The sequence below is a fragment of the Beta vulgaris genome, chromosome 5 (genome assembly GCF_026745355.1).
Source record: "Beta vulgaris subsp. vulgaris cultivar EL10 chromosome 5, EL10.2, whole genome shotgun sequence".
Taxonomy (NCBI): domain Eukaryota; kingdom Viridiplantae; phylum Streptophyta; class Magnoliopsida; order Caryophyllales; family Amaranthaceae; genus Beta; species Beta vulgaris.
The window spans coordinates 48,433,497-48,505,585 of record NC_079206.1 but is presented as its reverse complement, the minus strand read 5'-3'; the positions used below and the strand labels follow the sequence as shown (position 1 = coordinate 48,505,585).

Sequence of the window (72,089 nt, the reverse complement as noted above, 5' to 3'; positions counted from 1 at the left end):
GACTATATTTTCTCTTAACTTTAAATCACAAATGATAGTCAAAGATAAAATAGTGTCAAAAGTGAAAGTGTAACTATTAAAAAGTGAATATATATATATATATATATATAATATATATATATATATATATATATATATATATATATATATATATATATATATATATATATATATATATATATATATATATATATATATATATATATATATATTATATTATATATATATATATATATATATATATATATATAGAGAGAGAGAGAGAGAGAGAGAGAGAGAGAGGAGGGCTCTTGTGAGAACACCTCCTCTATGTGAGAACTTTTTTTATGTGAGAATAAATCTGGACCTTTAAATCTAATCTAATCTAACTATTCTAAATACACTTATGAGTAATGGCATTTTTGTAATTAGGTTTACCCTTACTCCCATTCTTCCTTCTTCCCCACAAACTTTCATGTCTATGGCGTCATTTTTTTTCTCTCTCTCGGTTTTGCACAGCTTTCTCTCTCCTCTATGGCGTCATTCATGGAGTAATTTTTAAAAGTTTTAGTTCGATTTTTTACGGATTCCACACTATTCTTTCCATTATTCAACAGGTTTTATTTGAAATTTTAATTTGATATTCTTGATTTGCAGAATTTTGTTCGATTTTAATGGCGTCATTCATCTTAAGTGCAGATTGTTGTTCGATTTTTGTTTTCTTACTATATGATTTATCCTTTTTACCAACTTAAATGAATGAACGAAAGTAGGAAACCTTCCTACTTCATTAACCAGAGAAACTAAAAGATATTATAGTGGTATTGATTGAAATTTTGGTATTCCACATTATATCTTTTCGATTATAGTCACGTTATCACCATACATGATCAACACATGCAAAATGTATATCATGTTTTAAATTAATGTATATCATGTTCTAAAATACTGAGCAACATGTTTTAAAACGGATACAACATGTTCTAAAACGACGTAGATCATGTTCTAAAATGATGTACATCATGTTCTAAAACGGTGTACATCATGTTCTAAAACAATGTACATCATGTTCTGACCTACCTTTATTCTCACATATAATATATGTTTCTACTCGAAATATTTCAAAACATAATTAAAATGAATTGAAACATGTTTCAAGTAATTCAGAACATATTTGAAAAGTTTTAGAACACAATAAAATAATTTGGAACATGTTTGAAATAATAAATAACATGTTTGAATAAATTTAGAACACATTTGCAATATTTCAGAACATCATTGGAATAATTCAGAATATGTTTGAATGAATGTAGAACATAAGTTTGATATTTTAGAACATGTATATATGTATATGTATTCATTATACTCTCATGTTCTAAAAAAAATATGTTTGTGTTCTAAATTTTAAAGTGTTCTCATATAAGTATGTGTTCTCACATAAGGGGGTATTCTCACTGGATCCCAACCCTATATATATATATATATATATATATTATATATATATATATATATATATATATATATATATATATATATATGTATATTTATGTGTGTGTATATATATACATACATGTCTCTATTATATAAGCCAATGGGGAGCAATGGTGTATCCCTTGGGATTTACTTAAATGTCCCTCTGGCCACCTAGTCAACCCCCATTCAATATGCATAAACTTGCCAAAACAAATATATCAATCAAATAAAATTAAAACCCAATCAACTCATATAAGATTCAATCATATAAACTTGCCAATAAAAAAGTTTCAATCAAAAAGATTCATAATCAAGAACTTACCAAACATATATACTACATACAATAACAAAAGATTATTACACGATATAACATCCTCTCAAATCAATTTTTTCATAACACAAACTCAATTACAAACACAAACTCTAAACAAAAAAGTCAGTTCTATTTATAGATTGAAACTTCACGACATTCTCAAATACGGAACTCTGAAATTAGCCGATTCTTTACCGTTAATCAGGTATGCGGTTCGTTATTAAAAATAAAATTATGTGTGTTGCTCTATGTTCTGTAAATCTTCAAAATATGTACTATGTTCGTGTAAAATTAAACTCAAATTACAGTAACTCTTGCGAATATGTGTTGTATTACATTTTTTCCAAAAAAAACAATTAACTTAAATTACAGTTTATTTAAAATTTAATTCGAATATAGTTGAAATTCGAATTAAAATTACATCATAAATGGTCGGAAAAAATGAAATTTTGTCAAAAGTGACTACAATATTCGTGTCCTGGATATAAAAAAAATTTGAGACAAAATATGATAACTCGAATTGTTTTGTGCCCATATATTAAAAAGAATTTGTGAAAAAAAAAACTTAAACTCATATATTAAAATCAAAAATCAAATTTCGTTAATATTTAAATATTCGTGGCCAAATATTTAAAAAGAAATTGAGACATATATGAGAACTCGAATTTGGGGAAAATATAAAAAAAATACTTAAACCAATATACTAAAATCAAAAAATTGTCCCCATAATCGAATTTTAACATAATCTGTAGAGCTTTGACCATGACCGCAAGCAAGCTCCGCGATCCATGATGGGATGAGCGAAAGCCAATTTCATGATCGTCAAAGCCAACTTTGGGAATTGCTTGAGATAATCCTCACCAGCTAATAATCGGTGGTCTCAATTGAATCGAGAGAGAAAAAAAAATCGAGTGTCTGGTTTAAATTGGGGGAAATTGATGAAAAATGATGTTCAATTGAATGGAGAAAGAGAAAGTATTCCATGAAATTCAGAAATATGTGTATGGTAATTGGGGGAGTAGTGATTTGATTTTGGGGGAATGTCGTCGCACGTATCGCGTGCAAAGTTAAGTACTAATAATTTGCTTCCTTAATACTCATTTCCAATTTTATTAGCTTATCCACTTTCCTTTTTGTCTTGTAAGAGACCGCCTACTTTTAAATTAAAATTAGGCAATGGTAAGCCTAATATTAAAAAGAAAATTAGCCCAATAATGATCAGTTTAATTACTTTCGGTGACTAATTTAATCCATTTAATGACTAGGTCTACTTTTATATTAAAATTAGACCGTCTCTTGTAATAATTTTTGTTATTAGTTTACCCACTTTTATTTTGGGGTGTTATTTATTAGTTTTACCCACTTTTTCTTTTGGGATGGTCCTACCAATTTAATATTAGTATCTTTATATTCTCACTTTATTTCTCTTGACCCAAAAAATTGAATTCAATACAATATGAAATAAATTGATGTTTTCTTTTTCCTTCTATCACCCACATACCTATTTCTCATAAAACTATGTATCCAACAAAGTGGATTAACTACTAAAACTGGATGGAGTATTTGTTTATATAAAAAAGGTCAAATAGTTAAAATGAAAATAGGAGAACACAAAGTCAACGATGGAGTATGTCAACTCATCTGTCCAATCGTCACGACTAGAAATATTTGGAGTATGTGAACAAATTTATTTAATTTTACGTCCCCAAATAAAGTTAGTGATCCAATTTAATTTATTTGTCTTTCATCGCGAAGAATTAATAAAAAGATGATGCACATTTAAATTGGGAATTCAAACATCAGCTTTTAAGTTTTAAAAAGAATATGGGAATCAAACGATGTACCTAGTGATGTATATTTGTTTCTAAGTACACATGTGACTTGTGTCTATAACTGACACATATTGTTGAGAGAAACACTTCGCTTCTATTTGTGTGACGTCTGAGTGATATCTAACTCTAGATCTTTGATTGGGTCATTCGAATAAGGTTCAATTCAGTTCATTTGGGTTTGTTTTGGGTCGGTTTTAGGTTCATTTAAGTTTTGGTTTGATTCGATTCTTTATTGAGTCGGGTCAGTTGGAATATCAAATCAATAATTATGGTCATTTCGGAGCAGCTGAAAATTAGATCGAGCTCAACCGATTCAGGCCATTAAGGTTTCAATTTTGGTTTTGTTATTTGGTGGTTCGATACACAGTAATGTGTTATATTTTTTTATAAAGACAATTACGCTAATACAAAAATCTACACTTATTATATGTCTAAAATATATCATAACAATTCACAGTAGATTCCTCTAAAAAAAACACTGCATAATGCCATAGTAGTTACTAGTTAAAGTAAATTTCTCTCAAGAAAAACACTGGATATAGTGTCGTAGTAGTTGCTAGTTTAATCCTAGGTAATGTGTTATAGAACTAATAGAACTAAAATTTGTACAAAACACATGTCTAGTAAATTGCGTCAAATCGCATTAGTTCAATTCGAGTAGAATACGAGACAATCAAATTTGGGTTAATTTGGTTCGATTATCAATTCGGGTCACTTTGGATATCTATTCACTATCGAATCAAGTTTCCTTCCAATCAATTCTCATTGTACCGGTTTATTTCGAGCTTTGGGTTGAGTTTTGAATCATTGTCTTGGGTCTAAATCGGATCTTAGTTCCGATCATTCAGTACGGGTATTTGGGTTCGGGATAATTTTGCCAGATCTATCTATTAATATCTTAAATTCTTTTACATATAACTTGCTCTATTTCAAAATACTTTACACGGTTTGACTTTTTCATTATTCCCCCACTTTTCTTTGTTTGTGTTTTGTGAATTTTATATTAGACATATTATAGTCATGTTATGTGGAATTAGAATTATTAATAATTATAATTATGTATTGGTAAATGTATCAAGAAATATATAGTATGTATTTTGAAACAAGTACCTTTCATTGCATAATCTGTACCTCAAATGGTACCAATTTGAAGATCGTATTTGATACCAATCAGTATAAATCAAAATTTCGCATCAATCAAACAGATGCCGATGTTGAACCCAAAAACAAAAATTCCTATCACGCACGTACTCGGATCGCTGCATCCCAACTTACGTGTAATTAATTTTTTCATCATACTTATCCTTTTCCTTTACGTAATAAAAAGTAGAAACACATTGTTTGGATTTTCCCTTTTGTCCCCCCTTTCTTTATCTCGCTTTGCAATCAAATTCATCGCTAAGCCAATATGTCAGCCATTTTCGATGTATTTCCCTGTAGCTGATTAAGGCACACTAAAGATTGAGACATGAATCAGACATTTTAAATCAAATTGAAGAAAGTATATGTTAGCCTTGTAATCAGTTACGGTGACCACTAAATTTTAGCGGAGGCTCTTATATTATGATTGAAGAGTGAATCTATGTCTAGAAAACAAAAAAACAAAAACTAGGTTTTCATATCATGCAATACACAAGATATAGTTATATGGCGAAGTAAGAAATGGTTTAGGTTGTGATGAATTACGAAACTGTTGAGGTTGGAGAATATGGTTTGGCAGTAATTGAACAAATATAAGGTTTAGAATTAGGTGAATGATTAGTTATTAGGACGACAGAATATGGTTGCTTTTCTCTTCTATTGGGAAGGTAAAAACCTTGCCGGGCCACGATGCCAAGCTACTATGGCCTTGGGCCCTTGGCAATGCTGCTACGAAATGCAACCATGGGCCATAAAGTTGAAATCCTGAAGGCGGATACCAAGCAAGACCTTGGCAGCCCATGACACCTCGAGTGTTCGATTGCAGTATGTAGACACGTGTACGAACAATATATTGTTGAACTGACACAATTGTTCATAAGAGTAAACTGGTTAGTATATTGAGTGTGCTGTGAGATATGACCTTCTCAAGTTCACACAATTGTTTATAAGAGTAAGGTAGTTAGTATAACCTTTTGTTATAAAAGCAACCTTGTCATTTGTTTCTTAAACTTACCTCTTTTATTGTTAATAGTAACCTAATCCATCAGATTTAACCATATTAAATCATACGAGTAAGTAAATTGGTTCATAAAAGTACTTCATTAGTATACCATTTTCCTTATAAATGTTAACCCATTTATTATATGTGTAATCCCTTTCTATTGTTATACATAACCTTAAAAATATTATACAAATAACTTCAGTTTTTTTTGAGTAACCTCATGTAATCATATGATTAACATCATTTAATCTTATGAGTAACCCTGATTAATAATAAGAGAAACCTCACTTATTCTTATCAGTAACACAGTCTTCCATAAGAGTATGTAAAATTGATCGGTATTCCTTTTTATTATAAAAGTAACCCTATTTGTTTATGTGAGTAAGCTCTTTTATTGTTAAAAGTAACGTCATCCGTCAGGGGAAACCACATTTCATCATATGACTAACTCATTTAATTATACAATGACCCTAGTTAATCATACGAGTAGCCCCAATACAGTTCACAAAAGTAACCTCATTTATTCATATGAGTAACCTCGACCAGTTGTTCATAAGAGTAAAATGATGAGTATTTTCTTTAGGTTATAAAAAAGAGTAACCCATTTGTTAATAAGAGTAACACTTTTTTTAATTGTTAACAACAACCTCATTCTTCAGAGTAACCGCCACTAGTGGAAAAAACCCCACCTGATGCAATCAAAACTAGCCTTTCAGATGCGGTTTTGGTCCGCATCAGGTGGGGTTGCAGCAGCTCTATAACAAATTCTGATGCGGTCCAAATCCGCATCAGAAACCATAATCTGATGCGGTTCATGAGGAAAACCGCATCAGATTAGTGAATTGATGTCTGAGAAAATCAGACCTGCAAGCTGCAGGTCTGCACTATGCCACATTCAATTTTATAAAGCAGTGTCAACTATAGAAACAATATATATATATATATATATATATAATATATATATATATATATATATATATATATATATATATACACACACACAAAATTATCATACCAAAATTACAAAATATACACCAAAATTTACAGTTCAAGAATGGAAAAAGCGAAAATTACAAAAAAAAAAAGAAAAAAAAGATCTAACTAAAAAATACAAACGAAAAAATGTATTACCAACTAAAAAATCAGATCTAACGACAAAAAAATGAAAAAACATATATAAAGTGAACGAAAATTACAAAAAAAAAGAACATGATCTAACTAAAATTATAAACTACAGAAAATTGAACTCATAAAAAGAAAACTACCATTAAAATGCTAAAATTCGACAAAAACAAAACCCTAAATGTTACTAAAACACTTGCCGAAAACAACGAAAATAGAGGAGATGCATCTTCGTTCGCGAAAAACGAAGGAAGACTAGATCTGGGCGTCTTCACTTGCGCATCTTCGTTCGTGGGTGGTGGTCAGCGTCTAGATCTGGGCATCGTTGAAGTGACGGCGACGAAGAATTGCCGGAGACGACAACGAAGAAACGAATTGAGAGGAGAGGATGCAAGAGGAAGTGAGATTAGGAGTTTGAGAGAGGGAGGAGACTGGATTAGGGTTCATAAGAAAGGAGAGAGGTAAGAGGATGAAAGAAGACTGGAATGGGAGGAGGGTCAAGGGTGGGTCGCGTTTTCTTTTTGATAGCATGAAATGGGCCACACAAAATTAAAACTGGGCCACGTTTTTGGGCGCTTATGTTGACTAATTTTTTGATGTGGTCCACTAAACCGCATCAGATTTTTTAAAAACCGCAGCGGTTTTTTTAATCTGATGCGGTTCACAACAAGACTGCATCAGATTTTACTGCCAACTTTTCTTCTCATTTTTGGTTGCTTTTCGGATGCGGTTTAATAAAAACCGCATCTGTCACAAAGTGACATATAAGGTTTTTTCCACCAGTGCGCATTTTTTAATTTCACACGAGTAATTAGATTTGTTCATAAGAATAACCACAATTATTCATACGATAAACCCATTTCTTTATAAGAGTATCTCTTTAATTGCTATGCATAACCTTAATAATGAGCATAACAGCCCTGTTGTTCCGATGGAGAGAAGAACCTATTATTAGCTTTTCGGGAAATTACCAAACGAATAATTTCAACGAAATCTTTCAATTTCTTAAAATATTTTATGAATAACCTCTTTTTTTGGAGTAACCTTGTGTAAGCAAATGTACCTCGTTTAATCATATAAGTAACCCTATTTAATCATAATACAAAACTAATTCGTTCATATGAGTCACCTTATTTAATTAGACGATGATCCATTTTAATCATACAATTAACCCCAATTGTTCGCAAAATCCTGTTAATGCATACAAGTAACCGATTCAATCATTGCAGATACTGATTAGTATCTCTTTTTGTTATAAACATAACTCCACTTGTTTATAACAGCAACACTTATGAATTGTTAAGAGTCCTCATCCGTCTCGATAACCACATTTATTCGTACAAGTAACTTTATTCGTTCATAAGAGTAACCCCTTTTATTCATTAGTATTTTAGCTATCTTTTAGAACATAGTTATGCACCCTTTTGTGTTTTATATTTCAGGTTTTGTCTACAAATTCACCGTCCCACACACTGAGCATAAACGGGTTCAACGGGACAAAACAAGATGTAATTGGAAGATTTTATGCACATGGGAAGAGTTTGTGCATAAGGGTCAACTTCAAATGATCATTTTCTAAAGCACATTCAACATCTCGTGAAGATTCAAGTTGGAGATGAAAATTTGACTCGATAGCTTTCCAATGCATGGTCCAAAGCTCAATTGCAATGCAAAAAGAGTGAGATATGACCTTTTCAAAATAAACTAACGGGCTGACATGCCACGGTTTGTTTTCAGTGTGGCTAACCACACAAACAACGCTTTAATAATAATAATAATAATAATAATAATAATAATAATAATAATAATAATAATAATAATAATAATAATAATAATAATAATAATAATAATAATAATAATAATAATAATAATAATAATAATAATAATAATAATAATAATAATAATAATATTATTATTATTATTATTATTATTATTATAATAGTAAAAATATTTATAAATAATAACAATATCAATACCAATAATAACAAAAAAAAATTAATATGAATGATAATAATAATACTAATAATAATATAATAATAACAATAATAATATATAATAATAATGATGATAATAATAAAAATTATTATTATTATAACAATAATAAACAAAATATGAATAATAACGTTTACAATTAAAATAGTAATAAGTATAATTATTGTTGTAGCCAAAAGATCGACGGCTCTAACCTGGGCACATGGACTCATCTAGGTCATACATGTGTCCCTTCCCTGTTGAACAAAGTAAAGGGACCCAAAAGGGAAGATAGCTAAAGTACAATTCCCAAATCGGAAGAAGTACAAGCCATCTTTCTGGCCTAGTTTGTACTTGGGCCTAGAGTCCCAAAAGGGAATCTGCATAAAGTTAGATCATGTGTACTCTCCAATAAATATCTGACATGTGTCATGATTTCATTGCTTAGTCAATCAGGTGCTCCCATATTAGGGTGACCTTAGGGTACAACCATTATCTCAAGCACTATAAATAGCCTTAAAATCAGGATAAAGGTACTTTTTAAGAGCAAGATACTATGACTCTGTCATAATTCTCTCTCTTTATACATTCTCTCTCTAAAAAGTTTCCCTTTACCACTCCTGATACCTGACTTAATCTTCGGAGGGGGAAATACCACCCAAACCTCCAGGGTGGGTCCCTTTTTGCAGGTCCGAAAGCGGAGCTAAGGTTCGGGTTATTCTGGTTAGAGCATTGTTGCACAAGTCTCCTATTAAACAACTTCTTGTGGTAATAGCAGTATTTTACGAGTCTTGAACTACATAACATTTGGCGCCATTTGTGGGGAGACGTAACAATGAGTGATTGTCACTCATCTAACGTTGCTAGAAATACGAGTTTTGAAATTCGAGTAGAAGATACGGTGGATGATGAAAGGTCGCCGAGAGGAAGAGATAGGCCCTCAACTGTTGTCAATCTCTCTGGACGAAGCATGGAGCGTCAAGTGACAACTGCCCATCTGGAAAACGTCTTGAATGATTTTCAGACTAAGATGGCTGCTATTGTTCAGGAGTAGATCAAGAATAACATGTTGTTTTTTCAAGTAAATCCAGATCCAGCTCTTGTAAATCCACCAAAAACATTCCCAAGAGGGTCGGTCAGGACCAATTAGGCCTCCTCGTGAGGAAGTATCTAAACGGGTATTGAAAGGAAAGCAGGCGGCAGTTAGTGAGCAGCGGAGGAAGATGGACTAGAAGTTGGTGGTCCGAACTGAAGACAACTTACCTCCTAGTGGTCACAAAATGGAAACAGATGCTAGGGAGTATCTAGAAGCAAAGAAGGTCGCAGCTCTACAGCGCTCATCATCAGGGTCCACCCCTTACATGAGAGATCCTCCGTTGAGGCTGCAGTCCAAGACTGAGGGAAGAAGTGTAGGACCATCTGCCATTCAGCCAAGGCAAGAAAAAACTGTATTGCAACCTATGATGTATATGCATCTAGTCCTTGCAAACACCTCTTCTAACCAAAATCGCAGCCTTGCGAGTGAAAGGTTGCGGTCAAAAACTGGAGCCCTTCCATTTTGCCCAAGGGCTGCGAGCCAAAAACGCAGCCCTTAGGGATAGTTTGACCGCAATCCTTGACTTTTTCCACTAGTGTGTTAGTTAAAATTAGACTATTCTTTGTTCATTAAAAGACATGCTCATCACTTGACTGTTGCAGTTGTGTATGTTGATGAAATCATCATCACATGCACAAATTTAGAGAGTATTCATAATCTCAAACATCATCTTGTTACTTTGAGCATCAAGGACTTAGGCTTCCTAAATTAGGATTTGGGAATAGAAGTCAGTCACTTAGAAGTTGGCATTTTACTTATTATACGGAAGATATTCATAAAAGAATTATTGGACTGAAATGGGTGTTTCTAAACTTGCTCCTATACCTCTACCTATTAATCTCAAACTGCGTCTTGATGAAGGAGATTTACTAAAAGACCCTTCACATTATAGGTCTTGTGTTGGCAAACTGAATTTTCTTACAAATACAAGACCAAACTTATCTTTCTCTATTTAGGCTCTCAACCAGTGTATGCATGCTCCTAGATCTTCCCATTTAGCATCTTTGCACCATGTGCTCAGATATATTGGTGGTATTTCATCTCAAGGGATTCTTTTAAAAAGTAGTTCAACTCTTACCTTGCAAACATTTTGTGATGGAGATTTGGCTTCTTGACCTAATTCTAGAAGGTTAATTATTGGTACTTAATTAATGATGTTGGGGTCCTCTCCTATTTCTTGGAAGAGCAAGAAGTAATCTATTGTGTCAAGATCTTCCTCTGAGTCTGAATATAGAGCCCTGGCAGCAGCTGCCAATGAGCTCACATGGATTGTTAAAGTACTTCAAGAATTGGGTGTCCCTAATTAAAATATGTCACTTTAGATTGTCAAAATCAATCTACTATCTACATAGAAAAGAATCTTTTCTTCCATGATAGGATTAAACGCATAGAGGTGGATCGCAAGTTTACAAGAGACAAAGTTCTTGAGGGACTAAACCAGCTTACCTACTTACCAACTAAATCCCAACTAGCTGATTTTTTTACTAAAGCCTTACCTTCTCCCCAGTTCAATCTCCTATTATCCAAGCTTGGTGTATTTAGCTCTTCCAACACCCCTAGATTGGGGGGGGGGAATTGGAGATTACTCTCTTCACTGCTAGCACGTGCTTATGCCAACTCAGTAGAATGTTTGTTAGAGCCATAAATGTTTCTGTTAGACTTTGTCTTAGCTTGTCATTTGTAACTTATCTACAAGTTATGTACTTCTCGGAAAATGAGATGTATATATAGTTCAATTTTATCGTCTCCATTGTATTCATTCATTACAATCATAGAAATAATAGATTCACAAAATATCACTCTATTACTCCTTCGATTCAATAGAACATTTTATTGTATTTGTCACCTTCAATAACATCAGCAGTGATAGCAATTGACAACTAAATATTTAATGCGGTGCTCGTTTACAATAAATTTTTCTCATACTCATGAAGGTAGTTTTTTTTATTAAAAAAAATTGTTCAATTACAAATGTGATTTTTGACAAAATTTTCTCATCATAATTCACAGATTCCTTAAGCAACCTTTACCCAAAAACATCAAGCATTATACTAATTGCAATCATCATTGCCTTTCATCTGTTTTAATTATACACTCCACAACTAATTTCAACCCACAATTTTGCTCCAAAACCAATGATCCCTCCAAATTTGGTCCATCTTCTCAAGAGGGATACTCTTGGTCTCTGGTAAAAAAAAATATATAAAGCCAGTCATGACCAAAACCCACCCACCAAAAAAGAAGAATATCCCAGCTTTAAAACAACAAAGCATAGCTAGAAAAGTCTGTGCTATAATAAAAGTGAAAACAAAATTAACAGCCACAGTAATACTTTGGCCAGCTGATCTTATCTCTAGCTGGAAAATTTCACTTGGTACTAACCATCCTAATGGCCCCCAAGACAAACCAAAACCAGCAACATAAACACAAATAAGCACCAAAACCAAATAAGCATACACATTCTTGATTCCACCGTGATCTCCTAGTTGTGTTGCCATTACAATCCCAACTGCTATTTGACATATCAACATTTGTACTCCTCCGAAAATGAACAAACTTCGTCTTCCAAATTTGTCCACGACTAGCATCGATATGAAAGTTGACCCTATTCCTACAACGCCAGTCATTACTGCAGACAGGAGTGATGCACTTTCGCCAAAGCCTATGGTGCGAAAAAGTATAGGGGCATAGAACGAGATAACATTTATGCCTGTTACTTGTTGAAAAAATGGTATAAAAAATGACATTATGAGTTGAGGACGGTGTTTGCGTTGTAGGATTTGGTAAAATGAATTGTTGTTTGTTTTTGAGATGGTGCTGCTCGCATTTATAAGGTCGTTAAATTCTGCATCAACATCAGTTGTACCGCGTACTCTCTGCAATGTGAGCTTTGCTTCATGTAGAAGATCGTTAGAAATAGTAGTAGTACTACTGTTGCCGCTTCTTTGGATTAGACTGTTTGCTGTTTCAGGGAGAAGAAGTGCTCCTAGAGTTAAGATGGAAGCAGGGAGTGCGGCCGTTGCGAGCGACAACCGCCAGCCCCATCCGCCTTTGATTTTTTCAGTAGCAACATTCGTTAAGGTTGCAGTTAGGAAGCCAATGCCAACACTGAGTTGGAAGCTGTTGTTGAATGCTCCTCTGTACTTTGGTGGTGCCATTTCTGATAGATATAGTGGTACAGACTGCATAAAAATTGCACAAAAGTTGCAGTCAAGACCCAATGCCAATTGCCAACTCTAAGATTGATGTCATATTTAAACAGATACTCATAACCGAACTTGAAATTACATGAATTAATATCAAGTCGTACCAAACTTGACCTGACAGAGACTACATTATTAATTATAAACGCTAAGCTAATTATAGCACTCCTTCTCTCAATACGTGATATGAAGAGGAGCAACAAGCAAGTTGGAAGGTAGAGTAAATGAGAACTAGAAAATGAAGGTTCTATTTAAATTACAATTACACGAACATCCATCAACAAATGATCCCAGTTGTGTAACACAATTTTCTAGATACGTCAATTGGTAACTAGTAGACGTCATAGATAAATGACCCAATATAAATTCAGCAACGTTAAAGTTAATGCTAATAACTTGACATTTTGAAAGCCCATGAAAAGTCAATACTAGAGTACATTCCAAATAGTAAGACATGCTTGATGGATAGAAAATTCATCCTAACCTATTAAAAAATATCATAAATTACACTCAACTCTAAATCCAGCTACACTGAAATAAGCAAAATCTACAAAATACGAGTTAAAGTTCCAACTCCCACTAAATATATGCACATATAAAACTCAAAACTTTAATGTTATTGATTGGAAGAGGAGGATAAGGGAAACCTCGTCTCTAGAGAGACCTAGTCGAGTTTGATGATCATGAGACCAAATCTTTAGCACTAGTTCAAGCTTTAGTCGTCGTTTGATATAACGATAAGTTAGTGTGGTTTACCTGATTAGCGAAGCCAACTCCAACACCAAGCAAAAGGCGGCCGAGTATAAGCATGTAGATATTGAGGGCAGCACCACCAAAGGCTGATCCAGCCAAAAATGCTAAACCTGCAATTATAATGGATGGCTTGCGGCCGTACGCTTTGGTGATGGGTGAGGCAAAGATGGAAGCAACAAGGCCAGCAACATAAAGAGATGATGTAAATGAAGTCAACAATTGACTGTTAAATTTGCAGTAGTTGCTAACTTTCGTGTCTTCCTTCATCTTAACATACACTTTTGGGAAGAATTTGCTTAGGAATGGCTCCATTGATGTTACTCCACCTACAAATTTTAGTTTAACATAGTTTATTAATAATTACTGAGACATGATTAGAAATCGTTATAACAAATTAAATTAAACACAGTTTTTCTATTCTTTTTATTATGAATCAATTTAGTTCCTTAATGAAGTCAGCAATTGAGTTACTTTTTTTCCCCTTTGTACTTTTTCCCTGATTTGGGCAGTATGATTGACTGGGCCTTTGTGGGAGGGGTGGCTCAACCTTAATCAAATCTTTAGCTTGATCCAGCCTGGATCACGGTCCAACATCTCAGGCCCGATGGAAAGCCTGTAGTTTGGGCTTGGGGATCTATCCAATCTCTAAAAGTTGGTTGTTCTTGGGCATGTTTGGTGTAAGTGTTATGGGGTAAAATTTCAGTCCACATGACAATCAATCATTGACAATAATATAATTATTCTGCACCGCCACTTGGCAGCAGGCAATTAGTTTGAAGATGGAAGCAGGTTGCCAATGTGGCAGGTTGTTGTGGCAGCTACTAAAATGATGGTAGGTTGTTCCTAAAATAATGGCAAGTGGAGGAAGAGGCAAACAGTAAGCCAATGGTCAAATCAGTTGGCAAACTGTTAAGAGGCTAACAAGTTGCAGCACATTTGACAGATTTTGCTTAAACCGTTATTCTTCCAACTATAAGTACTTCTATTGTAAACCATGCAAAATAGATAAACTTTCTGCCACTCGCTCATACCCCTAAAAACTATATTTTGCCTCACTCTCTCCGCTATTTTTCTTTTATATTCTTAATTTACCATCTCTTTCTCTCGAAAACATGAGTTGCTCGTCCTGTCAAACAAGCAAAATCAGTATACTTGTACCGCAAATTGATATTATTATAGTGGATTGGCAGAGCACTAATTCTCCAGTGGTTTTCTCCCTATTTAGAGAGTTTCCACGTAAATTTGTCATGTGTTATGTCTTTATTTTGCACTTTATTTCGCTCATTTATTTTGCCAAGAATTGTAAGTTACTCCCTCCGTCCCACAATACTCTTGACACTTATCAAGTCACATAGTTTTAGATGATAAGTTGTGGTTTGGTTATCAATTGTTATTTATTGAAAAGTAGATGTGATAGGACTTAGTAGTTAGTAAAAGTAGTAGTATTTTATTTTAAGGAGAGAGAATATGGGTCATGGTTAGAGTTGGTAGATAATAAGAGTGGTATTATTTTATTTGGAGAAGAGACATTGTGGGCCAATACTTAAAAGGTAAAATGATTAAAGTTGTTAGAAACTGACAATCGCCATGGCAAATGAACACTAATTTCGAGGTTGTGTCGTGGTAGGAGACCACTAACTTGAAAGCAATTACGGCTCGACAACGGTGGTAATCGATCTGGCCGGAAAGCTCGCCAAGGTTAACACAGCAGCCTAAAACTGCCACCACTAGCAGTATAGACATGGAAAATAGCATAAACCCAGGAAAGAGAGAGAAGAGAAGGAGGAGAAGAGAATGTTTTGTGTGTCTTGAACTGATCAGGAAGCATCGATTTTATAGGAGTAAATCAGGCCAAAAAACAGAAGGCAGTAAATAGGGAGAATATTATGGGATTGCCATTAAACTAGTAACGGTCAAAACGTTACAAATCTTCATCAGTCACACACGCGCTCAACCCGAGTCTAAAAAGTTAGTTAAGTTAAATTTATTCCCCAAAGCCTAAAGCCCAAGGCCCATGGCCCTGGCCCGGTCCGGGCGGGCGGGTGTGTGATAGCAAGCCCAAACCAAACATGACATCCAACCACAAAAACATCTCAAGTACCAACTCAATAATAGGAAGGAGGGAGGGAATATAAAAACAAGGAAGTATTCCCTCCCACAAGCAATGTGGGACATTTCAATAAAAGAAGCTAAGGATTTTCAAGCCTTGATTCCAACAATCCCCCACAAAGGCTTTGAAAAGCAAAAGAAATTTCTGGGTAAGGAAAGGAAAGTACTTAAGCATCAATATCTTTCGAGTTGAATTAGTGCATAGTGAAATGAGGCAACAACTTACTATATAGTGAGTGAATTTCTCTTGAACTCACTAGAGTTCTGTTGAGACCCCCGCAACACATACCTACCTTAAGATCGTGCAATCTCCGCGATACATCACAAGCATTTTATAGCCATGCGCATTCCTTGGGTCTAATAAGTGCTCTAGAAAGACAACCCAGTCTTTCATAGAAGGCGGCTTAACCTCCACACTTACGTAGGTAGTCCATCAAGTGTTTCTCAATAACACCACCCCGAAGGGATATGGAACTATTAATAGCAAAAGCTCAACCTCTCAATGTAAATTCATCAAGTGCATCTCATTAGCGCACCAAAAGGATATGGATTAAAAGCACTACCATGTGTCATAGGGATGAGAGATGTAGTGCAAGTTAAGATTTTATGGCTTCGTTTGACCTCAAACGGGTATCCACCTTAAAATCTCAACCAATGGGCTTTCTAGACGACTCTAGGACGACTCTCCTAGATAACCCCTTAGTAAAGGGGTCTGCAAGATTTCTTTCAAACCTCACATAGTCCAAAGAAATTACCCCATTTTTCAGGAGTTGTTTGACGACTCCATGTCTGATCCGTATGTGTCTCTTCTTACCATTATAGACACTGTTCTTAGCAACACCAATGGCTGCTTGAGAATCACAATGAAGAGAGACAGGTGCACCTTATCCTCCCCATAAGGGAACATCAGACAACAGATTTCTCAACCATTCAGCTTCTTGCCCTGCCAACTCGAGGGCAATGAACTCAGACTCCATGATGGAACGTGCTATACAAGTCTGCTTTGAAGACTTCCACGATATAGCACCACCACCAAGGGAAACACATAGCCACTAGTTGAACTGGTCTCATCATTACCAGATACCCAATTTGCATCACAAAATCCTTCAAGAACAGCAGGAAATTTAGAGTAATGCAGACAAAAATCAACAGTTCCTTTTAGGTATCTGAGAAGACGATGAAGAGCATCCAGTGTTTATTATTAGGGTTATGGATATATCTACTAAGTCTACTCACTGCATAAGCTATGTCAGGTCGAGTACAGTTCATGAGGTACATCAAACTACCTATGATTTTCGCATATTCACTTTGAGAGACACTTTCACCTAAGTTCTTGGTCAAATGAATACTAGAATCATAGGGAGAACTCACTGGAACAACATCAAAGGAATTAAACTTTTTAAGCACCTTTTCTTAAGTCTTACTAAGGAAAATGCAACCGGAGATTTTCTTAAGTCTTACTTCTAAAATCACATCAACTTCTCCCAAATCTTTCATCTCAAATTTTGAAGACAAGAAAAGTTTAGTATCATTAACCACCTTTAAATTGTTACCAAAAATCAGCATGTCATCCACATAAAGACATATAATACACAATCTGATCCTACAATTTTGAATACACAAAGAATCAGAGTTGTTTACAATGAAACCATTTGACACAACAATACTATCAAATTTTTTACCATTGTTTTGGTGCTTGTTTGAGACTATATAAGTAATTCCTCAACTTACACACTTTATGTTCTTGACCGTGCACCAAGAAACCCTCAGGTTGAGACATGTAAATCTCCTCCTCTAAGTCACCATTCAGGAAAGCATCTTAACATCCATCTGATGTATAACTAAGTCATAAATAGCGACAAGAACTAGCAGGGTCCTAATGGTGGCTATCTTAGTCACAGGAGAATAAGTGTCAAAGTAATCTAGTCCTTTCCTCTGAGTGAAGCCCCTAATGACAAGCCTAGCTTTAAACCTCTCAATAGTTCCATCAGGTCTCAACTTCTTTTTAAAGATCCATTTACTATCTATGGTCTTTGATCCCTTAGGTAAGTCAGTTAACTCCCAAGTAGAGTTAGACACTATGGAATCTAACTCGCTCTTAATGGCCTCTTTCCAAAAACTAGCATCCACAGATCTCATTGCCTCTTCAAAGGTCTTTGGTCCTCTTCTATCATGAAAGCATAAACTAGTTCATCACTCAACAAGTCAACACAAGAACTTTCAGACAGAAAAGCAGTAACAAAATCAGAACCAAAGTCTTTTGCTACTCTAGGTCTTTTACTTCTCCTAGGCTCATTTACAACAGAAGAACTACTAGCATGCATGTCAACTGAATACTACTCAAAGTCAAATCAGCAGGAATATCACTAGTAGGTAGAACAACATAATGCGTTTAACAAGTAGATAAATCAACAGCAGGAGAAGAACAAGAAGGCACAAATGCAATATCACCCTTTTTAAAAGGAAAAACATGTTCAAAAAAACTCAGCATCTCTGTATTCACAAATAGACCTATCACTCAAAGTCATGAATCTATAAGCAGCATGAGCATAGCCAATAAACACAGCATCAAAAGTCTTGGGTCCAATGTTTGACTTCTTAAGTCAGGACCCAACTTTGCTAGACACCCCCACACACAATAAGAAACTCAAGTTCGGAGGATATCCCTTACATAGTTCATAAGGGGTCTTATCTAACTTTTTGTGATGTACTTGGTTAAGAACATGACAAGCTGAAAGAATTGCTTCCCCCACATTTCATCAGGCAACCCAGAACTTACAAGCATAGCATTCATCATATTTTTCAAGGACCTATTTTTCCGTTCAGCTATACCATTTTGTTGAGGTACATAGGGAGCACTAAGTTCATGAATGATACCCAATTTCTCACAATGGTCATTCAAAGAGAAGTTCTCATACTCTCTACCCCTATCAGACCTAACCCTCTTGATTTTCCTATCAAGTTGGTTTTGCAAGGTTTCTTAGTAAATTTTGCTTCAGCAGAGTTTCTTAGTAAAATTTTGCTTCAACACCCAAGGCCCATGGGCAGATCTGGGCGGGCGGCACGCGCGTGTGAAAGCAAGCTCAAACCAAACATAACATCCCACCACAAAATCATCTCAAGTACCAACTCAATAATAGGAAGGAGGGAGGTAATATAAAAACAAGGAAGTACCCCAAGCAATGTGGGACATTTCAATAAAAGAAGCTAAGGCTTTTCAAGCCTTGATTCCAACAAAAGTAATAGTGAGTCATATCCCAAAATAGAAGTATAAAGAGTTTTTAGGACATGTAAAAAAGAAAAGTGTAAAGAGTCATCTAGGATAGAGGGAGTAATTATCAATCTCCTTTTCAAGCGAAATAGTCTGAGTGTGAAATTTGCCCAAAACTATTAAGAGGGTGTTTGGTATGAAAACTTTTGATGTAGGAAACGGATTCAAATAAGCGTTTCCATTTGTAATTGTTTGGTATGAGTGTTAAGTAACAAATACCGTTACCGGAGGGAAACATAATCCCCCCATTTGTTACCCTTATCAAACTAGTGGAAACAAATCACGCTTCCTTCCTCAATCATAAACCTCTCAATTGTTTCCATTCCACTAGGATACCAAACAACTATTAAAGGTAACAGTTATTATTTCCATTTCTCCTCCTTATCAAAATCCTTTCGATTCCGTTTCCAATAATCTTACCAAACACCCCCTAAGTATCCATTTTTCAGTTTTAAGGGAAATGGATAAAGATAAAATCGCCCTCTTAAACAGGTAACCCACTAAAATAAGACATGGATGAGTGCCTGACTGGTATAAGAGGAAATATATATGGGGAAGGAGAATACCTAAATAAATATGAGGAAATACATAAACTTATGAAGAGAATAAAGAAAAGAGATAGCTTGATACCTAAATATTTGTAATGTGCGCGTGAGTTTGCAGCGACAATTCCATAACTTCAATTAAAGTGAGACACACCACTCTCCTATCTCATATTCATATATTTAAAACTTAGATACCTCAAATCTTTTAGCCAAACAAAATATATGGTGGTCAAATAAGTATAGCACTCATACATTCTTTGACGTTTTTAAAGTGAACTAAACAAAGAAAGAAATGCATATACATAATAAATGTTTAAGTATCTACAAAAATGGTAAAGAAGGGTAAACCTGAAATCCCAATGTCATAGCCAAACAGCACTCCCCCCATAGAAGCCATCATACAAGATAATATCACAAACAAAGTCACCTTGCCATTATAGCTTTCACCTGCAGGACTTGTGACTGCAAAACCTGCCATCACATAAATGAAAGAAAGATAGAGGAGTGTGATTCAGGGTTGAAGCTAACATGTGGAATTTTGAGTGAAATTTTAAGTGATCATGCTGAAATTGTATTAGTATTAGTAGGTTGCTTGTAATCAAGGTTGATTGACTAGTATTAATAGCAGCCATTTTTGACTACTTAATTGACTATTAGCAATAGTATTCTACTAAGATCATTGTCATAGATGACTTACATTAATTATGAGTTTGAATATTTTCAAGGATCCTTGCTCGTGGACTTGACTTAGATCCCGTATTGTGGAGTAATGTGAACGTTTGATGCTGACCATAGCTTGGAGTACTAATGTCCATATATCAACCACAAGTTCTAGTGGACGTGGATAAACCAAGCTAGCTAGCAGAGAGGAATTATATTGAGACAAGAGGTATAAGTTAACACTCGAATACATGAATAGAGTTTTACTGTTGTTCGATTGGCCGACTACTAAAAATAAATATGATGTCAATTTATCGGTTCCATAACCCAATATTGTCATTGCTAAACCTATAGTGCATTTGTTGGCACTAAAATTATAGTTAATCGAGCGAGCCGAGCCCGAATAGTACTAGCTCGGCTCGAGCTCGTTTAACTTTTCATGGGATCAGCTCGGTTTGTGAGCTCGTCGAGCTTGGGGGAGCCAACCTCGGCTCGAGCTCGTGATTAGAATTTGCGGCTCGAGCTCGGCTCGTGAGCTCGTCTAGGCTCAGGTAGGGGTGTTAATTAGCCGAACCGGAAAATGGTTGGATCAAGCTCGACTTGAGGCTCGTCGAGCTCGAGAGGACAAAGTCCAAGCTCAACTCGAGGCTCGACTCGAAACTTAATTTGTAAAAGTTGGACTTCGGCCCAACTGTGTAGGCCCATGCAATACTAAAGGAATACTTAGGCGGTAGGCCCAAGTGTATAGGTCAAGTACAAAGTAGGTGAGCTTGTTCACTAACCCATCATATGATTTTATAACTTGGTTTTCCTCTTAGCATTGCTAAGATTTCAATGTGGGACTCCATGGTTTGGTAAAGAAAAACAAACTCATTATACTCATGCTTTATAACTTGGTTTCTCTCTTAGTATTGCTAAAATTTCGTGGGACTCCATGTTTTGTTTGAGATAAACAAACTCATTCTACATATGCTTTTAACTTGGAATCCCTCTTAGCATTGCTAAGTTTCAATGCGGGACTCCACATTTTGTTAAAGAAAAAAAAAATCATTATACTCATGCTTTTATTACATGGTTTCCCTAGCTAAGATTTCAAAATAAGACTCCATGTTTTGTTTAAGATAAACAAACTCATCCTTCATATGCTTTTATAACTTGGAATCCCTTCAAGCTGTTCACGAGCTTTACGAGTCGAGCTTTGCCTAGCTCGGCTCGGCTCGGCTCGGCTCGTTTAAGTCTCGAGCCGAGCTCGAGCCGAGCTTCAACGAGTCGAGCTTTGACCGAGCCGAGCTCGAGCTGCTCGCGAGCTTGTCAGGCTCATTATCACCCCTAGTTGTACCACTGTTAGCTAGTATAAAGTCATTTTTAAGTTATATGAGTGCTATTGTCGTTTACACAATCTAGTCTTTTCGTAGACTTGTTAATCAGGTTAGTTGTATTGGGTTCATGTTAGTTGTTTTTAGGTTTGGGTCATATTTGAGCCTATTAATTTGGGGTTCGAGGTCGTACGATACTTTGTTAAGAGCCCAAGCACTTTTTTTTTTACAATGGATTAATTTGCATTAATTAAAAAAACAGAAGTATAGCCTATCACAATCAAACGAACATAAACCAAACTAAACTGAGTGATACTCGCTCTTACAGAACAATTACAAAAGCATAAATGACTTAAACTTCAACTAGGATAGAACTGCTTGATTAGAAGGTCTGAGATGATAGAGCCCAAGCACTTAGGTTGAGGCCGGTTAATCCAACTAATAAACTCTTAAGACCCAAAGAAGATGTTATGTCAAATGTGCATTTTCACTTTTGCTAGATGTCACTCTTTGTACTTCGTTAGAGCAAGATTTATCTTGCTAAGTGTTTCCATTACATATATGCTACTTATTATTTCTTCATATTGAAATTAAAGTCAAGATACTCAAAAGGGGGTGAATAAAGTATGAACAACACAATGGTTTTCATTTTTTAAATTTCACTTTATCACTAAGATTAGTCTGCAAGATATAGGATAGAAGGCCCAAAAAGGTTTGGAACTTGATTGGATGAACAGATTAAAAACGAATTAGAAGTTAACGAGATTCAACAAAATTGAACAATGTTCAATTCAAGAGAAAAGAAAAAAGAAAAAAAGAGGCAACTAATTACTTCAATTGAAAAAAACAATATAAAACCTCTAAAAGTCTCTATCATAACTTAAAACAAAGAGAGAGACTAAAAAGAATAAGAACGCTCTTCCTATCCTCTTCATTCTTCAGCAATTCACAAAATTATTGTCAGGGTTTTTTCTCCCCTTTTTTATTTTTAGACGTGCTTGGTTTTATTTCTTTGTAATCTCTTGCTTTTTTTCATTTTGTTGGATAACTTTTATTTTTCTTTAATCTTGCTAATTTAATATTACTGGTTATTGGGTAACAGTTAGAATAAAATTATCATCACCCTTATAAAAATAGATTTTTTTTATATATATTTTATATATTATACTAGGTTTTTAGGCTTACTGTCATGATCTATAGAAGAGATTATCAAAATAAATTTTCAAATAAATTGAAACTATATATAATTATGCAATAAATTTAACCTTGACAACTATTTGGCATGCATATCATTCATATAAGGCTAGTGGACCACAAAAAAGAGTGTATAAATTAAAAGAAAAGGAGAGAGTATTACTAAGGCAAGCATATTGCTTCTCAGAATCGTTATTATTATGCTTACAACATATGCTTGAATATCTCCTCGGAAAAAAATAATATATGCTTGAACATAATGTAAAACTATGAGCTGTGATAGTCGTAAATATGTTCGATGTCGCACGGTACACTCCATTTCGTACCCAAAAATATATATAATAATTCAATGAAACTCAAACAATTTCCAAATGATATTGATGCTAGCTAGAATGATACTCGCTTTGTATTATTTAAGTTTTACTCAAAAATATAGTCATCTGGCGTGTTCTTTAATTTGTTCCAATTATTATTTTATAGATATTCAATTGTTATAATTTTTATTGATATATAATGAAAGATATTAAAGATCAACGAAATAAGTACCACTTATTAGAGGTTTGGGTATTAATAGAATCTTTTTTCAGTTTTAAAACATTTTTTTTGGTACAAAAATGCATTTGTTTTTGGTACTCATCTAAGAGCAATTTGGTACCTATTCGATACCGATCGATATTACACATGTATAAATGGAGGATCTTCTAAAACTATAATCAATCCGACTTGCGTGGACCCGGTTCACACTAAAAATAGTGTATGTGGACCAGGTCCAGGCATGTGACCCGTTATATCACTTTAACATACACTATATCATTTTAACATACATTATATCATTATAACATACATACACTATATCACTTCAACACACCCTATATCACTTTAACATACACTATATCACTTTAACATACACTATATCATTGTAACACACACTATATCATTTGAACACACACTATATCACTTTAACATACACTATATCACTTTAACATACACTATATCATTGTAACACACACTATATCATTTTAACACACACTATATCACCTTAACATACACTATATCATTTTAACATACACTATATCATTATAACATACATTATATCACTTTAACATACACTATATCACTGTAACATACACTATATCATTTTAATATACACTATATCATTTTAACATACACTATATCATTTTAACATACACTATATCACTGTAACATACACTATATCATTTTAATATACACTATATTATTTTAACATACACTATATCATTTTAACATACACTATATCATATCAATATACACTATCATAAACTCACGTGATATGGATCGGGTGCACACTAATTAGTGTGCACCGGATTCATATTAGTTTTTTTAAACTATAATCACATCGCACATAAACCAACCACAATATAATAATAGAAAATTCTAGGAAACAATACCTATTAGAATCCACTTTATGAAATCAACTACCTAATAAGTAATAAGTTTGTGTAAAGAAAACTACATATTCGCTTAAAAAAACTACATATTATCAAGTTTTCTTTTGACGCCCTCAAATAAAACCATTCATAAATTCCATCAAGTATCCTAAATGACCTTTCTAAAGGACCTATTATATGAGTTATTTTTTTGATGAGATGGTCAAATCTTTTAATAGAAGGTGGTTTTTTTTTATTTTCCCATCTCTTCTCGTGTTTGGATCGTCTAGAGTTCTAAAACAACTCTACAATATAGAGCTTGACTAATATCAACCATTAAATAAAAAATCAATGGCTCATATATTATTTTTCCAAAATCCCTCTTATTTTTTCCCATCAAAATTCACCTCTTAATTTTCCCCTTTCCACAAATATGTGGCCTTGATTTTAAAATATATGGTTAATATATATACAACTCTACCTGGTAGAGTTTTATTAAAAATTCTAGAGAATTCGAACTCCCTCCCTCCCAATGAAGGCTAGGATTTTTCCAAGAAATGCTGCAAAGTGTTGCTGACATGGAAGATAGTGGCTATGTATTAGATAAGATCACATCGAACATGGTCCTCTTGTCGTATGGTTTGCACAATGAACTGTCCCACATGGTTCTGTGGATGCAAAAGGTTAAAGGCTTAAGCGTTGGATTTTCAATTAGAGCATATAATTCTGCTGTAAACTCATGTCCAACTGTTATGTCGTTGTTGCAAGATCTCAAAAAAGTACTTGTTTCACTGGAAGAACTTCTTGTAGAGTTGAAAGGTGATGAAGCCTTATTGATACAAGAATTAGTTGAATCGCTGTCTCTAGATGAGATAATAACATGGAGCCCTTTAGAGTCTAAGCTAGATTTGCATGAAATGCACCTAAGGGCTAAACATAGTAGTGTAAATTTATATTCAGTGGAATTTACTTGTGGGGAATATAAATTATGGAAGTCTATGCCTCTATGGATTAGGCAAACATAGTAGTGTTAGAGGTGAATCGCCGGTGAAAGCCTTGGTTAGAGAGATAATGCATCGTACGGAAAGTCCTATGAGAGTTTTTTCTTCTTTTTTTTTTAGCGACAAGAACAAACAGACAAAAGTTAACTACTAATCTTACCCTGCCTAGCAGCTACCGCTAACTTATGAGCTGGAAGAACTTCTATTCTACTTACTTTCCTAAATATACATTGGTCGAATTTCCTTTGCATGGTTCGGATGTCATGGATTAGAGAAGCGATTTCAAAATCTTGAGCTTTACTGCCTATATTTTGGATTAAGTTCTTGGAGTCCGAGAGAATCTGAATTTTCCGAAGTCCTTTCCTTAGAGCCTCACCAAGTCCTTCGTATAGAGCGTACGCTTCCGCTTGGAGCGAAGACGAGGCTATAATCATTTTATTACCCTCAAAAACAGTCGTTCCTTGCAACGACACGGACCATCCAATGCCTGCCCGGGGGTGACTTCCTTTCTTCTTTTTCCACGCTCCATCTACTACCATGACTTACCAATCCAAGTGGCTAAACTCCACTGATTGAAGCAAAACTGCCGGGTTTCCCGTACAAGATTTGGATGAATTTGAGGTCGCTTCCCTCGTCTTTTTACCCTCCTCACACTCCTTAAGTAGACCTTCCTTTCTCCGAAGTATAAATGTTGGGTCCTCGTGAAGATTTCTGAAAACTATGTTATTCCTGTGGATCCAAATAGCCCAGAGGGTGGCTATAAATTCCTTGACTCGATACGATTGAGTTCCATCTTCCTTCCAGAATAGCTTAAGGAAATTTTGTACCCAATCCCTCATAGGGATATTTCTGCTCGACGAAGTGTTAATGCCCAAAAAGGAGGACGACCACACCCACGAAGAGATGGGGCAGTCTCTAAACAGGTGATTCTCATCTTCCTTATCTAACATGCACAAATAACAGTTCTCTTGAACAGGGATATTTCTTTTTAGCAGATTGGAGTTAAGTGCAAGAGCTTTTTGAATAAACCGCCAGACAAACAGTTTCCACTTGGGGATAATGTCCGAAGCCCAAAATTTACTCCAAAATCTTCTGTCATTTGAGTCAGATTCAATTCGCCCCTTTGTCGCAGATAGAAGGCGTACACATCCTTGACCCTCAAATATCCTACTTTCGATTCACTTCACACATACCGATCATTAAAACTTTCCTTTGGGATATGTATGGAGAAAATTCTGAACGAAGTAGCCGGATCAAAAACACTTCGAATGAGGGATGAATTCCAAGTTTGCTGTTGAGGGTTTATTAAATCATTGACTCTCCTTATCCCGAGAGCTTCCAAATTTATCCCCTATTTGGGCTTAATCGGATCCCCTTTCACCCATTTATCCTCGAAGACGCTTGTGTCGGACCCATTGCCGATTTGCATTGTAAAGCCTTCTGAACAATCTTGTACCGATCTACAGAGACCTCGGAAACCCCAAGATACTCTGCCCAGCTTTTTCTTTCTTAAAACGGCATTCACCGGGGAAGCTTTATATTTGGCATAGTAAAACTGGGAAATCAACGAGTGACTTTCAGTGTGAATTCTGAAAACCTGCTTTGTAAGGAGAGCTTTATTAAACAAATGAACATTTCTGATCCCTAGCCCTCCTCCTCCTTTGGGCAGCTCAATGGAAGCCCTACTTTTCCAGAATATTGGTTTTGACTTCCGGGATCCAGCCCATAAGAATCTTGCGAAAATCGAATTCAATTTATCTGTTGTAGTCTTCGGAAGCAGGAAGACGCTGAGGATATTCAGGCTCAGCATAGATAGGATACCATTAATGAGCAGGATCCGACCTGCTATAGAGAGGGATAAGTGGTGCCAGCTTGAGATCCGTTGCTCTACTTTCTCGACTAAAGGCAGGAATTGTCTCGAGTTTTTCCCGTTCACCTCAATGTTACACCCTAGGTATTTCTCGATCGTCTCCGCTGAAGGAGTACCTATTATCAATCTCATACGCTGACGGCTGTCACAATCTGTATTAGGGCTAAAAATGATGAGGGATTTATGATAGTTAATAACCTCGCCTGATGATAACCTGCTGAACTTGGCAAGGATATTCTTGACACCTTCGCACGCTTCCGGAGTCGCCTTAAAGAAAATCAATGAGTCATATGCAAAGAAAAGATGAGACACAGGAGGTCCTGTTCTAGAAGGGCGGATCCCTTGAAAAATGTTATCACCCATCCCTTTAGATAGAAGTCTAGAAAGAACATCCATAACCAGTATGAAGAGATATGAGGAAAGAGGATCTCCCTGTCTGAGGCCACACGAGGGTTTGAATCTTTTTGATGGTTCTCCGTTTATGAGAAGCGAGTATGAGATGGTGGTGACGCATTGCATGATCCAGTGACGGCAAAGGGGAGGGATTCCCATACAGTCCAGCAGCCATGCTAAAAAATCCCAATCAACCTTGTCGTAGGCTTTAAACATGTCAATCTTCAGAGCTGCAATTGATTGCCTCCCCTTAGTCCGCTGTTTGATACTATTAATTAGCTCATGGGCAATGAGACAATTGTCTGACATGAGTCGACCAGGTACAAACGCATTTTGAAAAGGGGAGACTGTGCTCTTCAGGAGAGGTTTTAGCCTATTAGAGATAATTTTTGAGATGATCTTATAGATCACATTACAAAGGCTAATTGGGCGATATTGTCCTGCTTCCTCAGGCCTATCCGTTTTGGGGATGAGACAAATATTAGTGAAATTCCACTCCTGGAGAAGGAAACCTGTAGAGAAAAAATGGGAAACCGCCTGCCAGATATCTTCTCCCACTACACCCCAATACTTTTGATAGAACACAGCAGGAATACCATCCGGACCAGGGGCTTTAAGGCTACCCACATATCAAAAACCACCCTTTTGACTTCTTCAATCATGACTGGTTTGACAAGGTCAACCTGGTGTTCTGCAGATATCCGAGGAATGAGGTCTTGAATTGAGGATAGTTCTTCCCAAAATTCTTCATTGTGTCTTACTCCTTGATATATGCGAGTAAAATGGTCAGTTAGTTCCTGATGAATGTCATCCTTCTTTGAGATCCAGCTTCCTTCCGCTGTTTTAAGCATCAAAATTTCATTTCTACGTCTACGTCGCTTCGCCTTCCTATAGAACCACTTAGTGTTTGTATCCTCCCACGCTTTCCATTTGCTCTTTGCCCTCTGCTGCCAATATTTGAGCTGAATTTCTAATTTTTCTCTGCTCTCCCTAATAGCATTTACATCTTGTTCCCCGTCAGTGATATTAGGGAATTGAGATTGGGCTTCACCACATTTTCAGCAATCTTCCCATGCAGTATTATTTGAGGCCTTAAACTCCTTGCACCATTTGAATAAACGAAATCTTACTTGGCGACATTTTTGCGCAAATTTGAACATTGGTGATCCCTGAACCTGTTGTTGCCATTGACTAGCTATGATATTCGCAATCTCTTCAAACCCAAGACACCAGGCCTCCATTTTTATTGGTGATTTCCTTCTTACGGTTAATGGTGAAGTAATCATGATGATAGGACTATGATCGGATACTAAGATAGGGAGATTTAACACTGTGGCTTCCGAATAATTATGCATCCAGTTTTTAGTAGCATAAGCTCTATCCAACCTCTCATAAATCCTATCATTGCCCAACCTATTGTTACACCAAGTGAATGACTGTCCCTGAAAGTTCAACTCTGATAGCCCCATGTTGCTTCTCCATAAAGTAAAATCTTCTTTCCCTGGTATGTGATCGGTCCGCCCATTTTTGATTTAGGAACTCTACCTGATTAAAATCTCCCATCACGAGGCTATCAAGTGGGTTTTGATGTAAGCATTGGGTTATTCTTTCCCGACATCGTTCCTTGACTCTATATACGGCGATCCATACAGCAAAATAAGGTTCCATTTATATATATCTTTATCAACTACATCGTTGATAATACAGGCAAAATGATTAGGAGCTGCTACTGACATCTATTTTTACATCATTACACCAAAATAAAGCCAGACCACCTGCGTTATTTATGGGTTCAACGGTGGCTGCACTAGAGAAACCTAAATACATAGCTAACTGGTTAATAGATGATTCATTAGATTTGGTTTCTGACAGAAAAAGGACTTGAGGTGAAAATTTGCGGACCATCCAGTGAAGGAAAGGAATCGTAGGGGAGTCCGCCGTCCTCAATCCCCTACAATTCCATGCCATAATCTTCATGGGGCCTCCGGAGACTGCTTAGGCCCAGTCTCGAGGCCATCATCTCCGAAGAAAGCTCGATACTTGAACTTTTTGAATTTGTGCAAAATCTCCTGCCTTTTATCCGCAACCCACTTGTGCAAATCCAGAGTCACCTCATTGATAAATTCTTCGATCAAAGGCTCAAATTCCTCAAACTTCCTTTTTTTCTCACATAGTAATGCTTGAACCACCACCCTTTTGGGCCTAGGAGGGCGCCCCGTAACTTTCTTAGGCATCCCACCGGAACCCGGCAGATCTGGCTTCAAACTCGCATCACTCACAACTTGGGCCTCGGCCTTCTTTCCAGAAAAAAGCTTAATATTCTCCTTGGGCCTCTTAACATTACTAACCAGAGTAACCTGAATATCACCCTCCTCATTCTGAACTTTCATAGAAGATGACTTGGGTTTAGCTTCCACATTAGTTTTTGCATCCAGCTTAACATCAATCTTTATACCCGAATTAGTCTGAGGCACATCATCACAGCAGATGACAGGAACATCCACCAACTCCTCTTTACTTTTTGGAGCAACCTCCAACATCTCAGAAATTTCATCAAACTTACGCTTACCTTGCTCTTTCTCCTCTACAACTGGACTAATCATTTGTTGTGCTTGAGGATTCGACCACATAGGAAAAATTCGAAGGTCGGCAAACTCAGTTGTGGGAAGGCCCGCCACTACCGAATGAAATGAACTCGAGGAGCCCGTCTGAAGAGAAGAATGTGACCCCGGAATTTGAAGAGGGGTTTGAGGAGAGAGAGATGAGCTTTGTCCTTGCAGAAAATTTTGCAAGTCTCCCCAATCAAGAGGGCCACTTATAGAGTAATGCTCAAAGATTGGGTCCCCTCGAAAAAAGGCATCATCAGGATTAAAAAAAGATGAGCTACTGTTCGGTCCAAGAGAATGACTCCAAGAGTTGAAAGGGTCGATGTTGGTGACGTGGGTTGGAAAAGCATCTTGTGGAAGAAAGTCATTGTACTCTTCGAAAGGGACAGGAATATTTATTTGGGGAGAGTTTTGTGTCACAAATCTGATTTGTTGGGGGAGATAAAGGAAACAGGGGTGTTTGGGTTATTGAATTGGATGAGAGAGGGGATGAGGTATTAGATTCCATAATGTCAGCTATTTCACGTGAAGGAAGGGAGGGTGAATGAGTTTTAAATGATGAGAGAGGGAAAGTGCTATTTATGGAATTGATGTTTAAAGGGAGGAAGGATCCGGCTTGGTGGGGTTTCATTGCTAAAAATGGGTTTAAACTATTGATATGGGTTGGGGGAGGTTTAAAAAGATGAGAGAGAAAGGTATTATAATGATTACCTGAGACATGACTGCTATGCGCCGCCTTTTTTAGAGAAGTTGCAGTGAGCTTCAGTTTATTATTTCCATCGTGATATAACCCGCGAAAATTTTTCTTGCTTTGCTTAAATGAGATCCGATTATTTACCTGGATCCTTTTACCTTTTCTTTTTTCCTTCTGCTTGGATTTGCTTGATCGGGCTGGGCTCAATTCCCTTCCGGCCCAGTGGCTGGGCCCTCCCTCTTCAAAATGATTTTGTTGCGGTTGCGAAGCTGAGGGCTGATCAGCTGGGCTGAAATTTGCATTTCTATCTCCCATATTACCCTGAGAAGCATGATTTGAGGACAAATTTTGCATCTCTTCATCACTCATGTGATCTCCAGCATCTCCATCACTATCGTTGTCTGAACTACTACTTGAAGAGAGGATTGGTTGGCGTCGAGGTTCATCCAATTTAACAATGGTAGACATAAATTCAGGAGTATGAGGTAGCCCTATTATTTTATTTGAATATAACGAGGCGTCAGGACTACCAAACCTCATTGGATCTCCTGGGTTACACACTTCGGACATTACTTTCTCGATTGCTTCCTTGGCCCTCTCCCACGATTGGGAGCAGGATGAGCTTTTGTGTCCAATTTTACCGCATCTCTTGCAGAAAACGAATACACCTTCGTACCTAAAGTCAACCCAAATTATACGGCCTTCTTGCACTTCAAGATACATCCCCGGAATCAAAGGTGATTTAGTTTTGATCCAAACCAGGGATCTAAAATGTTTCTTGATCCCTGGAAGCCCTGAGGCCTCATCAAAGTATAAAACCTTTCCTATTCGCGAAAAGACTAAATTCGCCAATGATTTTGAATTAACTATAAGAGTAATACCTTCCAATTTGATCCACATGGCCGACTCGAAGAAATTAAAAGATTTGAAGGAATCAAGGGGTTTCCAGGCTTTGATAATCAAAAGAGCCCCTTTAAAATTCATGGTATCATATAATCCCAAAATATCTGATCTATCTTATAACTCACGGCAATGGAAAAAATATAGTTTGCCCTCCTTCTTCACCTTTATACTTCCTCTAGTGAACCACGAGTCCACCCAATCTTGAATTTGTCTTGACGTAAAATCTCTTTGATCAATAAATTTACCAACTAATACCCGCGAAACATCAATTGAATGGCTAGTGAAATGTTCTATAGGAGTTTTGATCACTGGCCCTTGCTTCCGATGCCATACCACGAAATTTGACGTGGATTGAGTCTCCTCCATTATGACTACTTCAAGAATTTACCTAGACTAGAGAGGATTAAGGGGTTTAAAGCATAATAATTTTATGGTTCTGTCGTAAAATTGGGATTGATTGCCAAAAATTTTTTAGAGATAACTTGGGTAATAAAGGTGTAAGAATTTTCTTCTAGAGAGATAATGAGTTAGAGAGAGAACCTCTCTTTTCTTATGTCCTATGAGAGTTGACCGGAAGAATATTGGTTGTTTTATTGCCAAAGGGAAATTTGTGAAGGATTGGTTGTGCTGACTTATTGACTGGATGATTAGCATTATGAAGTTTTGACCTTTGGTAGTGTCGCTCAGTAAATGTTTTATTCTTCAGAAAATGTATTTGATAAAGCAACGAATGAGATACATTATACATTACTATTTGTCGCGAATCCAAGCTGTCACTCCTTGAAGATGTATGGAGCATTGTTTGTAGACATAGAAAGCATCGTCACAAACACTATTTGGCCTCCCAAGGTAAATTCTAAGCTAGCCTCTAAGTAATCTTGCGGCAATTTCTGAAGCTGTGTGACATAAATATCCATCATGAGGTTGAAGATCGTAAGGGGGCATTTGGTATAAGGGTTTTAGAAAAGGGTAAAGGAATCAACTTACTTGATTTGATTCCCTTACTTTATGTTTGTTTGATCAATTCAATGATTCTCTTTACCCTATCCTTACCCTCAAACTCCTCTACATCCATTCCCCCACCCTACTCCCAAGGTTTCATTTACCCTTTCCTTGACCACTTCCTTGACCGATCCACCGTCACTTACCCAACCACTAATACCAACCAACAGTCAGCCCCGCCACTATAATCACCAGCACCGCCCCACGCCCACTGTCAACTGCCAACATCGGCCCCACGCCAACCACCTGTCGAAGATTCTCCCACACCCGAACACCCACCCCCCAAACTCGAAAACAACACCACCGCACCCGAAAATCCACCCATATTCTCGAAAACCCACCACCACTCCCCGAAAACCAGCCATACTCACAGAACGAACCAACCATGACCCATGAAAACCAACCACCCCAGTAAGTACGCCCACTGTCAACCGCCAACATCGGCCCCACGCCAACCACCTGTCGAAGATTCTCCCACACACGAACACCCACCCCCAAACTCGAAAACAACACCACCGCACCCGAAAATCCACCCATATTCTCGAAACCCACCACCACTCCCCGAAAACCAGCCATACTCACAGAACGAACCAACCATGACCCATGAAAACCAACCACCCCAGTAAGTACGCCCACTGTCAACCGCCAACATCGGCCCCACGCCAACCACCTGTCGAAGATTCTCCCACACCCGAACACCCACCCCCAAACTCGAAAACAATACCACCGCACCCGAAAATCCACCCATATTCTCGAAAACCCACCACCACTCCCCGAAAACCAGCCATACTCACAGAACGAACCAACCATCACCCATGAAAACCAACCACCCCAGTAAGTATGCCCACTGTCAACCGCCAACATCGGCCCCACGCCAACCACCTGTCGAAGATTCTCCCACACCCGAACACCGACCCCCAAACTCGAAAACAACACCACCGCACCCGAAAATCCACCCATATTCTCGAAAACCCACCACCACTCCCCGAAAACCAGCCATACTCATAGAACGAACCAACCATGACCCATGAAAACCAACCACCCCAGTAAGTAGATCCAAGAAATCAAACGAAAAAGTTCCTCCACCTCCACCAAAAGGCCACCCAGCCACCTATAAGCACCACCACATCAGCAGCGAAGGAGAGAGAGGGAGTCGATCAACAGCAAAAGAAGGGAAGGGGGCGGGGCAATGACGTTGAAGGAAGGAGAAGAAGGTGGAGGCAGCGACGCCAAAAGAAGAAGAAGAAGGCAGATGGCAGTGAGGGAGGCGGCGCCGAAAGGAGAGGACAGGTGGTGGGGGAGGCGGCGCCGAAAGAAGGGGTGGGGGTGGCAGCAAAGTGATTTAAGTTTGAAGTAAAAGTGTGGTGGTGGTGGTGGTGGTGGTGGTGGTGGTGGTGGTGGTGGTGGTGGAGGTGGAGGGGTGGTGATATATTAAGGTTTTCCTGTATCTTGAAACAAACAACACATTAAATCTAAGGGTTTGACTTTCCATTCTCCTTGTTTCGCTTTCTTAAACTCTTACCCTTTCTGTGAATCAAACGTCCCCTAAGTAAAGTGCGATTAAGAGAAATTCCTGTATAATTTTCACAAGCTTGTGGAGTAAAGTAGACATAAAGTATATCTCTCACGAAGCCTAACATTTTCATGGGACCACGTTTACTTGCTTCTGGGTTGAGATTTACAGTATTCACCCATATTGTATTTATGTAAAATATATCCTCTGAATAATAAGGTTCTACTCATTATATTTATCAATTCAATCCCCTTATACGGTGTTTGGTATGTGGGATTTGTCGGGAATCGTAATCCCAATTGCGTCAAATCACAAATGTCTTGTTTGTTTTGGGGGTCGTGAGCAAAATGTGGGATGGAGAGGAGATGGGAATTAGGGGAAATTACCTATACTTTTTTTAGATGTACCGATTAAAGTGACATTTTTGTAAATAAAATATCAATTATCTAGTTATAAAGGTTAAATATCTTGTCATTTTTTAAAATAACGATAAGAGATTTGGCACTTATGACTAAATATTATTGACATTTCTTTACGAAAATGCTACATGATTAGTAGATTGTCAATCTCGATGATGTATCAGATTACCCTAGGGAATTAGGAGGGAATTATTCCCGACAATTTTAATGTGATGCTAGCCTTGAGGAGTAACATGTTACCCCCAAATACTACACTGCCAAACATCTGGTTACGTTACTCCCATCTCCATGATGTGGGAATTTAACCAATTTCTTGACTGATATTTAGTGTAAAATGTGCTATATAGTGCTTATTGCATAGTGTAGTATTTGTGTAATTATAGTGCCTTGAGGGATGGAGGTGGGTAAAATGAGAAGGATGTGTCGGTGTATTACTACTTGTATAAGGTTTAGGTGAATAGACTAAAATGAGTATTTTGACATTCATTAGTCATTACCACTACAAGAGAAAAACTAGTAAGATAGTCATAACGACTATATGAACAACAAATTAATAGGGCGTGAATGACTATTATTAATAGGGTTGCTTATCGGTCGAGCCGAGCTTGAGCTGTAGTATGCTCGACTTGTGTTCGTTTAAGTTTATTCGAGCGTGAAGTTTAACGAGCCGATGTTTGTTCGAACTGAGCTTTGACCAAATGTTCAACGAGTCAAGCTCAAACTGTTCACCAACAGGTTTGACTCTTTATCACCCCTAGTTTTTACATGTTTTCTTTGTTTTTCCTTTTTTTAATATCTGAGATTTACATGTTTTCTTTTAGACAATGAAACTATTAACTTATTGTTGTGTATTACTATTTTTCTATATAAAAGTATCAAGTTTGTTCACAAGCACTCGAACCGGGCTTTATCTAGCTCAGCTCTGCTCGTTTAAGTCTCAAGCCAAGTTCGAATCCGATCCGAGCCGAGCCACCACAAGCAAAACTTTGACCGAGCCAATACCTAACTGTTCTCAAACACGTCAAGCTCATTATTATCCCTAGTCATTAACTCAAAGCTGCACAATAATGTATAATTTATTGGTGTATAGAGGGAATGAAGGATGTATCATTACCCCTAATCTTGTAGCCAATATGGTTTACCTGTTTAGTGATTCGTCGGATCAAAGACGTGTTTGAACAATGTTGAATAAGAACGCAAGAGAACAATAATTACCCTTAAAATAAAATGAAATAAAAATTAATACTATTTGTTCTTCTCTTTTTTTTTTTCCTTGTTTTTCCAATTTCGAAATAGGTCCAGTAAAATTGGAAACGATCAAGTGATAAACACAAGCATACAAAATGCACTGCAAACATGCAGTGAAAAGTGAATTTATCATGTATCTATCACAAAGTATAATGCTCACCTGTAGGCTGTAGCAACACAAAATCTATTTTGGCGAAATGAGGAAAACTACCAAAAACATACAGCAATTTGCAGAAACTGGAAAAACATATGTGAGCTGAGTGATGTTTAAAAATAAAAAATCAATCTGTTTCTATTAGTAGTACAACAATATGCCCTCTGAACTTGACATGTTCTGGCAAGAACTTACCAACTTTAAGCTCAAACAAACTCGTAATTCTCTCAATCAGAAGGTAGACGGTAAATCAATCAATTTTTGCCCAATCTGGATACGGGCACTCATACGTCCAATCAGGTCCTGTGTATCTTACACAGTGTAGCCATAAACCCTCCTCATGCCGATCATACCTGCATATACAGCGTGGCAATATGAGAAGGTAGATACGTGAAAGAAAAGAGCAAATCGAGCAAAGCAAGATGTCAAAATACAAAATCATCAAACTGATACAGAAGCCTGTAACTTTGTGCCTCCCTCACATATTGAAATTGAGTAATTGCAATATTCTATATGAGCCATTACGATATAGATTTATCAAACACAACCATACAAATTTAGAAATATATCCCCATATACAAAGTCACTGACATAGAAACTAATATGTTGTACAACACTGCACAAATTGTGACATAAAAATAACATTATGAGACCAAAGGATAACATTCTCTGCATGAGCAGTGGACTAAGTGTCAATAGTACAGCCTTGGTTTGAAAAGACACAGACACAGTAACAATTATGGAGAAACAGCCTCTGATAGTACACAGTGCGGACTAGAAAATCATACAAGAGGAGGTTGAAAGCTTTTTTGCTAAACAAATATTTGAAGGATAATCCTTTCGGTGGTCGATGTTCCCTACTAATTGCCTTTTAAGGTTATGCACAAGTATTAAAGTTTTGAGGTGATGCAGTGGTATTTAAACCGACAAATAAGTACTATATTGATAATTTTGTACGAACAATAGCTAGTCATCGATATGTTAGATGAGAGATAATATGGCATGAAAATAGTTTATTAAGTGATCAAATAAATACGAAATGAGGAGAGTAAAATATTTTGAACTATTATGGATTTTGAATTAACACAATATGAAATAAGAGCAAAATATTGCAAAATTTAATGGAGCAATCTCAGAGACATACTCAAAGAGTGAATGGTTGGGAGAAAAACATATTTCTAGAAAAGCGATTTTCCAATTTTCCTTCTTCCCTTGGTTTATATAGGGTGGATAATAGTTTTTCTATGGGTCGAATAAGTAATTCTATGGCCCGCTTGGTTAGTGGTCATAGATGATGGTAATGTGAATGCATTTTAGTGTAAATTTGAAATGAACTCTCATGTTAATTCCACGGTAGTACTTATTTTATCCAAAATAGTTGTCTTAATACCACCAATTACCACTTGAGAAAGTGGTATTAGGTGGTAGTGGAAATTTATGAAGAAAATCACATGTTTTAAGATTAATTTCCATTAACATAGTTATCGACATCAGATTTTCATTCAAAATTAAACTAATAAGCATCACATTACTACCGTTTATAATAGCCTAACAAACGAGACCGAGGCATGCTTGGATTGAAGATAACGCATTAGTGGGGGTAATGGAGACAAACTGAAGAGAATGAAGTTAAATTTAGGTGGTTTTGGAAAAGATGATATAAAAAATGCGAGGGAGAGCATGCATATGATAATACCATCTCATTTTCAACCGCTCATATTGAATTAGAACCTCGCTCACCCTAATGTTCCATGCCGATCTCTTCACCTCTTAACAATGTAACTTTACGACATTCTGAATGTTTTTAATATCATTTAATGATCCTGTATTTAGAGGATTTTTACCCGTATCTAACACTCGTCTTAGATTAGAATAACGCTCCAGACATTTGTTGCCATCAGACAAGTGCCTTCCTATATTCCTATAAGCAGCATATCTTCTTTTTTTGGAGAAATAAATAGCATATTTCAGAAGAAGACTTTCTAAAAAAAATCATCAGAAAGAACAAGTTCTTACCCATTAGGGGCCAAATTTGGACAATGCGTACACATAGGATCTTTGCTAAAATCTGTGAAGGTGTCCTCTTCAGGATCCTCAATGCTTTGAGAATTTCTGGATGAAAGAGGATCCCTCAATCTGGCAGCAGCTCTATCAGCACTTTCTGCCTCAGTAGAACGCTGACCAGCTGACTCGCCAAGATAGAGTATGTCATTGGCAATTGGATGACCAGCATACTGAAGATGAACTCGTATCTGACAAACATAGATTAAATTATTGAAATGGAGTTAACAAAATCTTCATTCCTATTCCTAATATAAAGATGCTAGCATCTTGGAAAGGCTAGCAATGGAATGCATGCTATTCACTAAGTGGGTCAACTATCACAGATGGTGAAAAATAAAGCTATAGCTGCTACAGCACCTAAAATAGATAGGAAAAGGTCATTCTCAAACTATCAAATTCATGCATCTTCTCATCAAAAAAAAAATTCCTATCACCTTCTCCCACTATCCATCTCAAAAAAAACCACTAGCCCATCATTAGCAAAGATACTATGTCAAGTATGCATGCTGGATTTCCCCACTCCGACATGGGTATGGATACTTCGGCACTTCATTTTGGGCCAAAATTCAGGAAATTTTTCATAAGATAAACGAGTCTGACATCTAGACACATTCTTGTGCCCGACATTGGCGCCTAAGTACAAGTAACATAAAAACTAGATGTGTCAGCAACATAAAAATTAAACAAAAAGAAATGAGGTAAATGAAACAAGGATTACAAGCTTGAGCTTGGTAGGGAAAAGCTCAATGGATCACAAAAAAATGACCACATTAACTGCTATGCCAACGTCACAATATTTTTTTCTACCTGATGAGTTCGGCCAGTGAGGGGTTCACACAGAACAATGCTGTGATCTCCATCTGTACTTATTCTTTTAAACTTTGTACACGCAGCCTTTCCCTTCAGATTTATATTGGCGGAACCATTTCCACCCTGCATAATCAAACAGATTCAGTAAGAAACTGTAAAGAGGTACCGTTACCAACTATGTTACATGGACACGGGTACAGATATCGGATACGGGTGCGGATCCAGGTGTCCAATACGCCACATCCAAAAAATTCAGATACGGGGACACCATCCTAAAGTTGGACTCGGATACGGAGATACGACTATTTTTTTTCATCATCATCATTTTATAATTTTCAGCTTTACGAAAAGACAAAATAAAAAAAGCCAAAACAAAGCTTTAAATAGCATACTTAGAAGAGGCATAAGAATAGTAAGTAATGAGAGATAAGAAAGAGATTATGGCCCTGTTTGGGAAATAGAGTTTAGCTGTTAAGAGTTTAGAGTTTGCTGTTAGAGTTTTTAACTTTTTGTTCAGCAGATTTGACAACTTTTTTTTATAAATGTGTTTGGTAACAATTAACTGATTGTTAAAAGCTTATTGTCATTTGTTTGAGGGAAATGACATATATATATAGACATTTTAATACAATGTCTAGTAGTATTATTAGAGACAAAAAAAGTCATTTAACATATTTTTACCTAAACCTCTAAAGAAAAAGCTCCTGGCCCTGTTTGACAAATAGAGTTTAGAGTTTAGCTGTTAGAGTTTAGAGTTTGGTGTTAGAGTTTTAACTTTTTGTTCAACAGATTTGAATGCTGATTTGACAAGTTTTTTTTATAAATGTGTGTGGTAACAATTAACTGATTGCTAAAAGCTTATTATCATTTGTTTGAGTAAAATGACATTTATAGACATTTTAGTAGCATGTATAGTAGTATTATTAGAGGCAAAAAAGTCATTGAACATATGTGTACCTAATCCTCTAAAGAATAGGAGCTTTTTCATTTTGAGAGTTTTCATTCCAAAACTCTCTCTAAAACTCTATTTTACCAAACACCCCTTTTAGAGTTTTTGACTAGTCAAAACTCTAAAAGTGGTTCAAAACTCCCTTTTTACTCCAGAACTCTAATTGTCAAACACCCCCCCTATTTTTTTGAGAGTTTTCATTCCAAAACTCTCTAAAACTCTATTTTACCAAACACCTTTTTTAGAGTTTTTGACTAGTCAAAACTCTAAAAGTGGTCAAAAACTCTCTTTTTTTTCCAAAACTCTAATTGTCAAACACCCCCGTATAAAAAAGAAAGGAATAGAGGGTCATCAACAGGTCAAAATAAAATTAAAAGAAAGAGGAAAAAACTGACATTACAGTTGTCAACTCTATTTACAATAAATTTGGTCCCCCTTCCCTTTTTTTAAACCCATTTTAAAAATTGACAAAAAAAGAGAGAGAAAGGAAGAGTAAAAACCAGACTGTAGAGTTTCTTTAGTACGTTTCTTCTATATGACACCGTCGTCGGAAAAATTGCTAGCAGAATGAGCAATGGCAATGGAAAAACATCCACAAGCATGCGCGAGTTCACATCCCGAGCAAAAGCCCCAATATCTCAAAGAAAGAATATTCAAGATTTCGCCTCCAATTAACAAATCTAGGGTTTGACAAACCCTAGATCGAAAGATTTAATGGCGTAAGCCATCTTCTCTCTCTATTTTTGTTTCTCTCTTCCTAGATCTAGATGTATCCGAGTGCCGATTGACGTATCCGACACGTATTCCATACCCGGATCTGTGTCGTGTCATATCGATGCCGGTACGCCGGCCAAATTGTCGTGTCCGAGTATCATAGGTTAGCAATGAGACCAAAAGAGTGCTTAGATTGGAGATGACTGATATGCAAGAACAACTTGAAATATAAATCATACAACATTAACAACAACAAAAAAAAAAGTGGAAAGACACCAAGAAGGCAAGAAGTTTTTCTTAGTGCTACAGACCATTTCAGAAACTCGCAACCAGACAAAAATATCTTTCCATTTTCCTTGTCCATGGAGATTACCGAGAAATCCAAGAAGGTGCCCAAGATTTGGATAAGCTAAAGGGCTGACTGTTTTGGGGGCTTAAGAAAAGGGAAAGGGAAACACCAACTCTTATTCCCTTATTTGTTGTTTGTTAAGCCATTTTAATCATTCCCTTTACCCTTTCTTTACCCCAAACTCCTCTACATGATTACTCGCCCCCCACCCCCCCACTAGGGCTTCACCTTACCCCAAACTCCTCTACACCTTGACCAACATTAACCACCCCCATTCCACCTTGACCACCAAACCACCACCTACTTTCACTAGCACCACCCTACCACCACCTCATTTCACCAGCACCACCTCACATGACCACCTGCCAACCACCACCAACCCATCACAACAACCACGACACCACAATCCTAACACCCAAATAAAAGCAGAGAGTTTAATGAGCCATTTTTTGTTTAGCTCATTACAATCCAAAACTGGCGATATTTCTCATACTAATAAATAATAATATTTGACAAAGGACAGTTGATATTCAGTATCAATTCTTCCTCTAATGAAGTGTTTAGTTGGGGAGGAAAAAAAATTCTTAGAAAAGTGGTTTTCTCATTTCCTTTGTTTGGTTTGTAAAGAACAGAAATGGAATTTCCACTGGTGGGACATAGTTCTCCCAACATGTAAGCCTTATCCTTTCAAAGGAGCACCACATGTTTCTCCCTATATCTTGTCTTCTCTATCACTTTTCTTGCAAGAAACCAAACAAAGGAAGATCAATTTCCGGTAGAAAAATGCTTTTCATGGAAACATTTTCCATTGACAATTGTTTGCTTCCAACCAAGCAGACCCTTGGTCCTATTCTCTTTGCTCCTTTCTGTTCCCCCATATACCAACTCTCCTCTTGTTCTCCCCTCCTTTATCATATCGCTGACACACCACCAACTGATCCCTCTGCTAGAGGTACTGCGTAATCAAGAGAACTTAAATATCTATTTCTCTTCTGGCCATATGCCATAAAACGTATGCCAAAAACCAGGGGCGGAGCTAGACTTAACGAGGCCCCGTGCAATATCTAAAAATTAGGCCCTCGATCATAACTTTTTTATATATATAAAAAAAAACCATCGATCACAGTACTATTAATAGGAACATTATTTTGGGGCACATTTTCTTCAGATTGGCTAAACTCTCTGTTAACATCTTCATTCACAGTAACATCATCATTAACAAAAAAATTCGCATTCTCCTGTTGTTCATTATTCTCACCCTCAACATGAGTTCCATCTAAATTTTCAGAATTTCCAGTTTGTTTACCTACTTGTGGTTCCTTTATAAAAAACTTATCTAAAGCACCTCTTTGAGATAGAATCAATTGTTCAACTCTCTTATTCTTTTGCCGTTTTTCATGTCCCGAGAGAAATTTTCGAACCATATTAATCACCAAGCAAAATTACAAATTAAACAAACACAAACAATTAATGAATGACTGAATGTGGAATTTGGAAAGATGCTTCGTAAATATTGAAATAAGGAGGAAAGACAGTCTCGGTTGTCGTGTGAATTAAATGAATGTTAATAATAAATTGGACCTTTAAAAAAGAGGTTAAGGAGATTAGAACCTGTGACCTGATGCATAGGAGGCCTCTTCAATACCACTAGTCCATTTAATCTACTTTGTATAATAAATCAACAATATAATAAACAACACTATTTGAGGCCCTTTTATTTGGAGGCGCGGTGCGGTCGCCCACCCCGCACATGCCTAGAACCGCCCCTGCCAAAAACTTTATTTTGCCAGTTTAACCTTGTTTATATATCCCAGAGTCTTGGAGAAAAGACCTTACCTCAGCATGACTTCTTTTCTCTCGGGGATCATGATTAATATTCACATCAACAACTTGCTGTAAAAGGAAAACCAAATACGTCATATTAACACAAATCTAGATATCAACAAAAAAAAGTTCATAACAAAAAAAGTTTATAATGGTTTAGTTTGGCAAAATGATTATTCAAATATACATAATACCAAACAATGACAAACATTTGATCCTAATTGCTAAAAGCTGCAAAAGCGAAATCTATCCATTTCCTTTACTGTCCCTTTTTACCCCCTTTACTCATTTGTCTATGGAGCATGAGTGATGATAGATGCAGCCAAACAAGCATGAGTTAGTTTTTCTTCTAATTATGAAGAAGTGCAAATAAAACAGAACTTAAGCTTATAAACCCATAGGGCTACAGCAGAACTCCCAGATAGAAGTCATTCGTGATGCAGAAAGATATCCTAACAATTTAAATCCTAATCCAGATCTATTCTATACCAACAATTCCATGCTAATTTCAGTTTCCCAAAAGTAATCCACCGCTAGATAGACCAAAAGGCAATAAGAAGAAAAGTTAAATTGGAAGTGGATAACCAAGCCAGACATGGACTACAGCCAGCTCTCTTTACACTAATAATGCAGATCTAAGCCCTTGATGTCATAAACATGAACAGATCTATGCCCAATTGCTAATTATTTTTATTACTTAAAAGTTTGCTTCCATTTAACAAACATGACAGCATAGATATATATATTTGATAAATCATAGATCTACGAGATTGATGTAAAGAATACCTCACCCTCTGGAAATACCCCTAGGACCTTTGCAATATACATTTTCTGCACAAGTCCTCCTTCAATCTGACAAGTTCAACAGTCAGCATACAAAAAACACAGGCACAACATGTGAAAAGCCAGAACAAACATGGTTGGAATCTTCACCAATCCTAACATATACTTCTATAAGTTTACGAGTGTATATCTGCTTTGACAACATTGCACATAATCTCTTCATCTGGAGAAGCGAGTAAAACGTGGTTTACCCGGTGGCTAGTTTACCCACTACTAACAGAATTTAATGTATGGTAGAATCCAACTCATCATCAACAATTAATTTTTAATGACCTATTAGGAGCGGGTAATCTACCCACTGCATAGATGTAGTTAAAGTCCTTGGAGAAGCCTACGGTATGTAGATGTAGCAAAGGATAACTCCAGAGACAAACGAAATGACACAGCGCAGACAGCAACAAACCCATGGTTGACATCACCTTTTCCAGAAAATGGTGAAGTGATTTAAACATGCAAACTGCAGCTGATGTTTTACATTTAGTTTTATAACAAAAACTTTATATTCTATCAATCAGTTCAACGGCTATGACCTTGTCTAGCTAAAAGGTGATAGCTAATTGTATAAGCTATCAACTAACTAGTTAATTAATAGCTAACTATTAGCCAATTGAAGCTTGAAAGAAGTATAGAATTAAAGACTTGCATATCACTATGAAAACATTATGTGGTTAGTTGTAATGTCTCTCATTCTCTGTGTAAAATGACATGTAAATTTAAGCATATTCTATTACTTATTGATATTAAAAAGAATCTTATACTTTACATATTAGTTATATTTTAATATAACACCTCCTTCCTAGAGTGTTTACCTACTTAACCTCCATAAAGGTGCAGGGGAAGGAGTAAAGAAAAAGAACCAGAAATTGTCTAGTTCAATTTCTGTCACATACAATGTAAAAGATATCAGAATAAGCAAACATATTAGACAAAGGGAGCATGAAATAAGTTTTAGTATATTTAATAAGCTCGTTTAGAATGATTTAAAGACAACTGGAATGTATGCAATGTTTTCTGCCAAATACTCTAATTCTCAGCTCCGGTCCAAATAACTTAAAATAGTCAGGAATGCATCTAATGTTAATTGTACATATTGTCATATGTCCATTCAAGAAAGGGTTAATTGGTTAAAACAGCACAACCTTTGGCTCAAGTGCAAGGAACAACACAACCTTAAACAGGTGCAAAGCATAGCACCAACTTAAACATGCAGTGCAGAAAATAGCATAAATCGCATCGGAGCATGGAGATTCCACTAGAGCTAGGGAATCTCCATTATTTTAATGTTTTCTTTTAATTCCCTCCTCTTTTTTTTAAAGTCACGTGTCTAGCCCTATTTTTTTTTCTATTTAACTCTCTTATGTTCTTCTCTTGAACTGCCAACTTTCAACTTCAATCTCAAAAAAAAATTGATCTCCTCTTTACTCTTCTTCGATGCTGTGCTACTTCCTCATTTTGGGATTTTCTTCCCTGTACAGCACCGATATCGAAATCAAGCCGCTGGATTTACTTCTATCATCATCAATAATTGACGTGTAAGAATTGTGGCCACTAATCTCGGTTTCCCTAGCTCGATATTCACCGTTGATTCATGGTGTACAGCGTCAATCTTAGGATGTCAGGTAAGATTACTCCATGTGTTGTTTGTAAATGGGTTGGTTTGATGAGCGCCCGCTCCGAGGTCGCGCCATAATCGCTCACTTGGGATGACGACGTTGGAGTCGAGGTGGTGTTTGGTGTGGTGAAGGAAGATGATGGTGTTGAGGGCGGTGGTGGCGCAGTAGTGTGGTGTGGTGTGGTGTAGGGTAGATTTAGTATGGTGGAGATTAAGGAATGGTGTATTGTAGGTTAGTTTTTGCATTATAAGGCTCTGTTTCTGTTCTGTTTCTGGAGAAGAAATGTAGGCAGTTTAAGTGGAGGAGGAGAAGAGAAGAGAGAGAAATAGAAAGGAAATGGGACAAACACGTGAATTTAACAAAAAAAGGGGAGGGAATTAAAAGAAAATATTAAAAGAAAGGAGATTCCCTAGCTCCGGTAGAATCTATGTGCTCTGGTGCCATTTATGCTATTTTCTGCACCACGTGTTTAAGTTAGTGCTACGCTTTGCACCCGTTTAAGGTTGTGTTGTTCCTTGCACTTGAGCCAAAGGTTGTGTTGTTCTAGCCAATTAACCCTTCAAGAAAACAAAACTATAAACATGTAAAAGTTTGCATCCTCAACGTAATATGTAAATCTTATTCATTTACTATTATTCCCTTTCTCACTCTCCTCCCTTTGTCATTGGTTTATTCTTTCAATCCCAAGTATGAAAACAAGTGTCAGTCACAATGTACAGAAAATCCCAGGCAATACGAATCTTAATGCGCCAAGGTTTGCCCACTCCTAGGGTGCACCATGGTGCGCCTTATTTAAGTGAACGCAAATAAGGAAAATTCAAAAAAATTGATGTAAAAAGAATTGTGCGCCTTGGGGCATGCACTTTTGTCTACCCCTCAGCATGGTACCAAAATATAGGTTTAGTCACAGTCGCGGAAACATTTGCTTTTTCATGGGAACAGAACGAATACTTTCGACATAGACCGCATTACGGTTTATCATACTTTTATTTCTACTTAAAACCACCATAGCTCTCCTGATTATTGTTTGCTTGTCTCTTTTTCATGGGAACATAACGAATACTTTCGACACGGAACGCATTAAGGTTTAGCCTTTCAGTTAAAATCGGGTCGGATCCGGATTACTTTGTTGGGCCCGGCCTCACCCAATAGAATGGGGAATGCCTTAGACTTTCACGTACAGGCCAGAGGTATATAAGTAATTGAATCTAGTCAATCCCATTTATATCCCTACACCACTCACATTTTCGAACCTTTCCCCTCTCATCTAAAATACAACATCTTCGTCGTCTACATAAGCACACATAGACTGAAAGATATTTTGTGAGTTTATAGCAAACACAAATCTACCAAAATTTAATATCATGAGTGATGTCCAATAGTCCACAATCCTTTATCCACCTGATTGGCTTCATATAATTCAAAGAAAATGAGAAGGGAGTTCCTGAAGTTAACTTTTGCTTTCTTTTTTTTTTCTCCTCTCCTTCCTCTTGAACAATATAGTTTACTCAATATAAGCCAGTTCATAGAAGACATAAGTACAGGCAACGTATAGTGATAAAGAGAGCTCGAAAAAAAGGATCTTTTGTGCGATAGATCCAACGGTGATTCCTGAACTCATATTGATGCAAAAATTTACCTGTTGTCTGAAGGTATCTGCCTGAGAAGAAGTCCTGGCAAATATCAGTAGTCCGGAGACAAGGCGATCCAACCTATGTATTGCTGGACTTTGTTGTCAAGACTTGCAATGGTAACTTTTAAACGCAAACTGGCTGAAATAGTGTTTCACCAAAAGCAGCAAAAGCAGCTGCCCTTGCAATTATTTCATTAAAGGGGCAGAAATACAAATTAGGATACGAAAAAGTGGGGCCAAGCCATGTTCTGCTTCAAGAATTCCCACAACTGTATTCTTCCAGTATTGACCACAAGCATGAACCTTCATTAAAAAGAAAGGAAAACATAGACTTGAATACTGCAACATAGATATGAAAATGGGCTGCAAAAGAAGAAAGGCATGGTTCTCTGTAACAACAATTGGCCGTCATTAATTCCTAGAATTTCCCTATGAAAAGCAAAAAAGTCCATATTCCAAGCTCAACATACAATGATATTTGAAGGTCTAGCCCAGCTCAGATATCAATGAGAATAAGCATAAATTGTACAAATAAAGAATTTAGTTAGAGGATAAGAACTCCACGAAACGAAAGCATGATTCCTCAGCCCACAACCAGGACATGCAGTTACATACGAAGTCCTGGAAAATCTAATCCTCTAGCTTGTCTCAACGTGAATAATATCCACCTCATGAGCAAGACTTCCCCCATGCATAACTGCAGTTTGCAAAACCACATAAAAAGGGAAGACTTACAGGAACAGATGCCGGTTTGTATACGGTCAGCACTTCCTCTTCTTCCTTCAGAACTGAGACATCCCAGGCCATCACCGGTGGTTCATGCCTACAGTCTTCATCATATTAATTACGACATAAGAATTTAATATAGCAGAATGACAAAGAAGAAAACGATAACCTAGGGTGTCCTGTACCAAGGTTTACAAAAATGTAACCAGGGCCAGGAAATTTCGGAATCAGTTAATTGAAACAGGTTGTTCATGATAATCATCACAAGGAACACTACATGTGATTCTAGAGGAAGTATCTAAACAAGAAGATACTATACGAAATGCACCCTACCTGTGCACGAAGTGGCTGATTTTCTCTGAAGTTTTTACTCTACGGTAAATAGAGACATTTTTTCCATCAACCTGTATTCTTCCGCATTTGACAGCTCTAACCTGAAGAAACTAAAAATTACCCTGTAAAATCTGATAATCCAATATATGGACATAAATGAAACATCACAAACCATAAAATGGTATGAATTGAGAAGAAAGAAATTGAACACATATGTATAATATAATACAGATAACACTCATAGTGCAACTTATTACAGGATAATTTTTAGTTTCTTCACAAATTTAGGAAGAAAATAGGTAGTTGGGGATAAAGTAGCATTACCATGGAGGTTGATATGGGAATGCCTTCACAAATTTGCACTAGAAACCATTATCACTACCACCATTTAGTACCGCTAATCAAACGGGTCGTAAATGCCTCACTTACACGTATTACATCATTTGCAATGATATGTGGCAAAATCAGTAGGTCAAGGCATAGTGCTTAGTGCATCACGTTAGCTACAGCTTCAAGCTATTTCAAATTCTCTCTGGGCTTGTTGCCCGGCATTTGAAAAAAAGTGTACAACCAGGTGTACTATGTTCTTTGGCGATTCTCCTATAGCATTGAATTCTTAGAAGTAGGGAATAGTCTCCAAATGTTCTTCTAAAATTGAATACAAGGTAATTGTAGAAACAAAGATAGCATGAGTCGTGAAGCTCCTATAGGAACTTTGTGCTACTACTATGAACCCTCACTGACCACAATGAAAGTCAAATGACTATCTACATTGACAAAAACCCAATGTATCAAGATAAAAATAAAATAAAAAAAAAAGAAAGCTGAGAATGTGTGATTCAATGAAAACTTCCAACTTGAAGACGGTGATGGACTATAAGAAGCCGGAAGCTCCAGGCTTTTTGTCAGCAGCAGTTTAAAGTTTAAAGTTTGAAGCAAAAGCCTCTGCCAACTTTACACAACAGCTGAGTTGGTTTGGAAAAATTGTTTGCCATATATGCAAAAGTTGCAAAGTTTGTTGGATAACTTAAGCAGTATAATCAAAATTAGCTTAATCTACAAATAGGAGAATGTTCATTCTATTTTATACTGATCACACACTTGTAGTATCTGAAGATTTAGCAATAGAGGGACCTGAACTATCAAAGACAAACAGCAATAAAGGACTCGTTCCCAACTTTTACAAATAAAAAAAAAAAAAGCTAAGATTGTTACAGACTCGTACAGCTGACACATTGCACAGCTTTTATACACTTGCATAGTCTGTTAACTACCTCTAATTCAGATATGACAGAGACACACTTTGACCCTTCTATATACATCAAAATCATATGAGTTATTCCAAAATATATCGATTTCATACTTGGGATAAGATTTAACTTATTCTTGTACCTGAATTTCAATAATGTAGCAGATTAAGGCAACAAAACAACACTTAACTACAGAATTTTTGTAGAGAAATGCTGTCACTAAGCTCCTTAGAACATGGTAGAAACAACCCAAAAGAACAAACTTACATAATAATCATGATTTCGCCCTTTAAACTCGTCAGTGAACAAATCAACTATAGTTTTCCCAGACCAACGATTTTTTACCTGCACACAACATAACAACAAAAACCCAGAATCAATTTCATTCCAACCATCAAACCCAACAAAGAAATATCAATCAAAAGACAAAAAATTAGAAATAACTAACATGACAGATGAACTCGAAGTAATAAGGCTTGACATGGCGCTTCCCTGAAAGACAAAGATTGGCGCCAAAATTGAGTAATAAAGTTGAAAAATGAAGAGAGATTTAAAGAAGTTACCGTTGAGGCAAATGTAATCATCGCGATGAGGAGAATTTGCTGGGGTTTGCCACACTATGTCCATGTTCATATTGTTGGTAGTAGTGATAAGGGTTTCTTCTTCAAGTTGGTCTCTTTCTCTCTCCTCTCCTCTCTTTCTCTTCAGCATTATACGACCATCAAGTGCTCAGCCCAGGTTCGGGTTTGTGGCGGAGTTTACAGGCTTCAACCCGGGCTGGCAGCTGGCTAGAGAATAGAGACAGCTGATCCCCCTTCATTATGGCCCTATCTATCAAATTATTCAAATCTATGTTTATGTTTAATAAAGAAAAGAAAAAACTAGGGAGGGTCCCAAGAGACGGCCATTCTAAAGCATCCTTTCGGATGATCAAAGAAAAAGCAGTATTCGGAGATTCAAACCAATATGTAAGATTTGAAGAAGAATGGTCCCAATGGACCCCAAACCGCCGCCATGTTACCTTTCCTAAATCCATGATTGATATGCACATCATCAAACCCCTTTAGATCTTCCCCTGCATTCCAAATAAGCGAGTGAATAGCCCAAGGAATTTTTCAAATCCTTTTAATAGCCTGGATAATGCTCAGATTATCCCCTTCAATTACCAAATTTTTTATACCAAGAGTAATAGCGCTTTTAATGCTTTCCCTTAGCCCCCAAGCTTCAGCAACTAAAATAGAAAAATGAGGACTTAGAGAATTAACACCACACTGAAGCTTGGGGGCTAAGGGAAAGCATTGGGGATCATTCTTCTTCAAATCTCCCTTCTCATCTCTAATAACAAACTCAAAAGAGGTAGCTCTCTTGTTTTATAAAATAATCAACTGTCAAATTTTCACTTCCCCCCATCAAAGAGCAAACTTCACTCAGAGAATACTGAAAAACCCAACTATCATAAATGATATTTTCTCCCCCCCCCCCTTTCCTACTATCCAACGTAGCCCTTTTTTAAACGAGTTTCTCAAATACACTAATTTTATCCACTGCCAAGAAACATTGGCTTTACTTTTATAGTCAAATAACCTTTCATCTTTTTAGGTATTTTTTAGAAACAAGTTTTATCCAAAGATTCTCAGGATTCACAAGAATTTTCCAAAGCAATTTAAACTGTTGCGCCACATTATTGACTTTGGCTTTCCTAAGGCCTAAACCACCAAACCGTTTTGGTCTACAAACTTTCTCTCTTGCTATCAGATTAGGAGCCTTAGAATCAGCATGTTTATTCCAAAAGAAATTACTATATATAACATTTATCTAACAATTCCAGAATAGAGTTAGGCAACGTAAAACATTACATTTGATAATTTGCCTTTGTTGTTAGATTGGATTGAATAAGAATTGTACGGCCAGCTTGGGACAAGGATTTGGCCTTCCACTTAAACGGTTGAGAATGAACCTTTTCTTGAAAATCCCCAAACGTTGCCTTTGTAATTTTACTATCTATAATCGGACAACCTAGATACTTTCCTAACGAAAACGACTCCTCCATCTAAAGAATGTTCGCAAGTGAGGTAGCTAAACCAGACATAGTATTGTTAGAACACTGATATGCATATTTATCAAAATTGACTAATTGCCAAACATACTGCAGTATTTGTCCAGAATAATTCTAATAATAGTACAGCTTTCCGCGGAAGCTTTAGCAAAAATCATAGTATCATCTGCAAACGTTAAAAAAGGAATCTTCACTCTAGAATGACCAAGTGTTACTCCTATGACTTTTGAGCCATAAATGCTAGCATTATGCAGTTGACACGCTAAAATTTCTGCACATAAGATGAAAATATACGGTGAAAGAGGATCACCCTGACGAATCCCGCGAGATGGGATAAACATTTCACCAAGAATACCATTAACTAGGACAGAAAAAGAAACTGTAGAAATTGTAACACCCCCCGCCGACCCGAACCCTTCTTCATGTAGTAAAACTCGGGTTTTGGGGGAGGAAAATCCACGAGGGTTCGACTCGACGGGTGGCGCTACCGCCGCACTTATCTCCTTGGAAATAAATGCAAGGCTAAGTTAAAAACAAACTAAACTCAAATTCATTGATCCTTACAACCAAGTGAATCGTTCATTAAACATTGCTAATTAATTAAGTGTTTCAGAGTTCCAGCGAAAGATAATTATATGCTAAGTGGATGACAACTCTAAATGATCTCCCTTTTGTTCCCCCGATCGATCACCCACCTGCACAAATACATTGAAAAGAAACAAGAGAGAGAAGCTCTCATAAATCAGAAAAACTGAGTAATTATTCCAACTCCATCCCGTAAAATACTTAAGTTGAAAATACTTTGTAAAATAGTAGATTAATAGTTTTGGAAGTCATAGCACATGTACACACATATATATACACTGAATAATCATATCATTAGTTCAATCAATCCAGTTATTCAAGGAGAGGAATAAAGAGAATGACAGTAAGCCGGGGGGAACCCCTATAATCACTTACTTCAACATTGTATGTCGGGCCCTGTAACAACCTACTTGTAGGCCGGGGCGAACCCCTGTAACCACCTATGTATATCATAATGGCCATAATAACAGAGTCCCTAGTGTGCACACCCCTTCTACTTGGATCACAACAAGATAGAAGGAAGACAGTAACAGAATAATCAGCATAGTAACCAGAGAACCTGTATGGGCCGCTGAACCACTCACACAGGGCAAACCTGTTCATCATTTCCCTCCGATATTTCACTTTACGTGATTAACATCTTTTAATCCATGTCATCACATAAATCACGTACACCTTTACGTCATTTGGTTCAATCTAGTGTGAACATATTCAATCCATCATAACCTCAATCCATTCATAGCGATTTCAATAAATCATTTCATATTCAAAATTTTCACTTGAGCTCATTTATCACTTCAGATTCATAATCATTTCATTATCACAAGTTCTTACCCAATTCCAACTTTCATAAAATCTCAATATTAATAATAATAATAACATTCATGAATCATAATGATATATAGTAATAATAATAACAATAATAATCATCATCATCATAATAATATACTAATAATAATCATAACATTATTAAATAACATTAATCGATTTTAATAACGTTATAATAACCATCTTTGTCATATCGTACATCATCCATCGCCATTATTCATAATTCATAATCGAAATCCATAGTCACTGTCCATTTTGTTATTCGTATTCATAGTCCGCATTAAGTTGATAATCTATAAATATAGTCCATACTTATAAATTTTATAAGCACATAATAACCACGTAATCGATTCGTTATACACTAACGGGATCTATATTTAGATGGACATCGGAGATTACCTCGTGACGCGTGCCCAAAAGTTAAGTTCACGAACGTATTAGCACTCCTGGTATTCCTCGTCTACGAAATTGGAGTCTACAATAGATGTTAACGAGGTCTAAGTTAGTTCCTAAATAACCCCTTTTTTATGTATATAAAATATACGATTTAAATAATCCAAATAACTTAAAGAAATTCTCAATGATTTTAGGAGAGTTATAAATTAAAGTAAATCATTTATGAAATCATTTTAAGTACTCACAAAATTGCTTCAACTTCATTTTTATTAACTTGAATAATTATTTTAAACATAAGAAACTAACTTTTTTTTTGAGGGGAAAAAAAAAATGAACATTATCAAGTCATAAACTAACTTTATTTTACTTCTTACTTTATTTTAGAAAATTAAGGACCATTATCAAGTCATAAAAGATTAAAGTGAAACTAAAGCCATAAACATACTAACTTAATAAGATAGACTAATTTAGGAAAGTCAAAGGTTTTGGATTTTAAAAATAAAAGTAACAAAATAACTAAGTAAGACACAAGTAAACAAAAAAGGCAAAAGGAAGGGGGGGTTTTTAAAATAAACAAATAAGTTTCTTAAACTTGAAACATAACAGAGGGAAACAAAGGAGGCGCGGCAGAGAGTGAAACAGGGGAGATGGGGGAGCGAAGAAGCTGGCGATTTTTCGGCGGCTCAGGCGAAGCAAGGTGGCGGTGGGTAAGGCGTTGCGAAAATAGGGAGGTCGGGTTCGAGTGTGGTGCGAGAGAGTGGAGGTGGCTGGGCACAGCAGGGCTGCGAATTGGGGGTTTTGGCTGGCGGTTCGCGGCGGTTGCAGGCCGGAACTCAGACGATTCAGATTATTCGAGGGTGGTCGAGTGATTTCCGGCGTGAAATAGAAACAGAGGAGGTTTGTTTAAGGTGGTTTGAATTTTCATTTTTAATTTTCAAAATCAAAAATCAAAAATTTAGGAAGAAGATAAAGGATTGAAGCAAACCTTTTGAGTTGTTTTGCTTAAGTAATTTGGTGAGAGAGTTCAGTATTAATAGAAGAGGTTTTGGCAGAAAATGTAATGGTGGTTGAGTGAGTTGTGTTGAAATTCTTGGTTTGAGTGCTTTGAACCAGACGAAGGAAAAGGAGGGAGATGAAGGAAGGTGTTGCAAAATCTTGGTTTGAGTGTTCAATTCAGATGAAGAAGAAGGGAGGAGATGGAGGTGTTGAGTTTTGTTTTCTTGGTTCTCGTGCCTTGAACCAGTCGAAGGAGAAGGAGGGAGATGAAGATGGTGAATCGCGTTCTTCACTCTTTCTTCCTTTTTTTCTGTTTTCATTTTCCCTTTTTCTTTTTAGAAAAAGACAAAGGGACTATGGACTTGACATTTGGGCTTTTTACTAATATGGATGGACAATTAGTATAAGGGTACCCATAACAAACGTAAAAAAAAGTTTAATTAATTTAGAAATAGTAAAATGAATAATAAAAAGACAAAGGGACTATGGACTTGACATTTGGGCTTTTTACTAATATGGATGGACAATTAGTATAAGGGTACCCATAACAAACGTAAAAAAAAGTTTAATTAATTTAGAAATAGTAAAATGAATAATAAAACAAGTAAATGATTTATTTTAAACTTTGTTAAATAAATCAAAACTAAATGAAATCATTATTTTAATAAACATAGTTATCAAATAACATCGCATTATCATAAAATAAATTTTGAGTGGAAATAATATTAAACCTTAATAAATAATAAAATAACTTCTAAAAATTCGGGGTATTACAGAAATACATTCCTTCATCCAACCCACCCATTTCTCACAAAAACCCAATTTCTCGAAAACTTTAAAAATAAAGATCCACTCTAGCCTATCGTAAGCTTTCTCCATATCCAACTTTATAGCTAACCACCCTTGTTTTCCTTTTTTATTTTTAGAGGAATGGAATACCTCATGAGCTAGTAAAACATTATCTTGAATTAACCTCTCTAGAACAAAGGCTCCTTGTAAAGGATGGATAATTTTACCTAATACTACTTTGAGGCGAGACGCCATAATTTTTGAAATTATCTTATAAATATTAGAGCATAGACTAATAGACCGGACTCGAGTAGGGGTGGAAGGAGCACCCACCTTGGAAATTAAAGTAATAAAAGTATCGTTCACTTCTTTTTAACAATTTACCAGAATGAAAAAAAATGCTTTGACTGCCTTGAAAACCGAATTTTCAACCAAAGACCAATATTTTTGAAAGAAAAATAGGGGACACCCATCATGACCTGGAGATTTATCAGGGAAGACCGCAAATTTAACTTCCTCAAAATTTATTTCCACACACAAGAAAAGATATCCTCACTAGTAATAATGGATTCTAACAGCTGAAAATCAACTCCCTCATCAAAACAAATCTTGGTTAGAAGAGAAACGTTGAATAAATGCATTAGTGAAACAATCTTCCACTTGCTCCTGCAATGGAGAAAGACCTTAAAAAGAATTAGGTCGAGTGGTTGACGATGGAGTGTAGAGAGAAATTGGTTTTTTTTGTGTGTTTGGTGGTTAATGTTAATGAATTTTTATGGTTAACGTTGGACTTTGTTATGGAATTAATGGGGAATTGTTAGTTTACTTTTTTTTTAGAGTAACTCTGCTTAATTATACGCGTAGCCTTATATAATATCGTTTAAAGTTATGAGTAACCCCATTTAATAATAAAAGAAACTTCATTTATTCATACTAGTGACTCCACTTAATCATATGAGTAACCCATTTTGTTTTCATAAGTAACATCATTCTGTTTATAAGAGTAACCACTTTTATTGTTATGCGTAATCCTAAAATATTATATGAGTAACACCATTTATATTTTTGCAGTAACCTCGTTTAATTTTTTGGAGTATGTTTTATCATATGAGCAACCTCATTTATTCATACGAGTAACCTCATTTATTCATATTAGTAACCCCATTTTTTTTTATACAAGTAACTTCAATAAATCATATGAGTAACATCATTTAATCATACAAGTAACCCTAAACGTTCACAAAAGTAACCACATTTATTCAAACAAGTAACCTCTTTCATTTATAAGAGTAAACTGATTAGTAACCTGATTTATCCAAATGAGTAACCCAATTCGTTCATAAGAGTAACTTTATTTATTGATACGAGTAACCTCATTCGCTCAAAAGAGTAACTTCATTTAATCATACGATGATGCTATTTAATCGTACGAGTAACCCCATTTAGTCATACGAGTAATCCCATTCTTTCATACGAGTAACCCCCCATTTATTCATACGAGTAACCCAATTATTTGATCATACAAGGAACATCAATTGTTCACAAAAGTAACCTCATTTTTTCATAATATTAACCTTCTTTATTCATACAGTGTCCTATTTGATCAAATAAACTCAATTGTTTACAAAAATAACCCATATTCTTCATACGAGTAACCTCATTCGCTCATAGAAGTAAATTGGTTAGTATTCCCTTTTGTAATAAAAGTAACCACATTTGTTTATAAGAATAACACCCTTTTATTGCTAAGAGTAACCATATATTCATACAAGTAACTCTATTTGTTCATAAGAGTAACTTCATTTGTTCATAAGAGTTTGTGCACAAGGGTCAACTTCAAAAGGTCATATCTCACATCACACTTAATATTTTAAGAAGATTCAAGTTGGAGATGAAAATTTAGCTCGATAGCTTTCCAACACCTGTTCAAAAGTTCGATTTTGATGAAAAACGAGTGAGATATGACCATTTGAAAATGAACTAACACGCTGACTGAGTGTCGTGCGTGGCCACACCTGTAATTTCGCGTCTAGCAGGCCACACGCAAGACGCGCTGAACAAAACATGAATATCACCCATCAACTCCTACCCAACATGCGCACTCTAAATATAACCATCATAATCAAACCAACTTGTTTGAGTAGTCATCAACTTTGGTTCGGGTAAAATTAAACGAAAATCGGACGTGCAAGCAGCCTCAAAATCCCCTTCCCTTACGGGACTTACGACTTACCCTCCCACACCACAACCACGCGTATAGCCAAAAGAAAAAAAAAGCAAGCAACCCAACTGGTAAACACAAAGCAACCATTCTAACAAATTTTCCAAACAGTGTGATAACATCACCTATGGGGTCACACACACCCGTACACCCCTTCCTCTAACTCCGAGAAAATCTTCCAAAAAACTTTCCTCTTTCGATGATCTTTCCCATCTTCTCAATTTCCCTTTCTCATCCCTTAGATCTTCTTCAATTTTGGCACTTACCTGCTTTTTCATTCAATTCCCACATCAATTCCATTTGATTTTAAACCAAAACAGAATTGACACAAGAATCACACAACTAACAGGACTTACAATCACTTACCCAGATCCAAAAACTTCAATTTTTATTGAAAATTCAGGTAATTTGTTCTGTAATTTTCAGTGAAATTCTGAAGAAAATTGATTGCTTAGTTTGTAATTATTATTTTTTTGCTTTTTTTTTGGTGGGTCAACCCCAGTTTAGGAAAATTCTGGGTTTCAATTATTTTTGGTTGTTGAATTCTGGGTTGTTGAGTTCTTGAAAAATCGTTTGAGTCAACTCAATTCAAATGCCGGAAGAAGATCTTGTTGATATAAAGTTCCGGTTATACGATGGATCAGATATTGGTCCGTTTCGTTACTCATCCGCCTCAACTATTGAGATGTTGAAGGAGCGAATTGTTTCCGAGTGGCCCAAAGGTTTGTTTTAATCACCCCTTTAATTTTATGTTCTCATACTTTCATAATTTTGGGTAGTTTTTGTTCACTTTTAATCTTAGTTCTTGTTATAATATGATGGTTAAGTTGTGTGCAATTTGTCCATGAATTTGGAGTTGTTTTTGGTTTAGAATCATAGATGAGAAAAATGAGTTAGTTAGTTAGTTAGTTATAACTTATATGCACATATATAATATGATCCAGTTATTTATCAGTGGCAGTGGCCAATTTTGGGGTTGCCAATATTGGGTTATATATTTTCAGTAGGTTTTTTGGATTAATGAAGTGGGGTTGCTGATTAATTGGTTGTTACTTGTTAGCATTACTTTGTAGGTTTCGTATGAAATAGAAGTGGAATGGTTATAATTAGTAATTAATGTTGAATTGTTGGGGCGCATAAGGTATCCATTTGATGCTCATAGCATACTGCCTATTGATTCTGAGGATGTCCAATTTTGATTAGTGATTGTCATCAGAAGCTTCTAGTCATGTTGTTAGTCCTCTATATGCACACCTAGAATGATTTGCGCATTAGGCGATGCATACCTTGAACGAGTGTGTGTGTCTTTCCTTATAGGACTGAAATGTGAGAGTGTCTAAATTCTTTGGCACTTTGAGCTCCCTCTCTCTCTCTCTCTCTCTCTCTCTCTCTCTCTCTCTCTCTCTCTCTTGTGACCTAGTTGAATTAATTATGTCTCATGCACAAATTTGTATTTTTAACTGTAGGCCTGTAGCTTTTCTATCTTAAAATAAGTTACTGTCTCCATTTGGAAAATATATGCAATTTAGGAGTCACTAATTCCATTTTTCTGAAGACCCTCATTTAGTGATTGTCCTGTGCTTCTACCCTCGTTTGTTTTTTTTTTTTTTTTTTTTGTGTGTGTGTATTTAATCTTAGTGGTTGGCTACTCAGCTTTCTGTAGAAAATAGTTATGATTTTTTGCGTGATGTTTCCTCAGGAAAAACTGTTATACCAAAGGTGGCAAATGAGATCAAATTGATAAACTTTGGTAAGATATTGGAGAACAATAAGACTGTTGGCCAGTGCCGGGCACCTTTTGGGGAGCTTACTGGAGGAGTCATGGTTATGCATGTTGTTGTACAACCATCTATGGCAAAGACTAAAGCAGGTACTTTCCGTTTATATTGTTCAATTCATTATATTAAGTTGAAAGGCACTCTGAACTCTCTTGCTTGAGTTGTCTTCTCTCTGAGTAGTTTTGTAATTGTTTGGTATAAGCTGTTACAGGATGTTTGTTTTCTGTGATATAAGATCGTCTGCATGAATTACTCCTCGTTAAGTTTGTGTCTGTTTGTTCCAAATTGAACATATATTTTCTATCACTATTCCTTATGTGTTCTGACGGTAGTATTTAAGATAGTCCTCTGGCCTCCTTCATGGCTGATTGGTTGTGCCTTCAGAAGTTATGTGTTGTATCACTGTCTCTCTGTCATCTACTTGCATGCTATACATTTTTCTTAAGTAAACTACCACTAAATATGCTCTTCCAAAAGGATGTCTTACACTGTAAAATGCATTCTACATTGTGTGAATCCAATCTGTATTGCCTTCTTAGAGTTCACTCCATCGTTCAACCATCTTAATTATCATTGTTATTGGAGTATTGTTTTTTCTGGTACATATTGATGTTACCATATAAGCTTTCTATTTCCGATGCTTATCGTTTCTATTACACCAAAAGGCGTAGAATAACACAAGTTGTGTTAGTGAATTGAGGGAAGAGCAATGAACAGTCGCTGAATACTAGTAGTTTCTCTTCTAAGTTATATATACTTCTAGAGTTTTTCTTTATTAAGTTTTTCTTTCTGTATCTCTCTCCTACTAATCATCTGGGGCCTGCGGAGTGGGCATACAGATTATTTTCTAGCCCTCCATACTCCCCCGCTTCGTCCCCCTCTCTAAATTGGTATAGTGAGACAGTCAACACAAGAACCATGGAGCAATAATTGCATATGCATGGCAGAAACTCTTGCAATTGAATAGTTACTACCTCAATCCCAAATTATAATATGCCACATTCGATTTATATGGTCAAAACACATTGAGTCAAACATATACTATCTTGTCAGAATTCTAATGGTGTCATGATGTGAATATATTTATGTCAATGTTGCAAGTAATAGAAAACCTCCTAAAATGGGAAACGTATATCTCAAGCAATACTTTGGAAAGATTATCATTTTTTCCCCTACCGTATGATAGTCAAAATTTACAAGGCTTGACTGCAAAATGGTTGTTTCTTTTGGCATGCAGGGAGTTTGATTCTTAATTTCTAGTACTTCTCTCTTACTTTTTAGTGTTTCTCTCTTACTTTTTGGTATTTCTCTCTTACTTTTTATTCTCCAAATAGAGTAATATTTCTAGGAAAAAAACACCACAATGGGGAACCCTACAAGAAAAGTAAGAAACGGAGGGAGTAAATGCCTTCATGAAATGCAATGTGTAACTTGTTCAGTGCAATTTTGTTCTAGTACTGAACAAGTGAGTGGTCCAAGCTTTGCTCAAAGTTGTTGCTTCTCTATATTTGGCAAGAGAAAATCGGTTTTTTGATTAAATTTGCTGTTAAGTGGTGTAGAATTATATTAGTATAAAGAAGGGAATGAGTCATTTGATTCATTTCATGCATTCTAATCATTGTAACTTCAATTAAAAAAAAGTCATTGTAACTTAAACACTTGATTAGCATTAAAGACCAATTATATCACTTCTGTTGGCAAAGGTTCTCTTCCATCGATACTAAAGGTCATGGGTTCAAGTCTTTACATAGACAATGTTTGTAATTTTTGATTGTATGAGGTTTGACGTGGAGTGTTTAACCCTGGAAAGAGACAATATGCCAAGTGTCTGATGGATTGTATGAAAAACTTCTCATTTGTGTGAAAAAGCTTGTTTTTTTTGGTCCTTTTTCATTGTTTTAGAGTTGACACATCCTTCAGGTTTTAACATGAATTATGATTAGTGTTGCTGGATGCTTATGCGTTTGGAGATCTGTGACATGTGCACACAAAAACTGCAAAGTCTCTGGACCACTGGCATGCTTTAAATGCTCAATTTAACAATCACTACTCAACTGCAGAGTTGTTGAGCTTCTAATTAGTCTTGTGAGCCTATTTTCAGGATGATACTCCCACTTGTTAACTTCGGTTGTGTTGTTGTCTGAGCAGAAAAGAAGATCGAAGAGTCGAAGAAATTCGTTTGCTCATGCTGCATTATGTAGGAATGGATCCAGTCCCATCAAGTAGGTGGTTAATGTGCATCAAGAGTTGGAGGCAAGAGGTTGGTGGAGGTTATTTTAAAAGCTGTGTTTTCTTTAGCCCATGTTGTGTTCGATTCCAAATCGAGCTTTGTCTCGGCAAGATTTATCATTGTACCCCCATTGACTAGCTGCTGGCCTCCTCATTTCCTTGAAAGCTTTGCTTTTTTTTTTTTTTTTTTTGGTGTACCGGTAACACGAAGCTGTATAGAGCTATTTGCTGTAATCCAAGACCACAATTAACTGTGAAGAATATATAGCCGTTGTGTGTGTGTGACTGATGCTAAGGTTAAAAAGAAGTGTGATCGTTTTTTTTTTGGGAACAAAATCATAGTTCATAGGTTCATTTAATGTCTGCATTCGTGGGGTTTATTCTAAGAAGTTCATCTTAATCTTTAATGATTCTCCAATCTCTTGGGTTTCGCAGAAGTCAATTTCTGTAAAACCACAGGATGACAGGAACAGTGATAAAATAGGGTCGTCAACTTACCGGTCCAGCTCAAACAATCATCTTGAGTCCAATTTAGGCCAACTTTTGAATTTTAAATTATTAAATCTTAATTGGGGATTCGTTTTATTATTGAAAAAATATATGAAGTAATCATGTGACTTATGCCATTTTGTGGAATGAACCTCACAATTGCACCCTTGTCTCTTAGGTAACGCCTAATTTGTAAAACTAGTATTTGGGTTCGAGCGTTGTTAACTCCATTATCAGGTTTTTCACCATTCAAACTATCAGGTTTTTCACATTCAAGACTTACAACTATTTTTTTCCACCCTTTGGGACCTGATGACAAGAATCCGGCAAGTTAACTCAACGTTAAGTCGTTAACTAAACTGAGGTTAACTAGACCAAAAAAAAAAGCAAAATTTAAATTAAAAAGTAACCGTTGGAATTTATGGAACTTTTAGTTCTTATAATACAGCTATAAAAACAAACAAACACAAAAAAAAAAACAATTAAGATAAAATAAATAATACTTAATATCCAAAAAGTACAAGAACACCACAAAAAATAAACTCCATTAAAAGTTCAATCTCCATTCTCATCTTCTCCAAAGCTTCAAAAAAAATGATAATTAAAACCCCAAATGAACAAGACTAATTAGATCCTTTTTTTTTAGTTTTCTGAATGAAAATGAAAAACCCATTTGCCAAATTCACATTTATCACAAGCCCATTAGAAAAATTCGAATTTTTTGCTCCATTCTTGAAGATCTAAAGAATTCGAACAACAATACAAAACAATACGACCCAAAAATAAAAAAATTCAAACAAAAAAATTATAACAATTCGAAAGAAAACCCAAAAAAATCTGAAAATTCCAACTGGAAAATAAGAACAACCCCAACAAAAAATCACAACAAAAATCATACACAAAAATCAAACATACACATAAAAATTCGAACAATACAACAAATCCAAAAAAAAATCCACAAGAAAAAGAGAGTTCAAGAGTGAGAAAGAGAGACCATACGACGAAGACCAACTTCGAGATTCATCCACATTGAACATATCTTGTGCTAAAAACCCAAAAAAACGAATTTTTGGGTTTGAAACATCTAGATTCAAACCGAAAAATTCGATTTTTGGGTTTGAACATCTTCTTCTTCCAATTTGAATGATTTCAGATGTTTTTTCCCAAAAAAAAATGAAATCGTAAACCATAAATGGTTCAAACCCACAAAATAATGATCCCATTAACTCGAAAAAAACATAAATAAGCGAATTTGTGGTAAATTTTGGTAGAAATTGGTGAACAAATGAGGAAGATCTGGGAAGAAAGAATAACGGAGGAGAGAGAAAAAAAATTGGGTTAGGGTTCTTGAGTTCTTAATTTTTTTTGGGAAAAACAACAAATGATAGCTTTTTGGGGTTTTAATTGTCAACTGGGCCCACAAGTTAACCAAGGTTAACATTTATGCTCAGAATCTCGTTTTAGGTCCCAAACGGTGTACAAAAAAAGATCAGGTCCCAAACGGTGAAAAATCTGATAGTTTGGTTCCTTAATGTACCCTTAACTCCAAGTTACCGGTCCAGCTCAAACAATCATCTTGAGTCCAATTTAGGCCAACTTTTGAATTTTAAATTATTAAATCTTAATTGGGGATTCGTTTTATTATTGAAAAAATATGAAGTAATCATGTGACTTATGCCATTTTGTGGAATGAACCTCACAATTGCACCCTTGTCTCTTAGGTAACGCCTAATTTGTAAAACTAGTATTTGGGTTCGAGCGTTGTTCCGGGTTGGTACTGTTTTCGGAATTGATATGTATTTTTTTTTATCCATTCACATTAATATATACTTCATCCGTCCCAAAAGATAGTTTTTATTTCCATTTTGGATGTCCCAAAATATAGTTTCCATTTCCATATTTAGTTCCACATGATTTCATAATTTGTCTAAGAAAACCGTGTCCCATCGTTTATTTGCTTCTTGAATTTTGTTTTTTCCTTTGTTTATTCAACCAAAATGTTACAATTAATGCTCTTTTACCAATTATTCTCCATTCTCTCTCCTAAAATCATCTTTTCTCATACAATATTTATTTAAATAAACAAAAAAACATTTACTATTCCTCGTAGATTCTACTTGCATAAATTACCGTGAAAAAAGAAAAATTGAAACTATAGTTTGGGACGGAGGGAGTATTAAGGAAAACTTAACATTTAAAAGGTACAAATATAATAATGTGGACACTTAAAGCATGATTAAAAGTTGGTTGAGATGGTAATTGTGTCATATATAATAGTAGACTTGGGCATGGGTCCGGGCCTCTTCACGGGCTCGGCCTGTGGGCTTAGAGAAAAGGCGTGTCGGGCCAGGCCCGAGCCTGTGAGTGGCGGGCCGGGATTGAAAATTCCAGATTTTGTCCATGGGCCGGGCTCGTGCCTACTGCGGGCCTGACCCGTGTTTTATGTTGTTTTTTTTTAATATTTGACAGTTTTTGACTTTTAGGCTAAAAAACAAAGGAAAGGCGCATTCAGCCCGCGGGCTCGTGCTGGTGCGGGCCTGAAATTAAATTTCTTGACCGTGACAGGCCCGCAGCCCACGTAGCGGATAACGGGCTAGGCCGGGCCTCGAGCGGGATCGTGTCGGGCCGGGCCGGGTTGCGTGCTAGCCCGGTCCATGCCCACCTTTATATAATAGCAAGAGGTCACGTATTTAAATCTTGTTGCAAGCTAATTTTTACTTTTTTTTAATTGACATGACTTATGTACATTGGACATTCCAGTGGAATAACAGGGGTGCCACGTGACATGTATACATTGTCACGTACACCTTTTAATATATTTGTATAAACTAGTTTTAGGACCCGTGCATAATGCACGGGTGTATTTATAGCTTTATAACATAAGTAAAGTAAGTCACATAATAAAGACAAAACGAATAATAAAATTTCACGAATTCTACATGTAATTGTGGTAATGAGCACGAAGTACAAATAAAAGAAAAATCATTTAATTCAAACTAAATGTTTGCAAACACTTCCTTGTAGACTACATTTGTTATAGTTGTACGCACACCGTGTTCTTTATCAAAGGGGAGGATCTTGAGACCTTTTTTGCTCGTAACTCTGGACACGGCAACATAAAATTGACCATGGCTGAAAACAGGTCTCGGAGATACAGACCTACATGGGACAATGATTGTCCTTGACTTTTATTTATAGTCATAGCAAAACAAACCATTAAAGGAAACTGACGTCTCTGAAATCTGATAGGAAATTTAGTCGAGTCAGACAGGATGAGTGTCATTCTTGGGATAAAACCTTTGCTCCGACATTACTTCCAGATATAACAGTTGCTTCAATAACACGATTACCTAAATATTTAACGACTAACCTCGTGCCATTACATAACCCATATGTTTGATCAATATTCCTTAGCAGCATAACTGGAGCACCAACCTTTAATCGTATGCTATGATTCGGGAGACCAGAGCATCTTATTGTATTGAGGAATTCAGTGGAGTACATTTCATGTACTCCGAAGTTACCCTCCTCTTTGCTTATAGTGTCCGAACTCAAATACACTTTCTCTTCTCCGTGAATGGTAGATAGAACATGATCATTGACTATCTCGACTATCTCGTTCGTAGGGGCCAAAATTGCTCTTTCTTGGAAATATTTAGCTTCCCAAATATGTTCATGTAGGTTTAGATATGTGCTATCAACAATTGCTGAAATTGGATCAAGGCCTGGATCTATAAGAATATCTTTTGCAACCTCAATTACGGCTTCTCCATCATTAGGACCTCCGGCCTTACCGTCTCCTACGTTTAGTATCCACTTCGAAAATTCTCGCAGTTCATCAGCAGAAGATTTAAAAGAACCTGATTGAAGTCTCATATTGCGAGTAAGTGTTATTAGGACCTTACACGAATCCCACAAGTAAGACGAATTAACGGTAGCAAACACGATATCTTGCCTTGTTCCCTTTGGTACAACTGGTAATATCTGACGTAGATCACCGCCAAACACCATAACTTTACCCCCAAACGGCCAATGCATGTTTCTCCTATCAACTAACCTCATTATGTCCCTCAAACTTCTATCAAGTGCTTCGAAACAGTACTTATGCATCATGGGCGCTTCATCCCATATAATAAGTTTTGTCTTGATGAGAAGATCAGCTAAATCCGACCCAGGACGAATTCCGGCACATGTAGAATTCTCTTTACATTCAAAGGGATACCAAATCTCGAATGCGCCGTTCTTCCCCGTGGAAGGAGGAGAGAAGCAATTCCACTCGAAGCTACAGGCAATACAATTTCGCCCATCTTCCTTACGGCGGCACATAATGTCTTCCAGACATATGTTTTTCCGGTACCTCCGTAGCCGTAGACGAAAAACACACCTCCTTCTTGACTCGACACAACATCCATTACTCTGCGATAAATGATGGACTGCTCATCAGTTAGACCCTTAAACAATTTATCGTGTTCCAACGTCATTTCCTCTATGTCGTAAGAAAGCTCATCTGCAATAAGCTTGTTTTGTCCTTCAAACATGATTAGTTCATCCGGAAACGACATCTCACTAAATCTACGCAAGCTGCTGCCATTACTTTGGAGCATGGTTTCAATCTCTGCCAACGCAAACGCTTCGATTTGATCGTTTGTTAACTGTAGGTCTGCGAAAACATAAATTAAAATTACACAACAGTAACGTATACTAAATATGCACATTTCTTAAGAATATATATAGTAACTATTTCAGGATATGTTGGTAGTTGTGTACCTTTATTTTTCTGAATACCGCGCTGCTTGTACAAAATGTCATCAGAAGTAACCTCCAAGTCTTATGCCAAACATCCTCCGGCTTCGACATACTCCCGATAACAGTAACATGGAGAACAAATGTCTTAGGTAGTGCCCTGATTCTCTAAAACTCACTTCCGTGATTGCGTCAACATATTCCTTATCATCATCAAGTAATCTCCTTGCATAGCAAGCTTCCTTGAAGGTAGGATACACTACACCATCAACCGTTCTAATGTCTTCATAGCACGTCGCTCCTTTAACAAAGTTTAGCAACGTCCTAAGATAGAACTTCTCACCAGATCCTGGCGATATGTGGTAGATGCGACATATTGCAAAGCCTTTATTTCTTGGTGTCCACTCCCTCAATGTCTGCTTCCAAACAAATTTTGTAGGAAACTCCACATAACTAATCGCCATGGCTTCTTCATATTTCTCATTACATTCATCCAAGATAGGAATTTCGTATTGTTGATATGGGGGTTGTCTAGTACGGATTCTACATCAGCATGGTCATCAAACAAAACAATTTGCTCTCCTGGTAGATGGAAACTTAGCCTCTCCACAGCAGGAGTTCGATAATGGATGTTGAATCCAAAAATCCTCCAAATTGCCTCGCAAGCCGAAATGTATCGACAATCATAGTACATCTTTATCTCGTCGATTTCTTTCCCTTCACCTTCTTTCTGTTTATCTTGGTACGTCGTAGCAGTAACCCAATCATACCCCTTGTTTATATATTTGAACAGTACTTAATTGATCTTGACTGTTACACCACTCAACATTAATATGTGCTCGATATTTCGTAGCATTCACATTATATGGAACAACATACCTATTGTCAAGATGAACTCCACCCTTATCAATTATAGACCCGTTATCTCTTCGCCTGTAAACGGGATATCCTTCATCATCCACTTTAGTCGAATCAATAAACCTCTTTGGAAAATGCTTACTGCATTGCTTGTCAATAATACACGGTGCATTTGTGTTTGCTGCGCCACATGGACCGTGCATCATGAACTCTGTGACGGCTTGATATAGTTCTTTATCTTCACCTTCATCGGGCAACTCGGCAGAAATAATCTTATCAATATCTGAAGCTACGGGGTACTTGTCTTGTTGATGCATGAACAACAAAATATGCGCATGCGGCAAACCACGCTTTTGGAATTCTACTATATACCACTGAAAATTGGAAATACAACAAAGTAGGATTTAATAGTCATATTACAGACAAAACATAACTACACCAACACATAGGTAGTTCGGAATCTATAATAATAATAATATAAGTAAGGAATATGTGTTACATACCAGCCCTAACACTGCCAAATATTTTGCGATCTTTCAAATCTCTTACCAGTTGGTCTAGTTTCATCTTAAAAACTCGGCATACGATGTCCGGCCTATCTTCTGGCCTAAGTCCCTTTTCTTTACAAATCTAGTGATCTCTGGCCACTTAGGATTACACGTAAATGTTATGAATAAATCCGGATAACCGTACCATATACAAATAGCCATCGCATCCTGATAGTTTTCTCTCATATAGTTATGCCCTCCGGTGAATGAAGCCGGCAAAACTATACGACTTCCAGTTGAAGCTCCTTCCATTTCTCCTCTTTCGACAACCCTCTTAAATTCTTCACATTCGCGGCTCTAAGGCTCTGTGTCTAAGAAAAGACAACCTTTCAGCTTCAATCATTGTGTAGGCATCTACTAAAAATTGCTGTAACAACCTGCGAGATAAAGTATGTGGCCGCTTCTAAAGCTCGATCTTGTATCCTATATGCAAGAACTCACGCATAGTGAGTTTAAATCTTTTTCTCGTCGAACCGTCAGTCGGAGTCTTATCTCTGTGCATAATATCTGTTCTAAATCCATCTTCTCCATATGGAAATAACAGCGGATATTCATTGCCAGATAAGAAGGATGAAGCTCAGAAATTTGTTGTAACTTTCCACTCTTTGTTTCTATAATTATATCTCTTTTATCAGCACTGTCAATATCTCCAACAATAAGCGCAGCAACTTCTGATGTCGTTGGCAAATTGTAAGTTCTTCCATCGGTCTCTCGTTTTCCAATAAGCCTTAATTTCAAAGTATCACACGTGTCCGATGCAAACCTATCCCTAGCCATTCTGAAAGTTTTAGCTAAAGGGTTATTTTGATCTATCATATCTTGTAATTGTGCGACTAAGCGATCCTCGAACTTGTCAGATTTATTGGTACTGTGAAGACATTTATAAGCGAAATTGTTAATATGAAATACAAAAATATTCAACTATAACAAATAAGCACAACTTGTTATGTAAAACCAACAATAATGTTGTACCTTGCAACAGTTTTTCTATTCCTAACTTCATCCTCCGTATCGTATATGTAAAGTTGAGAAAACTTAGGCCGTGCACCATTAGGAGGCAACAAACTACCTATCAAGTGATGATTCTGTCCTCCAATTTTGTAATTATACGGACCTCGTCCTCGAGTTGTAGGTGCAATAATTCTTCCACCCATGGATGTAAATGAATACATCATATTATATCCTCGTATGTTTTCAAGAAAGTGATTGCTTCTGTTATGTTTCTTCTTTAATAGGTCGTCAATAAGTTTTGGTGGATCTTTTAGTAGAGGTAGTTGAACCTTCCCTTGCATGCAGCATAATGAGAAGGCGGCTTCTTTGTCTTGTTTTTTTATTTACCCTCTCATCAAACCACATTTCACCCCACAAAACTCACATACATATGTAGGGTCTCCTATATCCGAATAGCTATCTATTTAACAAAAAAATAAATGAATTAGTTAATTTTCATCACATTATACAGATTCAAACTACACATTTTAATTTCAAATTTGATAACAAGTGCATATACGCACCTGTAACGATCTCCATATCAGCTATGATATTGTCATTATTGTCATGTGTAACACACTCATCTTGAATAGTAGCATCTGATTGAGCACAATTAGATGATGCAATATTTTCATCTTTATGAACGTCATATTCAATAATACATGTTAGATATGATAGAAAATGAATATAAAAATCCTTACATCAAAATACGAATACTTTAATATTAACATAATACCATTTATAATTCTCCGTGTAACTGATCTGAGAATTGTTGAACTTCGAACCACATGTCTCTTAGATCTAACTTGATTTGTGTTGCGCCAAATCCAAAATATCTCCTGAAGACATATCACTACTATAATTGAATTCTTTTTTTAGCCATAATCTTCAACTTGAATATAACATAGAGACCTTTATTTTAATTATATTAATATATATATACCTCGAGTTCTTTTGTCAAGCAATATGAGCTTTCTTTTATTTCTAGCAATTTGTGATGCCTTTTGTTTTTCTAAGAAAAATTTTTGTACAAAATGTCAGCATCAAACAATACAACTTTATATGACAAAAAAGATAAAATAACGTAGCTTATAATATTCAATTCTAAACGTTATTTGAAACAAAGCACAATCGAAGGTAAACTATATATTGAAAATTTATACCGTTAATGAGAACACTTGTAGGGGTATCATTTGAGCTATTTGTATTGCGTGGCGCTTCAACAGACGATGGTGAATGTAAAGCTATAAAAATAATTTAGAAAGTACTTAATGTTAGTGTGAAAACATTATTCATTTTTACCAAATATACGTGTTATATATTTCTTTACCTCTATTCATCGTTGGAGTAGTACACAGTACTTGAATCATTACTTATAGTGCTTATTGAAGGTGAATTACAAATGGATTGCTCTGAAGATAATATAAATAATTAAAACAAAGTTTATATGAGGTTAACAATAATATTAGAGGTAATATAAGTAAAAACAAAATCGTATACTACAAAACTATACAATTAGTTGAGTGACAAATAATGTTTTGGCTGAATATAGGTTGTTTAATTCCTATATTACACCGACACATTTCATGTTTCGGTGATAATATTATTTTCCGTTTGTTCATTGCAGCGCGTTGTTCAATTCCTTTAGACATGCATTCATGTAGAGATAGCAAAGACTCTGCAAAAATGAACATATACATGAGTTATTATATGTACATATCATTGTAATACAGTGAAACAAATAAATAACAATTATAAATCCATGATATACCTAATTGAAACTAACTTGATAAATGAAATAAAACATATATATCAGTGTTATATTGGTAGTGGTTATTTATTACATATTTCATAATTTTCATTATAATCTTTTTTTCCCTTTGTTTGTATTATTTTGTTGACGAACATGACAGCTCTATAATAAAAAAGCAATAAATTTTGTATATACGTTGTACAAATACAATATATGTATAATATAACGGACACGAATATCTAATAAAATATATCACAATTTATGTATTAAAACATGCAAATCTATACATGGGTGGAAATACAATAAATATGGAATACATTTATTCTTGTAAAAGAGATGTATAATATAACATACACGAATAACTAATAATATATATCAAAAACTATGTCGGATTATTTTAATATACACATATAACATAAACCAATTTGTTAGGACCAATATGACTTCTCAATGGATAAACATATATGGCCCAATATATATACTCTTATTAAAAGTGGCCTAATTATTTCCTAACACTTTTTTGTTAAGGCCCAAAATTATCAAGTATAACAAAACATTAATTTGAGTTGACTTACTTTGGGCTTTCATTTTCTTAATCCAACAACAAATATATATGTTGGAACTTTCCAACTTCCTTCATTTTCCCATGATTTCTTTCTTCATCTCCACCTTCACTTCTAAAATTTCTGAAACTTTTCTTCTTATACCGTTTCCCCTCTTTCATTTTTCGAAGTACTCTCTAGATCTATATACATGATTTCTTCTACCACCTATACATTTCACAAAGTTTAATTATATCTCAAATATATACAACAATTTCGGCTTTTTTTGAATGTATATTCTTCCAATTTCTATTTTCGACATGATTTGATTGAAGATTATGATTTGCATGTTGATTCTTTGTCAAAGATTGCAAATTTTCGCCAAGAACTACCTCAAATATGGATTGCATGTCATGGATTCAAGATTTTGAGATGGTTTTTTTTAGTGTTTTATCTACTTTTGTTGCTTATATAAGGTAAGTTTTTTAGTGTTTTACAATAAGTAAATTTGTTCGAAATTTATATATATAATAAACATGTCTATTTCTTCATTTGCATATAATGAATAACAAATAAAAAATCTGTACAATTTTTTTTTAAAATAATTCCCTTTCGTAAATTCCTGCATATTTATTAAATTATAATAATTTATATAAATGGTATATTTGCAATAAATAATTTTGTTCAAAATTTATATATATAATAAACATGTCCATTTTTTCATTTGCATGTAATAAATAACAAATAAATAATCTGTACAAATTTTTTATTTTATAATTCCCTTTCGTAAATTCCTACATATTTATTAACTTATAATAATTTATATAAAAGTTATATTTACAATAAATAAATTTTTTCGAAATTTCTATATATAATAAACAATTCCATTTATTCATTTGCATGTAATAAATAACAAATAAATAATCTGTACAAATTTTACTTTTATAATCACCTTTCGTAAATTCCTGCATATTTATTAAATTATAAAAAT

General features: G+C 36.0%; 3 protein-coding genes and 1 long non-coding RNA gene across 8 annotated transcripts; 1 reads left to right on the top strand and 3 right to left on the bottom strand.

The window, feature by feature from the left end:
- Positions 1-11,852: 11,852 nt before the first annotated feature.
- On the bottom strand, positions 11,853-20,389 carry LOC104893852 (hexose carrier protein HEX6). Of its 2 annotated transcripts, none has more exons than XM_010679983.4 (3): positions 20,159-20,389; positions 13,889-14,211; positions 11,853-13,111 (listed from the first exon to the last, which is right to left on the bottom strand). In XM_010679983.4, exons 1-3 carry the CDS (start codon positions 20,286-20,288, stop codon positions 12,038-12,040), a joined length of 1,527 nt encoding a protein of 508 aa, XP_010678285.1. In that variant the 5' UTR covers positions 20,289-20,389; the 3' UTR covers positions 11,853-12,037. The 2 variants fall into 2 exon arrangements, with proteins under 2 accessions (XP_010678285.1, XP_048500444.1); XM_048644487.2 differs by lacking the exon at positions 20,159-20,389 and adding an exon at positions 19,896-20,138.
- A 15,735-nt stretch (positions 20,390-36,124) lies between these two features.
- LOC104893851 (RNA pseudouridine synthase 7) lies at positions 36,125-50,117 on the bottom strand. Of its 2 annotated transcripts, none has more exons than XM_010679981.3 (12): positions 49,861-50,117; positions 49,746-49,789; positions 49,565-49,642; positions 48,048-48,157; positions 47,724-47,811; positions 47,213-47,291; positions 46,995-47,077; positions 43,686-43,751; positions 42,912-42,968; positions 39,061-39,186; positions 38,206-38,441; positions 36,125-36,542 (listed from the first exon to the last, which is right to left on the bottom strand). In XM_010679981.3, the coding sequence occupies exons 1-12, from the start codon at positions 50,006-50,008 to the stop codon at positions 36,440-36,442; spliced, it is 1,218 nt and encodes a 405-aa protein (XP_010678283.1). In that variant the 5' UTR covers positions 50,009-50,117; the 3' UTR covers positions 36,125-36,439. The 2 variants fall into 2 exon arrangements, with proteins under 2 accessions (XP_010678283.1, XP_010678284.1); XM_010679982.3 differs by having other exon boundaries at positions 48,048-48,148.
- Positions 50,118-51,808: 1,691 nt separating this feature from the next.
- LOC130591521 (uncharacterized) lies at positions 51,809-54,478 on the bottom strand. Its single transcript, XR_008969278.1, has 3 exons — positions 54,148-54,478; positions 53,166-53,241; positions 51,809-52,048 (listed from the first exon to the last, which is right to left on the bottom strand). It is a non-coding gene; the product is annotated as an uncharacterized LOC130591521 (long non-coding RNA).
- A 2,675-nt stretch (positions 54,479-57,153) lies between these two features.
- Positions 57,154-61,500, top strand: LOC104893850 (membrane-anchored ubiquitin-fold protein 3). 3 transcript variants are annotated; one of them, XM_048644488.2, is made up of 4 exons: positions 57,154-57,571; positions 57,671-57,890; positions 58,868-59,038; positions 61,048-61,500. In XM_048644488.2, exons 2-4 carry the CDS (start codon positions 57,761-57,763, stop codon positions 61,050-61,052), a joined length of 306 nt encoding a protein of 101 aa, XP_048500445.1. In that variant the 5' UTR covers positions 57,154-57,571; positions 57,671-57,760; the 3' UTR covers positions 61,053-61,500. The 3 variants fall into 3 exon arrangements, with proteins under 3 accessions (XP_048500445.1, XP_019105185.1, XP_010678282.1); XM_019249640.3 differs by having other exon boundaries at positions 57,170-57,571; positions 57,676-57,890; positions 61,095-61,500; XM_010679980.4 differs by having other exon boundaries at positions 57,171-57,571; positions 61,095-61,500.
- Positions 61,501-72,089: the final 10,589 nt, after the last annotated feature.

Coding starts and splice junctions, on each gene's coding strand:
- LOC104893852 (XM_010679983.4), bottom strand. CDS start 20,288: ATGGCAGGTTTTGCAGTCACAAGTCCTGCAGGTGAAAGCTATAATGGC. Junction 14,212..20,158: donor CTATGACATTGGGATTTCAG/GTTTACCCTTCT, acceptor TAAAATTTGTAG/GTGGAGTAACATCAATGGAG. Junction 13,112..13,888: donor GAGTTGGCTTCGCTAATCAG/GTAAACCACACT, acceptor ATTTTTATGCAG/TCTGTACCACTATATCTATC.
- LOC104893851 (XM_010679981.3), bottom strand. CDS start 50,008: ATGCTGAAGAGAAAGAGAGGAGAGGAGAGAGAAAGAGACCAACTTGAA. Junction 47,292..47,723: donor ACAAACCGGCATCTGTTCCT/GTAAGTCTTCCC, acceptor TTTTTAATGAAG/GTTCATGCTTGTGGTCAATA. Junction 43,752..46,994: donor CAGATACCTTCAGACAACAG/GTAAATTTTTGC, acceptor TGAACTTGTCAG/ATTGAAGGAGGACTTGTGCA.
- LOC104893850 (XM_019249640.3), top strand. CDS start 57,761: ATGCCGGAAGAAGATCTTGTTGATATAAAGTTCCGGTTATACGATGGA. Junction 57,891..58,867: donor TGTTTCCGAGTGGCCCAAAG/GTTTGTTTTAAT, acceptor ATGTTTCCTCAG/GAAAAACTGTTATACCAAAG. Junction 59,039..61,094: donor TATGGCAAAGACTAAAGCAG/GTACTTTCCGTT, acceptor TTGTCTGAGCAG/AAAAGAAGATCGAAGAGTCG.